Source organism: Schistocerca serialis, chromosome 2, assembly GCF_023864345.2.
Source record: "Schistocerca serialis cubense isolate TAMUIC-IGC-003099 chromosome 2, iqSchSeri2.2, whole genome shotgun sequence".
Classification (NCBI taxonomy): Eukaryota; Metazoa; Arthropoda; class Insecta; order Orthoptera; family Acrididae; genus Schistocerca; species Schistocerca serialis.
In genome coordinates, this window is record NC_064639.1 from 743,514,535 (window position 1) to 743,586,623 (window position 72,089).

At 41.5% G+C, this 72,089-nt stretch overlaps 1 protein-coding gene across 1 annotated transcript; it reads right to left on the bottom strand.

Annotated features, from left to right (window-relative positions):
- Window positions 1-5,313: 5,313 nt before the first annotated feature.
- On the bottom strand, window positions 5,314-50,603 carry LOC126455688 (uncharacterized). The gene is made up of 5 exons (XM_050091453.1): window positions 50,476-50,603; window positions 35,442-35,615; window positions 27,830-27,953; window positions 18,146-18,400; window positions 5,314-5,653 (listed from the first exon to the last, which is right to left on the bottom strand). Exons 2-5 carry the CDS (start codon window positions 35,580-35,582, stop codon window positions 5,505-5,507), a joined length of 669 nt encoding a protein of 222 aa, XP_049947410.1. The 5' UTR covers window positions 35,583-35,615; window positions 50,476-50,603; the 3' UTR covers window positions 5,314-5,504.
- Window positions 50,604-72,089: the final 21,486 nt, after the last annotated feature.

Genomic DNA, 72,089 nt, shown 5'->3' on the forward strand with positions numbered 1-72,089 from the left:
TAAATTTTCTTTTTCTTTTTCTGAATATTATTCTTGTCAGCAAAGTGGAGGTAAGCGCTGTTAAGCTGATTGTGCGATAATTCTCGCACATGTCAGCACTTGCTATCTTCGGAATTGTGTGGATGATATTTATCCGAAAGTCAAATGGTATGTCGCCACACTCATATATTCCACATACCAAAGTGAAAAGTTTTTTTGCTACTTCCCCCAATGATTTTAGAAATTCTGATGAAATGTTATCTATCCCTTCTGCCTTATTTGGTCTTAAGTCCTCCAAAGCTCTCTTAAATTCTGATTCTAATACCGGAGCCTCTCTTTCTTCTAAATCGACTGTTGTTTCTTCTTCTATTATGCTGAATCAGTCCTTCCGACAAACATTTATTTTTCGATTTCTTCGCATTTTTCTTGCAGCCATTTCGTTTTAGCTTTCCTGCACTTTCTATTTATTTCATTCCTCAGCGAATTGTATTTCTCCTGACTTTCTCTGAACATTTTTGTACTTCCTTCCTTCATCGATCACCTGAAATGGCACTCTCTAGAACTTAATTTAATAACTGTCTGTTTTAAGGGAATTGAGAATTGTAATTTCGCGATTTATGGCTTATGTTCACCTCCTAATGGTTCTGTTTGTTTATTCATGATGATTTTTTGATGCCCCTCTCGTACTTAATTGTAATTATAGCAATCATAATCATGGGTAGCAACTGACAGTGAAAGAAGGAAAAGAGAAGAGATATAATTTTATAACTGAGCGCTTCTGTTTCAACTTATGTCTGTGGATAAATTTTTACTATTTTGAAATAACTTCCGCACGTTCTCGTTGTAATACGTGTATTAATATTAGGCTTGCATACATCTCGTACACATTTGGTAAAGATCTTAATCTGGCAACCATTTCGATTGGTGTGCTGCTCTTCTGTCAGTTTAGTAGTGCTCAAAGATGAGCACAGGCTGTATTTGTTCCTCTTCTGATTTCTGGAAGTGAACTGTCTCGAAATTGTTGTGAGGGATCCCCTAAAACTGAAGCTCCCTAGCTAGTCAGCAGAATATCTTCATTAGGAAGTTTCGTGTTACGTGTCTATTAATTGAAATGTTTTCTAGTTAAAAAATTCATAGAACATTTTTTAAACTGCCAGACATTGTAAATAATGTGTGAAAAATTTGTATGTTCGTGTAACTAAATGGTATCTCTGCTGCACTTCGTTCTGATATTGAAACAGCATGCTAACCATCACGTCGGTTGTGTAAAGTGGCACAGGGATATTATACTTTGGTTTTGTCTTAGGATTGGCGATTATTATCACGGCAGTTGATAACGAGTATTACACTTTCATTTTTCCCTTGAAACCGTTGATTATCATGACATTTGATTACAAATAAAATAGTTATTCACAATAAATTAGTGTCATCTACAAAACAGGCTTTGGAGAGTGGAACACACAGTGAAAATTGCAGCCTCTATGAGTTACATTTACTCGCTGCCTGCTACAATATCTCTAATTAATGAGAATTTAATAACATCATGTTGTTCGAAAAGCGTGGCGGAAGTCCGCCATGACGGATAACAAAGCAGGTGTGAGTTTTATTCCCAATGTGGAGAGAACCCCCTACGAACGTTCTTAGTGCCTCATGAAATGGGATAATGGTACACTCTGTCATTTTTAAACATGGACATCATACTTACTGAAGACAATTCTCATACTCCTCTTTCTTATATCACTATCATCAACAATCAAATTAAACCGTGTCATCAGTCGTCTTATATGGCAAATGTAACTGTTTAGTGCATGTAGAGTTTTGGTGAAATTGGAAGGGTTGCGCGTTGTCTGGGTGATACAATGTACACTTGGTGTTTATGGGTTTAAAGGGAGTAAACATCTCAGTTTTCTGTTCTTCCCTTCACTGGTAATTCAAGTAAAACAACGTGAAATGTTACAAGGAGAACTGACAGCTCTATGCTTTGTGATCTTGTTGTCGTGGAAGCAACTTTGCATGACAGTATTGTAAGTTACATGGTTAAAATGAACTAAATCCCAGGAAGCTAAATACTAAAAGAGGAGTCATGATAGTACTTCTAAAGCAGGGTTAGAAAAAGAAGACTCTATGGAGCAGGGAGTGAATTAGTCTAAACTGCTAAAAAAATAGAATAGGTACAGAAAAAATCTAAAACTGCATAACAATGCAGAAATAAAAAGGACATGGGCGCCACTCGGGACACATGCCACTATGAGAGGTGTCCCCAGCAGCCCCCCTCCCCGCCTACCGCATCCACCTTAGACACTTGTTCCAGTGACAGAGTTTGTGAGGCCATTTTTTTGTGCCACATTATATGGTGGAGATGGTGACTGTTACCAGCATAGTATGTGAGAATTTCCCTAAGGCAGGTGACGCTACACAATCTTTCGATGGGATATAGAAGATTTTAGTGTGCAAAATGCGTTTAATTTCTACTTCTTCTTCTTTCGAATGGGCCAGCTAAGGACCACGATATTCAACTTTTCAGCCTGGAGAGGGACTTGACGTTTGCCCAGTAGTCCCGCATTCTCTGGCTGTGTTTCTCTTTTTCTCCTTTGTCCAAAGGGAGCCAGACTTTTCACGGGGTGATCTGTCATGAAACCTCTTTTCTTTTAGTATACTTATAAGACGTTATCAGTTTCTAATGTCACTTTCACTTATGTTCAGTTCCTGGACGTCTTTCTTGACTTCTATCAGCCATGGCGTCACGGTCTTCATGCTCTTCCAGTAGTTGAGAAGTTGGCTGATCGGTCTTGTTTGGTCCATCCTTGGATATGTCCATTGAAAGCGAGACGTCTCTTCCTGGCTATATCTGTGATTTTCTCAGTATGACTGTATAGCTCATGGTTTGATTGTCTTCTGTAATCACCATCTGTTTTGACCGGTCCCACAACTTTTCTCAGGATCTTCCTCTCCTGAATCTCTAGTTTATCTGTCAAGCATTTCCTGTTCAGATTCAAGCATTCTGAGGCATATAGGGCTTCAGTTTGGAATTGCGACATAGGCATTTCTTATTATAGAAGTTCTTGGTTAATCGATATGCTAACTGTAAGTTATTAATCCGAGTTGTTAGTGCTGCTCATTCTGATAGACTAGATTCCAACCGTTCTCCTAGATACTTGAATCTGTCAACCTTTTCAATTTGACCTAGTTGCAGCTGTAGTTCACTGAGAGTGTCACTGATGGTGGTGTGGTATTTCGTATTGTTTAGTCAATTGAAGTCCTACCTTGGCAGCCTGGAGTTTGAGCATATTGAGCTGCCTTACTGCTACTTACACTGAGCTTGCTATAAGTGCCAGATCAACTGCGAAAGCTAAACAGTCTGCAACTAGTCCCTTCCGTTTGTGTCCCAGGTAAATACCGCTCGGTATAGTTTGTACTTCCATTTCTTTTCACAATTCTCCTTGTCGAGTGCACAATTGAAGAGAAGGGGTAAAAGTCCATCACCCTGTCTTTATCTCAAAGATTTCTGAAAGTGTTCCCCTGAACTTTACACAGGGTCTTTTGGACAAGGCTGTGGGTTTTCTGGTCCAGGTCCATTTCCTGCAAAATTCTCAAAAGAGCATGTCTGTCGATTGAATCGTATGCTTTCTTAAAGTCAACGAAAGTAACTACGTACTGCTTATTCACTAGTTTAATTTGACTTAATACTGACTTCAAGTTAAGGATCTGTTCAGCACAGGAACGTCCTTTTCTAAACCACCCTGATAATCTCCTAGTTTAGGATCCAATATAGGGGCGGCTCTATTCAATAATGCCTTAAATAATATCTAATAGGTGACTGGTATCAATGAGATCCCTCTATAATTGTTGATGTCGGTCAAATCACCCTTCTTGTGTAAGGGGTGTATGAGAGCAGATGTCCAGCCATCGGGTAACTTCACAGTATCCCAAATGTTCCGTAGGATCTCGGTCAACTTGCTGATTGCTTTGTCTCCAGCCTGCTTCAACATCTCTGCAACTATAGTGTCTTCTCCTGCTGCTTTGTTATTCTTTAGGGACTAAATGATGTTTTTAAATTCTGTTGGAGAGAGAGAGTTTGGTTGTCTTTGTAGATAAAGGACGTTTTATGGGATTCACAGTTGAGGAGATTCTCAAAATATTTGTGCAATATGCGGCAGTTGTCATTGTCATTATAGTCTATGTTTCCATCTGGTCCTCTGAAGAATAAGCTGGGTGGGGCATAGCTTCTAAGGTTTCGCTCGAAAGTTTGGTAAAAGTTTCTAGTGTTATTCTTCTTGAAATCTTCTTCTAATTTAGTCAATTGGTTCTGTGTGTACTGACGTTTAACCTGCCTGATGGTTTTGGCAGTTAGCCGGCGCTGTTCTATGAACTTCTCCTTATTTTTTTCGGTCTTCTGTGAGCTCCATCTTAGCCAAGCTGCTTGTGTCTTTGCGATCGCTTGATCGCAGGTACTTCAATTTATTGTTATTGTTTCCTTAAATGTACTTACAAATAAAATAACTAACATTTCTGTTAACGGCATATATATCCTATGTATTAGGGAACAATTATTATGCACATGTCAAGTATGCTTGAAATGGCTCGAATACTGTAAGCCACAAAATTAATTGACCCATCACAGACAAGCTGGCCTTCAAATGGGTATGAGACCCATGTATGTTGAGTTTCTGGATAGTTTTGAGCTATTAATATTCACTAATAACGTCAGTGTTGAAGATTATTGCCGGCCGGTGTGGCCGAGCGGTTCTAGGCGCTTCAGTCTGGAACCGCGCGACAGCTACGGTCGCAGGTTCGAATCCTGCCTCGCGCATGGATATGTCTCATATCCTTAGGTTAGTTACGTTTAAGTAGTTCTAAGTTCTAGGGGACTGATGACCTCAGCTGTTAAGTCCCATAGTGCTCAGAGCCATTTGAACCATTTGAAGATTATTTGTACCAAACTTATTTGAATAATCCATTGTCATTCTGTGTTTTCTCCAATTTTAATGCTGAGTGTTACTGAAGAAAACGTTCAGTAGAGTTAGCCACTGCTTTAAACAGGACATAATGATTTGAGAACGAGCTATTTGTCTTACGGAATCCATACGGAGTCAACTGCCGCAGGGGTCTTCAAAGGTAATGCACAATATGTCCTATCACTGTGGTTACAAATCATTATCCAAAATAATTATTAATTTATGGATAGTTTTTGCGAATCAGCGAAGCATGCCGACCCCCTGGATTGGCGTTTTGTTGGACATACACTTCATCTGAGATCATTATGAAAGGAAAGTACTGCATAGGATACATACTCGAAGAAGGAATCTATTCAAATAATGTAAGGAGAAAGAATCATTTCATAACTGCATGTCTATTTATTTACTGATTTATATTCCATCGATCCTGAAGTTATTATTTTATTCACTAAATTTAAAAATACACACCAATTTAAGCAAACTATTGGGTAATGGTTATCTCGAAAGCCCTATCACTGAGTCGACACATGTGTATAAGTGTATCCAGATGAGCGACGTGCTCAACAGCTCTCAAGCGAAGCGCCTTTCGCAGACGTAGCTGACCTTGGACTCGCAGGGCTCCGGGTACATCATGAAGCTACGATCAGCCACGTAGCAGACGTCGAAATCCGGCGAGGGTGGCTGTACCATCAAAGTGCTGTCGACATCCACTGGAGAGCCTGCAGACAGAGGAAATAACACAGTCACATTTGATGACAGCTGATATCGTTTTAATTTCCACATCCACACTTTTGACTACTACATAATCTTTCAGAAGCTCTGCGAAAAACTTTGAGGTAAGGTGGGTCACATACAAGCTATTTTCTGTTATGGAAGACATTTTATCTAATCGGTGGTTTATTAACTACTTATATGAGATGCCCATAACCCACTGACCATGATTAACAATAATGCCATTCAAACTGTATTGTATGTCATGAGACTGCCTCCACAGACGAATGGTTATTACCGGAAGGGCACCCTGAGTTTGGTTTTATTCTGTTTTATATTATTTGCAAAGAAAATACAGGGCTGTCACACGGTTTTCATTTTGTATTGCAATTTATTATGTTCAGTATCCTAATCACAACGTCAGGACACTGACTTATATAAATAAGTAAATAAAATCAGAAAAATTGTAGTGTCGCATAAGTAAAAACTACAGTGACATTTTTCCTGTTCAAATTGTACAGTACATTTTCCTCTTTGTCATTAGCGTAGCATTTATGTATAATTTTTAAATCTAGACAAAGGCGGTGGTTAATGCGACCGCTCACGTAAAATTAAAAAAAAATAATAACAATAAAAATAAATGTTAGGGTCATCTGACTTCGATGCTGGATGACACACCTTTGGTTCCTGGTTCCTTCTCGGACTTTTCTGTGGGAGGGAAGTCTGGATCGAGGTCCAATCAGCCTCGTGAAGTCAAATAATAAAGTACTTGAATAATGAAGCAGCGACATCGTCAGGATTCATCTGCTGGTAATAACGACGTGAGGGATTGGCTATATGCTGATCACATGTCCCACTATCATAGATCGCTCCTCATAGTGCCTTGTATACTGCAGTCTTCTGGTCGAAAGAGGCCTATGGCCTAATCCGTGAGTGATTTTTACTTCGTGAAGGTCATGTTCGAATAAATTTATAGCTTATTATAATGGTGAACTGTAGTTTGTTGTGCGATTTCTCTTTCTGTACTACACAATGCTTCATTCTATTTAAAAGCACAAGCCACCAAAATCTTGGTGCAAAGTTGCGGCACTGGCCGCAGATGGAGAAATGCACTGACGGAAGAAACTTTTACAAAATACTGATTCTTATGGCCCGAGGCCTTGGAACGAGCATCCCGGAAATTGCGATGCAGTTTGACCTTTCTTGTTCTGCTGTACCATGCATCAAAGGAAAGTGGCTGAAGGATGATGGAACCAAGAGTTGACGACAATGTGTTGGACATCCACACTTCTTCACAGAACATGACAGTCGACGGTTTGCCCATTCTGTGTAGAAGAATGCACACGAACTGCCGTTATCGAGAGCACATTGGAGATCGATAAGCAGGTCTGGATATCGCCGGATTCCACGGGTCAGCGGCTGCCCGTGAAGTCACAGCCGCCAACCGACGCCAGTGCTCTGCTGCTGACTTGGTACCACTCCGCCCTCCTGGCTGAGACAGGGCGCTTCGAAAGACAATCCTGTATTTCTGCCTAATAGATGTATTGTTGTCAATGATGTTTTCTTGGTTCTCTTGAACGTAATTAGGACCTCACCATCGCATCCCTCCCTACTCTCTCAGGAGTCTGGGACCAGACCTCTATAAATGTGTCATTGCCCCCTTCTGGCCTGCTTGCATGTGTTGATTGATTTGGGAAAGGTGTCATGGGATCGTAGTATACTCTCTATAGGAACGATGACAAACTGCTGCCAGTGATCCTTGGCATCTTAGATATTGGCATTGGGGCAGACATTATGATATATGTAAAACATATGCTATTGGGGACTATTTTGGGAGTATGTCAACTTTTCGCTCGCAGTTCACAGAGACACATGACATTTGTAGTCCTGTTTAAAAATGGCCTACGTTTCTGTCAGATAACATGTAACACATGAAGCCATAGAATGTCAGTTACATATCGTATTGCCGACCGAGTTTCCTTAATCACTACCAGTCGTGACTTTAAGACATACGAGATGGCTCTTCTCACCGCCATGACACGATTAATCCCACTATGCCCCTCCAAAACGGCGGAAGAATAGGGTTCCCCCAGGTCGCTAATATACTCGCTGACAGTGGTAATTCGGAAAAATGCTGAACGCAAATTAATCGCTGAACACGATGTGATGTAATTTATCGGCAGTCAGTACTTTCGCCACAGCCCACTCTAAACACAGCTGTCTGTGTTTTCGTGTTAACGATAGCCTGCGTTTGGGGCACCAGTTCCCCAGTCTGGCTGCTGCTGTCACCAGCTGATGGTGCAGGATAACACATTTGTTCTCAGTTGACTGACACAGATGTGAAGAAGCCACAATGCGGTTGGTGCACCTCCCATGTAGTGGTCATATGTGGTCTGCTGCAACCTTGACGGCCAGTACGCCTGTCCCCACATTCTCATCCAGGTCACTATCACCTCTGAATACGCCACAAATCTGGATACAGCTTGATTCAAGCATCCACTCGAGGTTCACACTTTCACGTACTGATAACACCGTCTCACACGAGAATGCATCCTCTTGATCAGTGATTTGGCGCTAATCACACCTCTTTTATATCCTAGCAGGTCTGATAACAACACTGAACACGAACAACACTAATGTACTCTGGTAATCGTTCTACCTCCAATGGAGAATTGTAACTCTGATCATTTAGATATCCGTCGATGACGTGCATGTGTACTATATGAAATAAATTTTTTATACGCTGAGATGACAAAAGTCATGGAATAGTGGTGTGCACATATGCAGATGGCCGTAGTATCACATACACAAAGTATAAAACTGCAGTGCAATGTCAGAGGAGTCATTTGTTCTTAGTTGGTTCACGTAAAAGATGACTGACGTGTCTATGGCCGCACGACGGCAATTAACAGACTCTGAATACGGACGCCTGGGGTGTTCCGTTTCGGAAATCGTTAGGGAATTCAATATTCCGAGATTTACAGTGTCGAAAGTGTGCCGAGAATACCAAGTCTCAGGCATTACCGCTCACCATGGACAACGCAGTGCCCGTATTTCCAGTTAACATCCAAGGGATGGAGTAAGGTCCCACAATGGAATTTCTTACGATACCGCACCAAAGGATTACGATTCACAGTCGTTGCTGGTCGTTGTTGTATTAGTACCTGTCGAAGCCAGCGTGGATTTTCAGTAGCGCAGTAGCACATGTTACGTAAATTTACATAACCGTGGTTCGTAGACGTTGGTTCGACGGTACAGAGGACACATTGGGAAAACGTAGTATTGTCCGACAAGGAATATAGAAACTGAAATGACCTGCCGATAGACGACATATTTTCTGCTAGTTCTGCAGTGCAGACAATAAACAGTCGACAGGCTTGATACAACTACGTAGCCCTGGCATGAGCGTGTTTACAACGCAACAGGCGATTCCGGCTGACTTACCTTTGATTCTCTTGCGAAGAGTTACAGCCTAACATTAACAAGATTATATCACTGTACTCGTCTTTTCAAGCAATTTCGGATAACACTAAAGAAAATATATAATTTTTATAAAAAATTATGCTAGCTCCAATGTCTTAATCGATACAAGAGTTCAGACACTTGATGACCTAACAAAATACGTTTTACATGCCTCTTACATTACTATCGCTTGCCGAAAACCACATTTCGATATTTAGAAGCGTTCACGAAGTGAAAGGGGTATTCCGTCTCACGTCATTCAGCCTCGCTCACACGTGAGAGAGTGAAAAAGAACCCTTGTGATCACATTGCACTTTTTTGTGATGCCTGTATGCTAAGCAATGAGGTGGTACCGATATTTTCATCTTGAACTTTCTATAGTTAAAACTAGAAAATTTCAAGACGCGAATGGTGCAATTAAATTCCACTGCTATGTGAATCTATACGTGTATGTCGTATTAGAAAGCAGTCTTTGAAGAGACAAAACTTCTCAATGATACCAACGTGAATCATTTAAGGCCAGGTTCTAATTCAAAATTGACGAAAATTTAGAATTTTTATTGCATTTTTGAAGGCTATATATGCTTAGAATGCTGGGTCGAAAACGTTTTTTAACAACTTGTGCAGGCTGCCGAATGCAGCAAATCCAGCTAAGCAGATCGGCTTTTCTCGCCAAGAACAACGAGGGAATTTCGCTTCAGGAACAATTCTATATACGGTCCTGGTATTGCAGGCTAAACCCAAGTAACCAAAACACTTTTTTTGGTAAAAATTTTATCAAAACGTAATTTTAGTCCGCCACATTCGATTAGCCATTTTAAGATTTGAAAATGTACCTTCAGATTTGTGTTCAGCGACACGTAGTTTTTATGCAGACAGAACTAATAATATACATAAAAGTTTACCCTACATTTTAAACAGGTTTTTGTCGAGAAACGATGTGCCTGCGTGCAGCATGAAATAAAAGCTGTTCAGTCTATTAACTTATACCTTTGACTCCTAAAAAAGAAGTTTTTCTTGAGAGCTTATACCTATAATGTATGAAATTTGTTAACGTTTACAACTTTTTGTAGAGCTGTAAAGAGCGAACACAAACCAAAGAAATCGAGTTACCAGCAAACCTTCAAATTAAAGGTTATTTCATTGACTGATGTTATCCCTTTTTTTACTTCAGATAACTGCTGAGGGGCTACACTGCACGCAGTATGCGTACTTCAGACTCCCAGGTCCTTGATCAGACCATAATTACGGGCACTATGTTGTTCTTTTTTATTGCAAATATAAAATCATATTACGATCAATCATAATCCCCGATTAGATCCTTTGTAGATCTCTTCATTGTCTCAAAAAAATTTGCTCATTTGAATGAGAACTTGGCCTTAATGTAATACTCGAAGAGTCAGGCAGTCTCGTAAATCGACGTTAGGTTTTTCAAGTGATTAGGAAATGAATTTGTATTTCCATACTTGAACCTCATATGTTCTAATAAATTCATCTCGTTTCTAAATTAATTCACTTTATTTAACACTTGATAGACAACTAGATTGGTAGGCACCGGCAAGTATTTACAGAGTGAAGTTTGATGGTTACTGAAAACGCTCTGCTGTTGTCTCAGTCAATCGTCAGCATCTAATGTTCAATGCTGTAGATGAATGAATACTTCATTTCCTCCCAACGAATACTAGATCACATCTTCACCGTATTCTACATGTACATCGAAACACTAACCCACTGTTTCTCTTCCGTTCCACTCTCTAAAACAATGCAGGAAAAAAGAACTCTTGAATTTCGGAGTGCGACCACTGATTTCTATTGTTTCATTACAATGATGAATTCTTCCTATGCAGGCAGATTTCAACAAAGGAAGCTGCAGTATTATAACTTGTACTGTGAATCGTGGAGCGACATATAAACATTCACCAGAAGCATTTTCCACTTTGTTAAAGCCGAGAGATTTCACCCGGCTACACTCTCGCAAGTTTTGTGAACATTTTATGCAGCGGGATAAACTCAGTGTTCACATTTTCAACTTTAATTACACAGTTTTCTCGGCTATACCAAAAAATTTCCAATTTACTATAATGCTATCCTTGAATAAAGGCGTCTTAAAAATCACTACACTTTATTACGGCATGCAAATGGTAAAACTTTGATCCCAGTGCTTCTGTCGTTCACACTCGACGCATTGATTCCTGTTTATACAGGGTATTTCACATGCGTTTCTCTGTAACCGACAAAATAGTAAATGAAAGGAATATTTATCTGGATAGGTTAACATGAGAAAGGTCTCATGTTCTACGCTGTTATGAAAGTTGTTTATTTTGCTACTTTCCAGAGAGTTGTAGCGACACGTAATATGTTTTTAAGTAGAACATTATTTTTTCTCCCAAATATCTGATGTATTTAAACCAGATGTGAAAAATGAACTTAAATTTCTGTCACTTTTATCTGGGGAGCTAGAAACGTTCAGAGTTTTGGGGGCAAACATGCTAAACAAATCTGGCTGTTTCCAAATAGATTTTAATTTAAGTGATGTGTTTAAACAAGTGCGCCTATTGCTGAATGCACACTTCAGTGATACTTCTAAACGACCTGTGGACGAGGTGCAAAGATGCTGGTGTCACGCTGCAATAAGCTTCCTCTATGCGCTGTTTGCAGCTATTTTGGGTTATGGATTCTGTGTCATAAACACGATTTTTAGAATACCCCATAAAAAAGAATCGACAGGTGTGAAATCGGATGAGCGTGCGTGCCACTCCTGAGGATCATGGTGTCCTAGTCATCCTCCAGGATATCCGTAGTCCTGTTCTAGCCTTACATCACCCAAAAAGTGGTCTGGGTGACAATTGTGTTGCATCCACATAATCCACATACAGCCTCTAACGTCTGGACGTAACTTTCAAATAGAGCACCTAAACAGTAGATGGTGGGAGGTCGATTTATCACACGTGTCAGAATGTATGAGAGGTAGTGTGGATCGATGGTTCCATCTCCAAGGATTCAACACCTCACATTAAGGGGGCAACCTCTTTTGACGATTTACATGACATATCCACTTCTGATAATTTGTGGACCAGTAATATGTATTATTACGGTCCACTTCACCATATTTTGTGAACGTGGATTCATCAGAGAACAAAAAAAGTTCAGAGTGAAACTATTCGTGGCCCATTCGCAGAAAATAAATCCCATATTGAAATCGTTCCCACTCAGCTCCTGCATCAATGCCAGAGTGGTACCGGGGAACCTTGTGACGATGTACTATTCAACACTCGAATTACGAATGACTGTAGAAACTTCTCTTGAGTTGACATTAACATCTTGGTCAATTTCGATTAAAACGAACACTTTCATAACCACGCTTCACACTGCTCTACGTCTATTACCGCTGCGGCTTCTGAAACTAATTGTCCCCCAAATTAGTTGTTCCGCACTTGAGAACGTAATGGTTCCTGGAGCTCTTGCACAAGGATGACTGACGGTATACGCCGTGGCTACTTCATTGGCATCGAGTCGAGATTCACCGACCACCGCCAAATGTTGCCGTATTCGCTGGGTAAATACGCTTTATTGTGAGTCAATATCCGTGTCACACCGAATCTAGTTTGTTTGTGCATTCCGACCAGCTTTGTATGCGGAAGTACAACGATTCCTTCCCCAATCTAACCGAACATGTCTACAAACAGAGCATCCACTTACCACGGATCAGAGGAAAACACCCTTACCTAAAACACCCTAAAGTAAACTCGTGTGGCACGATTGGCTGGGAGTCCATAAAGAGGGATTTTCAGTCACCTATTAGCAAGTTCTTTCGACTGGACGCCACTTCGACGTCTTTAAGATATTCCTATTATCCTACTGGGGAAAGGAGACCTTTAGTTTTATGTGAATCTGGAACTACGTATCGTTCCTGACATACATTCACAGCAATAAAGGGTAAAGACTAACCAAAGGCAGAATGGAAAATTTAAATGCCAAACCGGGCGTCGATGCCGCGATCATATGGTCTCCAGGATCGCAGATGAAATCAACAACCCCAAATGAAACACCCTGAAAATCGATTCCTCGGCTATTTGCCTCCCCACACACTTATCCACAGCATAGCACACGTCAAGGCTAAAATTTATATTCAATGCATTGCAAGATGCGCAGGCACATTTACGCTTTTCTTTGCCGGCCGGTGTGGCCGTGCGGTTCCAAGCGCGTCAGTTTGGAACCGCGTGACCGCTACGGTCGCAGGTTCGAATCCTGCCTCGGGCATGGATGTGTGTGATGTCCTTAGGTTAGTTAGGTTTAAGTAGTTCTAAGTTCTAGGGGACTGATGACCTCAGTAGTTAAGTCCCATAGTGCTCAGAGCCATTTTTTGTGCTTTTCTTTGCCTTGCGCAGGTAGTGAAAGGTAGCCAATACTGATATATGTGTGATATGCGGGAACTGACAACATGCTGCTCCAGTTAAGTACAAAGGCATAATTAAGAGTTCTGAGGGAAAGTTAGTGACCATAAACATTTGTTGATGAGAATAGCAGTTATAGGTTGTCAAACAGAAACCTTCTAAATGCTTGTCTGAGCTTGGTAAATGTGGAGTGGAGATAGTGTGACTGTGTGTGTTAGGAAACCCACTGACCCTTGCCTCACCTTATTGTACAATAATGTGAGTTCCCTCAGTCCACAACATATTTAACAACTCGTAGGATGTACTGGAAGTTACGAAGCATGAATAGAATTACGAGGTTACCCTCGTGGAATTGTCGTTACACTCTCAAGAGTCACAGTAGCCAAGTCGCTTACCCATGTAAGTCTGACGTTACCCTATCAACTGGTAATCTCTCAAGTACACAATTTTGACGGGTATGCACCAGGGAATGGCCTTAGTACCATGCTTGCTAGATTAAATAGTAGCGCGAAAATAAATAAGCTTACAGGCTTCCGTGGCCTTTGTCACTGATGGTAAAACGTTAGGCAAGTCATTTCTTTTCCAACTACTTCAACACTCGACATTCCGATCCCTCTGCTGGGATATTCTTCAGGATTTAACTGGTCTTCCTAGATGGCTGCTGTCCAAAGACAGTGTCGCTTTCCCTCGTAAAAGGCGGCTTTCCCCACGCTTTTGCGGATGAGTTGCTGAGTAAAATCTTAAGGCTGCTTTCGATGTGCCGTCGTCAATCGGGAAGTGCTGACGGCAGACACAGAGAATGAATCTGAAATATTATTGTTGTTGTGCAGCCTCAGTAATCGCTTATGTTCCTCTCTCGCCGTGTCTGGCTACTTATTTCCGTGATAGTAAGTAAGAACGAAGACAGAAGCCTGTAGCCGTCATCTCTATTGAAATTGTACTCATTCTTCGATAGTTCAACTGTCTCAGACTTTCCTTCTGTAAATATTACTTTCCCTGCCTGGCACTCGTATGTTCTCCAAATGCACAACCTGGCCATACCCCTCTCTGTGCTCTGTTACCGCTGATTTGACATTTTGTGGCGTTCGTGCACTTTAACGCGTTGTCTTCTGGTCCCTCAAGTTACGTCGATATGAACGAGGGCTGTTCGGAAAGAAAGGTTCGATCAATCGCGAAATGGAAACCACTCTCAAAATCCGATGAAGCTTTGCATAGATGAGTAGTACGGTGTGCCTAGCACGCCCGTCGTTCGCGTCACGCCGCTCTTTTCACATCGGAGCCCACTGTTAACACGTAAAGATGCCTATGAAATAGTGTCTGCCGCTGAGTGTGAGTGCCTTTGAGTAATTTCGCCCGATTTTACGCAACCCACACAGTGTAGCTGCCATGCATTTCCTTCTTCATGACAATTCTCGGCCGCCGGACACTGTAGTGGCAATGAACACGCTGCTGCAGCGTTTTCGATTAGAAGTGTTTAATAACCCAGCATACAGCCTGGTCTTGGCTTCCTCAGAGTTTCGTCTCCATTCACATGGACCGATGGTTATGAAGACAACATTTTGGCACAGACAGCACGCTCTACAGATCAGAGTATTGGCAGAAAGCAGCAACATTCTGTGACGAGATCTTTGGAAAGTTGGTACAATACTACGACAAATGTTTCAGCCGTAGCAGCGACTGTATGTATTAGCTGGAAGGTGTATCTAACTGTTCAAATAAAACATTTTTCATTTCGCGACAGATCGAATCTTACTTTTTAAATAGCACTCTCACTTTGTCACAGCCGCACGTCAGTTCGTTAGCCAAAGCAGTGTGGAGGCAGTCAGGCACTCCTTTTGCAATTCAGAAGTATTTTTTAAGCACTTACAAAATTTGATATTATTATGGAACAGAAATAAGTTAAAAATAATGTTCTAGCTGTTCTACGTTAGTCTTGATAGTGCTATAGTCGAAAGTCGTTATTAATGAAATGAGTTGATTTATCACTAATTTTGTTAGCATTTATAGTGACGCAGGGCTACAGTAACGTTATTTTTAATTTATTTATGTGCTATAGTATAGTATCAAATTTTGTAAATAAGTCAAAAAGATAAATATACAAACAAACTCAAGTAAAACGAAACAAATAAGTAAAGGGCTGAACGTGTTCAGTTGACTTCCTTTCGGCAGTGGTCAGCCATCCAGTCGAAACGTGAAGGAAATAGCAGGGTTCGAAATGTTGAGTATTGAAATAGTTGGAACAGAATACTGACGCGGCCTGAGAACTCACAAGATTTTACCATTACACGTACAGGAGGATGAAAAAAAGTGTTGAAACAACATATTACCATTCCTAATACGGCACAGGAAACCTGTTGACATCAAAACTACTTCCAGTTTTCTCTCAATGGATAAATAAAAGCCCTTATGGTTTTCAAGGAATATTACACCATTCCTTCTGCAAAATAGACGGAATTTCAGGCGAGACCACAATGTGACAATTCATCCTCGTGTTCACAAAACCAGAACCTGGACAATTCGAACTGTGTGAACTGGAAACTTGTCGTCTTGGAAAGCAGCATCACCACTGGGGACTAAGCAGTGTCCCATGGGACGGATCTCATGTGCTTAAGTGATCACATAATACTCGTCATTACGGCTACCTTGCAGAGTAATCGCGTAGAACATGGAATACCACAATACGGCTGCCCAAATCATCACCGAATCCCCGACATGTGTCACTCGTTTGGACGTAAATTCGGTCAGAATATGGAATCAGTGTGCAACAAGATTTATTTGACGAAATGGCTTTATTCAATTGCTCCATAGTCCAGATTTTATGGCCTCGGCACCATTTTAATATTTTCATCACTAATGAGTTATTTTGGAATTCCAGCTCTGCTTGCACCCTTCGGGTTGTTTTGTTGTTGACAGCGTTAGCGAGTGGGACATTCAGTTCTGCAGTGACCTACAGCTGTCCTCCTCTTATTTTTCATCATAATCCTCTCCAATAAGCGCCTGTCACAATCACTCAGTAAACACTTCCGACCCCCTAGTGACTTAATGGATGGTACTTTTTCCGCTTTTTCTGTATGTGGTATAAAACTTCGACAGGGTGCCCTTTGAGGCGTGGAACACCTCTGGTGAAACTATTACGGATGGACTTACTATAATAGCATGAATAATTTTTCCACACTCGAATTCACTTTTGTGATACACAGAACGTTGTTCTGAGCGCGACTGACACTAATTGCAACGTAATGAGAACACTGAACAAGTGGTGCTGTTCTGGGTCAAATCAAAACCGTATCGTGCAGGCTTGGCTATCATATGCATCTACGAGTGTTCAAGCATGCATTTATCGCGGTGTTTCCTTATTTTTGTCCATCCCCTGTACATTACTTGATGTCTTATTTTTCTCAGTATCGATGTAAAAGGCGATGCCCTCCCTGACTGACTGACTCGTCATTGCCCAGGCACACGCTTAAGGACAGGAACTTGAAATTTGGAGAAGGGATGGATCTTATACTGTAAGCGTCGTTTAAAAAGTTTTTTTCATAATTCGAACCCTAAGAGCGTGAAATAGGGGATCAAGCGTTTTTTGAAAAATGTCGCAGTTAATTTTGGAGCTAGACCTATGAAAATTTGTATTTGCTTTCCCGGTCAGAACTAAACAAATCCATGTTTCAGCGTTTTTGGAAATTCAACCACTAAGGGGTAAAATAGTGAATGAAAGTTGTTTTTAAAACAATACTTACTAAAGAACTACTAAATGATTTTAGCGCTACATCTTTCATAATTGATATTTCACTTCCCGGTTAGAAATCAGAAAAAAAAGGAATGAGTTTCAGTGTTTCTGGAAATTCAGCCTTTAAGGGAGTACAATAGGGGATGAAAATTTTTAAGAAAATATTTAATTACATTAAAAAATTTAAAGCTAAATTTAAGAAAACTGGTATTTCACTTCTTGGTTTGATATAACGAAATTTTTGTCAGGGGATGAAAGTTGCTATGGAAATAGAAGTTTATTCAGAAAAGACCATGCTAACATGACCTTAATTAGCTTGAAAAGCTCAGACGTTGTAGCAATTTGTGAACAATATAAAAAATCACAAGCTGCGACATCGTCGCGAAGAAACAGTGACACGTATATCTAATAAGTTTCCTTTAATTTACGTCTATGGCCACAAACTTTTTGTTAATAGATTACCGGTTTCGGTCTTTAATGACCATCATCAGATCTGTATCATAAAAACAAAGTCCTAATGTACTGCAGCCACAGTGGTATCGTCAAATCTTAAATGCGGAATCAGCACCAGCATCGTCAAATACATATAAATAACATCACATGCACGAGTCATGTTGTCAGTCACGTGATGTTATTTATATGTATTTGACGATGTTGGTGCTGATTCCGCATTTAACATTTGACGATACCACTATGGCTGCAGTATATTAGGACTTTGTTTTTATGAAACAGATCTGATGATGGTCATTAAAGACCGAAACCCGTAATCTGTTAACAAAATGTTTTTGGCCATAGACGTAAAGTAAACAAAATCTCTGCAGGCCATTACAGTCCACGCGCGTGTAGCAACGGGCGGTAAGGTAGTCGTTACAGTAAGAGCTGTGCGGAGCATAGAACTGAAAGTGCTGGAAGGTCACCGTATTGATCGATGAGGGCTCCCTTGTGGTTTCGAATTCCGATGTAGGCCCTCGACCGGTGGTCGAGAGAGCCGGTGAGTGCGGCGAGGTCCTCCATGGTGTTGACGACCGCCAGGTGGGAGCGCCGCTGTCGGCAGAGGCGCGCCGCGTCCTGCCACGACGCCGTCTCGTTGCCGCTGCCCCCTAAGGCGGAGTCGTGTCTGGCCGGTATTCTGAACATGGGGTATTCGTCACGCGGCGCCGGGTCTCCCGGACCTACGGAAGAAAATTACATCTCAACTTGGAAAACAACGCGGCAAGCACGACGATGAGACATCCAAGCTGCTGTGTCTGCCGCTACTTTGTGACCGGAATTGATGAGGTATGCCAATGAAATTCTGACCTACCTTTGCTCACGGGCATCTTAGGAGCGTCGGAATCCACAGACTTATCATTCGTCTCAAAATGCGCAGGAATTTCTAACAATACACGGGCTAAACCCATTTTGAAAACACACTGGTGAGCCTGAACGAAAACACTGGTTATAACGATAGCTACGGAAACTAACTTGGTCTGCAAAATATTCCGTTTCTTACGGCTCTTCACTGGTATTGGTACAGACCTACAGTGAAGACGGAAGCGAACCAGTGCAGTAAAGCGCCAAAACAGAACCTTCAAGACAAAACTGAGACGTTTTAATTATGCTTCTCAATTTCTCAATGTTAAAAAAGTTGAGATGCGGAAGTTATGCACAGAATATAATAATAACAGCAGACACGAATATTTATAATAAAACAAACCGTAGTACATGGCCGGGGTGGGGGATATAAATTCCGTGTAAATACGTGGTGTTAAGGAAGGTACTTCTTATGACGATAGGTTGTAGTTATTATAAACCAAGCTACTATAAACCTCATTCTGCCAGAGACCATATCAAAGAGGGCGGTGAAGCAGGCAGAGGTTCAGAGCACTCTCCTGTCCTAAGGGCGGAAGAATCAGCAAAGATCAACGGCCTGAGGATGTGGAAGGCAATAGAAGCCACTGCCTTAGAGACACATAACGTGTGTCCACAGCACATGTGACCTGTAATTGAAAAGTGTCATGATGATCTCTCAATTCGTAAAAGACTCCGGAATAGTCCCCCATTCGGATCTCCGGAAGGGGAAAGTAATCATGAGAAAAAGATATAATAATCAACGAAAGGATAACGTCCTGCGAGTCGGGGCTTGGTATGTCAGAAGATTCAACGTGGTAGGGGAGCTAGAAAATGCAAAGGCTCAATCTAGATATAGTAAGGATCAGTGAAGGGAAATGGAAAGAAGACAAGGATTTCTGGTCATCCGAGTATAGGGTGATATAAAAAGCGGCAGAAAATTGGATAATGGGAGTAGAATTCGTCATGAATAAGAAAGTACGGCTGAGAGTATGTTACTATGACCAGTTCAATCATAGGGTTGTTGTTATCAGAATCGATAGCAAACCAACACCGACAACGACAGTTCAGGTACACATGTCGACGTCGCAAGCTGAAGGCGAAGAGATAAAGAGGAACGTATACGAGGATATTGAAAAGGTAATACAGTAAGTAAAGGCAGACTACAGTCTTGTAATCATGGTGGACTGGAATACAGATGTAGGGGAAGGAGCAGAAGAAAAGGTTACGGGAGAATATGGGCTTGGGAAAGGGGTTGAGATAGGAGAAAAATAAATGTGGTCTGTAATAAATTTCAGCTAGTAACTGCGAATACTCTGTTCATGAATCACAATACTTGTAAAAAACCGTGTATGGGAAGATTTTAGTTAGATTACGTCGTGGTAGGACAAAGATACAAAATCAGATAATGGATTGTAAGGCGTACCCAGGAGCGGATATATTAGTAGATCACTTTTTAGTAGTGATGAAGAGGTTAGTCAGCTAGAATCAATACGGCAAACAAGTAGGATGCGGAAGCACTAAGGAATGATGAGATACACTTGAAGTTCTCTAAGGTTATAGAAAGAACAGTAAGGAATAGCTCAGCAGGAAGTACAGTTGAAGAGGTTTGGACATCCCCAATAAGGCAATCATAGAAGTTGCAAATAAGAACGTAGGTACAAAGATGGTAACTGCTAGGCAGCCATGGGAAACTCAAGAAATACTTCAGGCGATCGATCAAAGAAGGCAGCTCAAATATGTTCACGGAAATTCAGGAACGTAGAGGTACAAATTGCTGAGGAATGACATAAATAGAAAGTGCAGACAAGCTACGACTAAATGGCTGCATGAAAAATGTGAAGAAGTCGAAAAAGGAGTTGTTATCGGGAGGACAGTCTCACCATACAGGAAAGTCAAAACAACCTTCGATGAAATTAAAAGAAAGGGTGGTGACAGTAATAGCGCAAAGGGAATTCCGCTGTTAAATACAGCGGAGCGAGTGGATAGGAGGAAAGAGTGCAATGAAGGTCTCCGTGAGGGGGAAGGTTTGTCTGATGTGATAGAAGAGCAAATAGGAGTCGATTTAGAAGAGATAGGCGATCCAGTATTAGAATCCGAATTTAAAAGAGCTTTGGAGGACTTAAGATCAAATAAGGCAGAAGGGATAGATAACATTGCATCAGAATTTCTAAAACCAATGGCGGAAGTGGAAACAAATCGACTATTCACGTTGGTGTGTAGAATGTATGAGTCTGGCAACACACCATCTGACTTTCGGAAAAGTATCATCCACATAATTCAGAAGACTGCAATAGTTGACAGGTGCGAGAATTATCGCACAATCACCTTATCAGCTCACGCATCCAAGTTGCTGACAAGAATAATATATAGAAGAATGGAACAGAAAATTGAAGATATGTTAGATGATGAATTTGGCTTTAGGAAAGGTAGAGACACCAGAGAGGCAATTATGATGTTGCAGTTGATAATAGAAGCAAGACCAAAGAAAAATCAAGACACGTTCATAGGCTTTGTTGTCCTGGAAAAAGCGTTAGACAATGTAAAACGTTGAAAGATATTTGAAATTCTAAGAAAAATAAGCGCAAGTTGTATGAAGAGACGGGTAATATACAATATGTACAAGAGCCAAGACGGAATAACAAGAGTGGACCACCAAGATCGAAGAGCTCGGATTAAAATGGATATAAGAAAGGGATGTAATCTTTCGCCCTTACTGTTCAATCTTTACATCGAAGAAGCAACGATCGAAATAAAAGAAAGGTTCAAGATTGGAGTTAAAATTGAAGGCGAAAGAATATCAATGATGATTCACTGATTACATTGCTATTCTAAGTGAAAGTGTAGAAGAATTACGTGGTATGTTGAATGGAATGAACAATTTAATGAATACAGAATATGGACTTGTAGTAAAGTGAAGAACAACGAAAGTAATGAGGAGTAACAGAAACGAGAACAGTGAGCAACTTACCAGGACTGATGGTCACGAAGTAGATGAAGTTGAGGAATTCTGATACCTAGGCAGCAAAATAACCAATGACGGAAGTGTCAAACATTGGCTTAATTTGAGAAAGATATTTCTGAGAATGTACGTCTGGAGCACAGCATTGTATGGTAGTGAAATATGGATTGTGGGAAAACCGGAACAGAAGAGAATCGATGCATTTGCGATGTGGTGCTACACACGAATGTTGAAAATTAAGTGGACTGATAAGGTAAGGAATGAGGAGGTTCTGCGCAGAATCGAAGAGAAAAGTAGTATGTGGAAAATACTGACAAGGAGAAGGGCCGGATGATTAGGACATATATTAAGAAATGAAGGAATCACTTCCATGCTACTAGAGGAACCTGTAGAAGGCAAAAACTGTAGAGGAAGGCAGTGCCTGGAATACATCGAACAAATAATTGAGGACGTATGTTGAAAGTGTTACTCTCAGATGAAGAGGTTGGCACAGGAGAGGAAAACGTGGCGGGCTGCATCAAACCAGTCAGAAGACTGACGACCTTCTGAGATAATAGAAATTAGCGGTAAAAACCTGCATTTCTGTAATGCTTAGTCTGACTTTCGCCTGAAAACTACGCAATTCGTTTTCTATCTTTCTAAATTTATCAATAACGTTATAATATTATACATATTTCCGTGAGTTACGCTTCACCTAAGGAAGTTAGTTATCCTGTAGGGTCCTCTTTACATGAGTTACCAAAAATGCCACATACACGAGATATTTGCCAAAATATTATTTACCTTCTTGTTTACGGAAATTACTTATTCAATAAATAGAAAATTATTGTCTTTTTCAAAATCATACATAACTTTTCGTAAATACATTGAAATGATTAGCAAAGCTAAATACACACTTCCTTATACAAGTGGCATAATTAAAAATTACAAATGTTGTATTTCATTATTGTTTAAAACAATTTATGTCACTAATTTTGTCATTACATTTTTTAAACTTTAAAAGCTGTAGCTTTGTTTAAATTATTCGCTACTGAACAGCAGGAAAGCAATACAAATATTAATTTGAACCATAACCTTTTGTAGAAGATCATTTTATAATATACAGAAATAGAATTATCGCCAATTCAGTCGCTTTACAGTTGTGGTTGAGTCGACATCTAGCATATAACTTGTGTGCCATGCGCGGGTTCTTTGCACAGTTCAGTAGCTGGCAACATGTATGTGTGAAGGAACATCGTTCCTTGTCTTGATATCGTGCTCTGTAATTTGTGGTCATCATGAGAGAGCCGTACTTGTAGACAAGTAGGAAAAGAGTTTTCGCTGTGAAATTTTGTTGTTCTAACATGAAACAAAAGTGTGAAATAAACAATTGTACACCGTCATTTTGAAAAACTTCTTTTCTTTACTGTGAAATATAAACCCCAGGATCTCTATTTCATCCACAGACAAGGAAGATATAAGAGTCGAATATTGTGCTACTTTATACATGTGTAAAAAATTTTACGGAAGCTATAATTCTTTTATAAACTTTACCTAATATCATCCTTTCCTATAGTATTAAACTTGTACTGAAGTATTAGTCTCAGTGCTAGAAGATTAACAGCTGCAAAGTGACAATTTCGTAAACGAAGAAGGAGTGGGTGACATATAGTATGGACCACAGCAAGAAAATATTTTCAATGTACATGTATCCTAAAACGTGTACTTTATCAGCTATGACCACTTGTTCCTCCTTGCCACGTAATGAAAACACATCTATCTGTTTAGAGGTGCTCAATATGGTGTCAATGCTTTCGACCGACATATTAGGGAATCGCGCACTCTCTGAAAACACCAGACTGATCACGGATGCGTTAGCAAGCGCTGATGACCCGTTCCTGTGTAATTGGTACCTTGCTCGCACCAAAGATTTCAAATGTCCCCACAACCAAGAAACCAAGGAACTAAGGTCGGAGGGACGAAATGAGCACTGTACTGGATCTCCTCGACTTATCCATTGTCCATTAAATATCTAGGTGATGTGTCCACGACTATTCCGAAAAAAAAGAAAAAATGAGCTGGTGCTCCATCATGCATGAACGAAATTTCCAGGCATCGTTGTAAAGGTGCCTCCTCTGGCAGGCGATACCTTGCACCAGTTAACCTGGTTGGTATCATGTAAGGTCCTACTCACTTATGGCAATAGCGAAGATGAACATGTATTTATTGTTCTTAGTGTGTGAATTCTAGAGTACAAGTTTACTCACCATTTTTGCCTTGTTTCGGTCGAAACTACCACCATTAAAAGTGTGGAATACATATTTTAACACTATGTACATTTCAGAAATGTGCACTGGCGGTTTAGGACTTGCGTCTTTGTGTGGTAATCGAAACATTCTCGCTGCCGGGTTAAGTTCAACAGTGCTTAAATTTTAAATAGAAATCACCAGTAATGGCCGCTGATGACTTCCGGCATAAATTGTCATCCCCGTTCTGTCAGCGGCCTTGTCAAAGAGGGCGAAAGAGCGGACACAGATTCAGGGCACTCACATGTCATTGAGGTGGTGGTGAATCGTTCCTAGATGGTGGAAGAACCAGAAATGGTCAACGGCATGAGAATGCAGAAGGCAATGGAAAATAGTGCGTTAAAGAGACGATTTGTATGTACAGTACATGTTGCTTGTAACTGAAAAAAGTGTAATGACAATCTCTCCACTGGCAAAAGATTCCTGAGTATACCCTCATTCGGATCTCCGGAAGGGGATTACCAGGGTTAGGTGACCATGAGAGAAAGACTGAATGGCCAACGAAAGGTGGGGATACTGAACGGATAATTCAGTACGTAAAGGGAAATGAAAATCTAATAGTCATGGGGGACTGAGATGCGGTTTTAAGACTAGGAGTAGAAGAAAGGGTTACGGGAGAATATGGACTTGGTTAGTAATAGTGAATACTCTGTTCAGTGGTTACAAGAGGAGGCCAGAGGATACGGGGTGAGGCAGAAATTCAGAAATCAGATATTGGATTGTAAGGATAGATATAGACTTAGATCACAATTTAGTAGTGATGAACAGACTAGTTAGGAAGAACTAGTGTGAAGGGAAGTAGGATACGGAAATGCTGAAAAATGAAGAGATAATGAATAGTTCAGTAGGCAGTTGAGCTGGAGAAGAATGGCCATCTCTAAAAATGGCAGTCGCAGAAGTTGGAAAGGAAACTAGAGGTGCAAGGAAGGTAACTGCGAAGAACCAATGGGTGACAGAAGATATTCTTCAGTTGATCGACGAAAGAATGAACTACAAAAATGTTGAGGAATACATAAATACAAGTAACTTGTGAACGAAATAAACATGAAATATAAGAAGCTAAGGCAAAATGGCTGCACGAAAAATGCGAAGAAATCAAAAAGAAATGACTGTCGGAAGGACTGACTCAGCATATAGGAAATTCAAAACAGCCTTCGGTGAAATTAAAAACAAGGATGGTAACATTAAGAGTGCAATGAGAATCATACTGTGTAATGCAGGAGAGAGGTAAGATAGATGGCAAGATTGCACTGAAGGCCACTCCGACAAGGAAAACGTGTCTGATGACGTGACAAAAGAAACAGGAGCCATCAGGGAACTGTCACCTAAGCGACTATTCATTTTAATGTGTGGAATGTATGAGACTTTCGGAAAAACATCATCCACACAATTCCGAATATAGCAAGAGGCTACAAGTGCTAGAAGTATCGCTTAATCAGTTTAAAATCTCATGCATTCAAGTTTTACGCAGAAGAATGGAAAAGAAAATTGATTTTAGATGACGATCAGTTTGGCTTTAAGAAAGTGAAATGCGCCAAAGAGGCAGTTCTGACGTTGCGTTTGATATTAGAAGCAACACTGAAGAAAAATCAAGAAACGCCCGTTGGATTTCTCGACTAGGAAAAATCGTTCGACAATGCAGAATGTGTAAGTAGTTCGAAATTCTGAGAAAAATGTGGATGAGCTGTAGGAAAAGACAGGTATATACAGTATGTACAAGGACCAAAATGGAACAATAAAACCAGAAGGCCGAGAACGAGGTGCTCGGATTAAAAAGAATGGAAGGCAGAGGTGAGATCTTTAGCCGCTACTGTTCAATCTATACGTCAGAGAAGAAGTGACGGAAATAAAGGAATATTTCAGAAATGGGATTAAAATTGAGGAAGAAAGAATATCAATGATAAGATTCGTGGACGACGTTGCTATCCTTAGTGAAAGTGAAGAAGAGTTACAGGATGTGATGAATGGAATGTCTAGTGCGTACAGAATGTGTAATGACAGCAAATGGAAGAAAGACGAAAGCGATGAGACGTAGCAGAAATGAGCACTGTAAGAAACTTACCATCAGAATACAAAATCACTAAGTAGACAAAGTTATGGAATTATGTTACCTTACTTAGAAAAATAACCCATGACGGAAAGAGCATCGAGGTCATAAAAAGCCGACTAGCACTGGCAAAAAGATGATTCCTGGCCAATAGAGGTTTGCTAGTATCTAACATAAGTCTTAAGGTGAGTAAGGAATTTCTGAGAATGTTCTGTATTGTATGGTAGAGAGAGATGGACTGTGGGAAAATGGGAGCACAAGAGAATCGGAGTCTTTGAGATGTAGTGCAGAGAAGAAAGCTGAAAATTAGGTGGACTGATAAGGTAAGGAAAGAAAAGGTTCTCCACAGAATAGGAGAGAAAATACAGAAAATATGGAAAACTCTGACGAGATTAAGGGACAGGATGGTAGGGCATCTGTTAACACATCAGGAAATGACTTCCACTGTGCTAAATGGAGCTGTGGTGGGTAAGAACTGAAGAGAGAGACAGAAATACGAATACATCCATTACATACAGTAACTGAGGAGGTAGTTTGCAAATTTAACTCTGAGATGATTTTGGCGATTCGTGGCTGGCCGTATCAAACCAGTCAGATGTCTGATGACTCATTTATTTCTGAGTGGCGAAGAAAAATTCATTTTTCTATATTCACAAGTCAGATACTGACAGCAAAATATTCCGTATCTGTCGCTCACGAGCATCTACGTGGGCCCACAGTTTGCTGTATGCTCTGTTCGAAAGTACTTTAATATGGCCAGCTACGATGGAAGTAGTGGTGTGAGGCCCATGGTGAAGACATGTAGGCAAACCAACCACCCACATTTACCAAACCTTGCCTGTCACCACTACAGCACTTAGCGCTTTCTCTGTGCTCAAGACAGCTTCTTATCCTCTACGATCGTTCCCTAGGCCCTGTAAATTTGTTTGCTTTTTCTTACAGTTTCGGAAGTTGTTATATTTCAAGACACAAAGGAATTAATAACATTTAGCTACTAGTGAGCATTGAATTACGCAATTGGGGAAAGTTGGAAATTTATGTCGGACTCGGATTCGAACCGAACCCAGGTTTCCTGCTTACTATACAGATGCCCTGACGACTAAGCCATCCCGACGTAGTGATCATCGCAACTGCACGGACTAACCTACCACGTCTCCCGTCGTATGTAGACTCTCAACTTACCCACACACTACTGACGTAATACTCCTGCCCATTACCCTCATTACTCGTGGCGTTTCGCCGACTACCGTAAGAATTCGAGTGTGGTGTGCATCTGCACTGAAGGGATGAGTGGCCAGCCTCGTCTGATGTAAATTAACGCCCACTAGCAGCTAAATGCCATTAACTCCTTTGTGTCTTGATTCATAACGGCTGCAAGATCCAAATGGTATCTGTTATTTCGGACATGTCCGGAAGAACAGGCGGCACGTATATTAATATATTTGTTGTTATTGTTTTTGTTGTGTGATGCTGAAAAATGTCAAAAGGATGTTCCTCAAAGGTTATGGTGAGTAACCTCGTAGTCGTTGTTTTGGCCAGTGGATTACCATAAAGGTCAGGCGGCAGAAAGATGTGTGTACCACACCCCGATGCAAGGAGAACGGATTCAGCTACAATAATGGAGAGAAACCTAGAGACAGTGATGCATCCTTCAGAAATTCGCAGGAAACTGTACTTTCACGTATGTTATAAATGTAATCAAACAGTGTCTCGTTGATTTTGAAGGATAGATAATACAAAGAATTATGTATTTGCAAACATCAACCTCTAATAATCTATGTAAGGCACTTCGTGCAATTATTATCTTTTGATTGCTTGTTATTTCGTTTCGTTACTCAAAAAGAACTTTATAAAATTTCCGTGGTATATCAAAATCATGGTATTTTTCTGATTGAGAACAAAACATCCCTTTTCTCAGTATGTCAGTTCACAGTTTCAGAAGTGTGATACAGTCATTACTTGTTTTAAGGTAGCGTACCTTTGAAGTGGATTGTGATATCGAATAGTTCGCCATTCCTGCAGGTCCTGACGGCGACGTCCACGGCAGCTTCGAACGCCTCGCTTACTTGCCAGCCCACGCCGTACGAGTGATCCATGTCCATCTGAAACACACAAAGGTCAGCAGCAGCCGCTGAGGAAAAAGTTCGTATTGATAATAAGAGGCGTTATGCCTTTTGGATAACTACACAAAATAAAAACTCAATGTATGTGGTGTACCGAAAACCGTCGGGAAGAACATGTATGATTCGAGAGAAAAATGATCACTGAGGTTATGAGCGGCACAACTTAGGAACATTGAATTTATGGGCTTAGAACAATGATTTTGATGTAAAAGAGAGCCCAAAATTTTATCATATTGACAGATCACTGTTCTGCCCCCCACCCCCCCTCCCTCTCCCGAGCGACAGATAGTGGGCAAAGCCATGCTATGTGTCAAACGGAATTAACCTCTTCACTCGTTCTTCATGCGTCCAGATCAATTAACGCATGTCCACTGCGTTGCATCAACAGGCTTTGAAAATATTGGCGCCATCACTCTGACACCAGGTTATTGCATCACCCTTATAACGGCAGGATCGTTCTACTCCCGTAAAAGCAGCACACTAATTTCTTCCAATACGTTTACTGTAAAGTATTAATAATACTGGCGCGTGGTCAAATCCATTTCACCGACCGTTTACATGTAGAACTCACACAGATTGATTATAACAAAGTTGAAGGACGCTTTTCCAGTGCTACAGAATTCGTAGGCACATTACATTGGCCCATTACAATTGATATAAATATACGTTCGATCCCTCGTCCACTAAGAGATAGGTTACGTCATAATAAGGATTATTTAGTCTGAGAAAAGATCTCTCGCTTAACAGACTCCCTCAAACCACGCTGTATTAAACATTGTGGAAGCAGTCTTACCGACAAACAGGGATACGATTTTTTTTTGCTGTAATCAATCGATGCGGATAGATGTAGAAGCACTGTTTTGTCTGCAAAAGTGTTGTAAATACATATATATCGCATGTACAAATGCATAAATAATAAAAAATCTAATGAAACAGATCTAGGAGATCAGGTCCCAAAGACCAAGCTGTTGCGGCAAGCAACGTGCCCTCCGCTGCCGCGTGGCGTCATGCGAATGTAGGGAATGAGTTTAACTTAGACGTTTATTCTTATGTATTCAGACCCCTACTAGTTTGAGAAGCGACACCAATTGTCCGTCCTGTCCTGCCATGAGGATGCAATATGGAAGATGATGGGTTCAGGATACAGCTGTCCCAATGGTCGTCAACCTTGGAGCCGCTACTTCTCAGTCAAGCAGCTTCTCAGTTGACATTACGAAACTGTTGCAGTTCTCTCACAGAGGAAAAGTACTGCCAGTACCAGGAACTGAGGTCGTGTTCTCCGCATAGGAGTCAGATGCGCTGACCCGTCGGCTATGGAGCCGGATAAAGTCTAATTTTAAGTATTTTGAAATTTTTTATGCAAAGTGACCTGAGAATAATGGTCACTTTAGCAAATGAAGGCATGAAGTCCGTACATGAGTCTGCGATTACGTTAGGCCGCTTTATTTGTAAAAGTTCGTCTTGATCACATAAATTGTACAATTCACAATTATCGATTTTGGCCATCCCCATCATCAGATAGTTACAAACGGAAACACGGTGGTGTAACCAACTAGATCCAGTTGGCACAGGCTTAGTGATACATAAGAAGAATAAAAATTTTAACATGATTAACAGCCACGCTTGCCAGCCATATACAGGATAAAAGTACTGTGATGTAGGTATAATCGTCAAAATCTATAGATCTGGGTACACGATACGCGCTGGTGATGGCATGGATATGCCCCGTATTTATACAAATAACTGAGGACAATAGAGGGCTCTATTAATAGAGTACACTGGTAACCAGTACCGTAAATTCAGTAGCTAAAATCCAGAATGCGTAGTCATGAATTAAAATAACTTCATATGGCAAAGTGAGCATCTGACAATAAAACATCAACTGCCATGAAATATGTGGAAATAAAACCCATACTTAAAATCTACATAACACATGTGAAAACTAATAATAGAAGTCTACTAACCTGGAAAAGTAGATAACATATGATCGTGTCAAAATCAGAATAGAAAGTTTGCAAGTGACATGACATTCATAAATCGAAACCTTTCTGCGTGATAAAACAATTAAACATAACCGTGAATGTAAGACAGTTAACAAGGATGACACAATCTTCTCGGAAATACAGTGGCACCGCCTCGTGGCTTCTCGTTAAGAAGTTTTTGTTTTCCTATGGCGTAGCTGATGAAAAAGGTCCAGCCTTTTCGCACCTGGTAGCAGTAATCCCAGTTTCTGTTTTCTGTATACGTAAATTTCCATTTCTCCAGTACATTCAATAACTGTCCTTGTGATGCCTTATGCAACACTGCCATATTATATTCTATATTTCCTGACATATACTTTTCTTTATCCAAATGTGTACAGAATACGCTCTTAGTTTGGTTGTATACAAGCTCTCTGAAACGAGTCTTGAAAGTTCTTCCCGTCGCACCAATCTATATCTTTTCGCAGTCTTGGCAGTTAATCTTCTAGATACCAGATTCTAAATATTTATCGCTTTTGTTGCCAACTTTGTAGTGTAGCTTAGAAAAAACGATGCCTTTCGCCTGAATTCCAATTTTTCTCTCGTTTTTCTGGAGGCTTGTGCTATTCTCTCGGCAACTGCACCATTGTATGACCTAGCAACATACGACTTCTTACCCTTTGTATTTGCTGTCTCTTTCCAGTCAAGTATTTTTCACAGTAATGTAATTAACCCTTATGAGAAACTAAAGTCGAAAATACATGACAGGAGTCAGAAGGTCCAGAGGAAAGAAGTTTTTTACTGCTTTGCCATACAATGCTGCACAATCCTTCAGAAAAAGCGACAGTAAAAATTGTGTTTAAAACGAAAGGTACTGTTGTTTCTGAGCAACACTAGAAAGTTCGCAATAACACTAACAAATATTTAGAATCTAACGTCTACAGGATCAAATGCCAACACGCGAAATGTTTTATATTGATCAGACGGGAAGAAATTTCAAGACTCGTTCTACATCATATGCATATAGCCTAAATAAAACCGTATTCGATACATATTTGGATGAAGTAAAACATGTGGAAAGTTATTTAGAGGCTATTATGGCTGAACTGAGTAAGGCATCAAAACGAGAAATTGAAATTTTAAAGAAAATGGCTACTGGGATTACTGTTGAATGAACAGAATGAATTTAACATGACTGATTATTTTGATACATTCAGTTTTTATATATATTCAGTTTTGATATATTCAGTTTTGGAAGCGTCGAATGACGCAGCAAACTGGTGTGTGGTCGTGTGCGCCAGCCAGCACCTGCCTTGTTCGCAAGCTCCTTCACTGCAAAACGAAAACTTCTTACCGAGAAGGCACGAAGAGGTGCCACAGAGATTCCGCTCCGAATGTGTCATCAGCTATCGAAATTTTAATCAACAGTCACTGTCTTGTTAACTGTCTTACATTTTCGTTTATGTTTAAATGTTTTGTGTTGCAGAAACAATAAAATATTTTGTTCTGACTTTTACGCAATTATATATTTTTATTTTACCAGGCTAGTAGCTTTCTATTATTAGTTTTTACACGTTTTATGTGGATTTTAAGCATGATTTTTGTTTCCACATATTTTATGTCTGAATAAAATCTTCTCGGTTTCCAAGCAGCGTTTATTCGAATAAAATTCTGGAGCTTCCGAAAATCTTATTCGAATTGACGCAGCGTGAAAACCGGAAAGATTTTAGTTAGAAATGCCGGCCCTAAAGACTCCGAGGACACATATTTTATGTATTTTGATGTTTCATTGTCAGACGCTCATTTTCCTCCATGAAGAAATTTTAATAAGTGCCCACGCATACAGGATCTCAGGTACAGAATTAACGATACTGGTTACTTATGTACACTGACATTAGCACCCTCTACTGGCCTCATGTATTTGTTTAATTACTGGACGTAACCAGGCCATCACCAGCACCTTCTGTGTACCTAGGTCGATAGATTTTGATGTTGACACCTGCATCAGAATATTCTTATGCTACGTATGGGTGGTAAGTGTGGTTGTTTATCATGTTAATAGTTCGAAACTTTCTGGCAGATTAAAACTGTGTGCCCGACCGAGACTCGAACTCGGAACCTTTGCCTTTCGCGGGCAAGTGCTCTACCAACTGAGCTACCCAAGCACGACTCACGCGCCGTCCTCACAGCTTTACTTCTGCCAGTATCTCGTATCCTACCTGGTAGAGCACATGCCCGCGAAAGGCAAAGGTCCCGAGTTCGAATCTCGGTCCGGCGCACAGTTTTAATCCGCCAGGAAGTTTCATATCAGCGCACACTCCGCTGCAGATTGAAAATCTCATTCTGGCATGTTAATAGTTTCATGTTTCTTACGAATCGCTAGACCAGTTGTAGATTTTGGTTCAGCTAATTGAACCTAGTTGGTTACACCACTTATCTATTTGTAACAGTTCTGTAGGTGGCAACAGCCGAAACCATTAATTATGAATTGTACAGTGTATGCGATCAAAACGGACTTTTATAAACGAAAGAATATTGAATATTCAGGGATATGAGAGGAATAATCATTCTAAACTAAAATTTCCAGTAAATATGAGCTGTAAAATTCATGCCTTAACAGCGATCTACATCCACATGGATACTCTACTCTGCATATCACATGTAATTGCCTGGCAAAGGGTTCATCGAACCACCCTCACCGTAATTCTCTATTATTCCACTCTCGAACAGCACGTGGAAAAAACGAACACCTCTATCTTTCCGTGCGAGCTCTGATTTCCCTTAGTTCATTATGATGACGGTTTCTCCGCATGTACGTTGGCGTCAAAGAAGTATTTTTGCATTTAGAGGAGCAAGTTGGCGATTGAAATTTCGTGAGAAGATTCCGCCGCAACGATAAACGCCTTTGTCTTAATGGTGTCCATCCCAAATCCTGTATCATGTTGGTGACACTGTCTCCACTATTTGGCGATAATACAAAACGTGCTGCTCTTCGTTGAACTTTCTCGATTTACTCCGTTAATCCTATCTGGTAAGGATCCCTGACCGAGCAACAGCACTCCAAAAGAGGACGGAATAGCGTAGTGTAGGCACTCCCTTTAATAGATGATACTGTGAAACAAATCTCTTCCACTGCAGTATGTTTGCTTTTCATACTTTGAAATGTGGTAGTATGGTTGAAAACAAAACAAAAATGTGCAATAAACATGGACTCTACAATGCATACCTTGAGAGCAATGAGCATTTGATCATTTTCGCTGCCGTGCAACAGATCTCTGGTACTGAAGCGCTTAAGGTATATGTCGTAGAGTCCCCGTTTACTGAGCAATATTTTCTTGTTTTTGTCTGAACTACCTCCTTCCAAAATCTGGAAAGCAAAGAGGTTTTAATAAAAGTGATTTGTGTCATAGTATCTTAGCTGAAGTGTTCAGATCTCTTAAGTCATGCGCTTTGGAGTCCATGTTTACCAGACGTTTTTGTTTTGAATAATCGTTCCTACCATATTGACCATTGTATTGTATTGTATTGTATGTTAACCGGGGGCCCAGAAACGACGGAGAGGCTCCGTCCCCGCTGCAGCAGCAGTGGTCCACAACCCCATGAAGACTGCCGTAGTCCACTTCACCCCTCCGCCGCTCCACATCGAACCACTCTTTCAGGGTTATTGTGTAGTTCGGCCCCCGGTGCACACCCCCAGGGAACGTCTCACACCAGACGAGTGTAACCCCTATGTTTGCGTGGTAGAGTAATGGTGGTGTACGCGTACGTGGAGAACTTGTTTGTGCAGCAATCGCCGACATAGTGTAACTATGGCCGAATAAGAGGAACCAGCCCGCACTCGCCGTGGCAGATGGAAAACCGCCTAAAAACCATCCACAGTCTGGCCGGCTCACCGGACCTCGACACAAGTCCGCCGGGTGGGTTCGTGCCGGGGACCACGCGCTCCTTCCCGCCCGGAAAGCCGTGGGCTAGACCGCCATTCCTGGTGGAACACTCTGCAAACCTAAAATTTGTTCCATTCTGTCACGATACTTGTTGTCTGGCAGTATTAACGTCCACTTTTTGTCTTGGAGCTTGCATTCAGCACTGATCAGTTCTGCCTCGGATTTGTGTTTTCGATTGCGTCAGTTGCACGTGATCAGTGGCATGTAGTGTGGACAGGTTTACTGACCAAAAGTCAGCCTTTACACGCCTCGTTTGTTGGTACAATGAATGCAACGGAAGAGCGGCCCAACGGTGCCACCGATATTCTGAACTGACACGACACCAGTGGCAATGACATTACAGTTCTTTTGTATCTGTACTCTGAGTTAGACATTTTAATGATTCCATATTGCAAGCTGTTCATTGGTATGAAAATATTTTCTGGGGAACAAAAGTAATTTGGGTAGCAAACAAAATAAATCGTAAATACAAAATTACTCTGTACAGCAACCGGAGACCGCAGGTCCCTTACACCAAATCACTCAGGAAGTATCAATGAACCACCTCCGAAAATCTGTCGGTGGGGTTTATTTTCACCTAGTATACATGTATAAAAAGCCGTAGAGTTCGTGCTCACCTTGTATGCACGTATTAAAAGTTGGTTACTGCCAAAGCGAAAAAAAAGTTCTATGAAATAAGCTAAGGAAAGGACAGTATTGGTAGCAATAACGGCAAAAAACTGGGCTGGATGCATTCCGGAGTCATTCGTTTGCTGTCACTAGTATCGGCACAGACTTCGGTGACCAAAGTTGTCGCAGTCGGTGTTGCACGATTCCAGTAGCTAACACTCTTTAGGTCAACTGGGTACCCTTAAACAGCCGAAAGAGTCAGCAAGACAGGAAATAATCCCATCGGTTAACGAATATTTGCAATATTCGTTCCCTCACTCGAGTCTGTCGCTGCCAAGTGGCACGGTGATAACGCGTGGGGGGAAACTTTGCTAGCAGCACACTTGCCGTTGCTCATTCCCTAGCAAACAAACTTCTGGCAGGCTGTGTTCACAACTGACTGTAATTTGTGTTTTGGTCGCCATTCGATCAGTACCGTCTGCTCATCAGATGCGACTAGCTAGAAGTGAATTATTATCGTCGAATTGAATCTGTTTGTCGATGCTGTCCGGAAAAATAAATTTCTGTTTCGGAAATTCTAAATTAGTGGCTAGGTCCTCAATTTTATTTCTTTTCTTTTAACAATACGACAGTTTGAATCATTTGCTATACAAACACCTGTCAGCGACCCACACAAATTAATTCTTGTCTTCAAATGGCTCTGAGCACTATGGGACTTAATATCTGAGGTCAGTAGTCCTGTAGACTTATAACTACTTAAACCTAACTAATCTAAGGACATCACACACATCCACGCCCGAGGCAGGATTCGAAACAGCGGCCGTAGCAGTCGCGCGGTTCCAGACTGAAGTGCCTAGAACCGCTCGGCCAGGGAGACCGGCAATTAATTAGCTGAAGAAAGATATGTATTTATACATATTCGCAGTAGATATAAAAAACAGTGAATTACATACCTTCACAATCCAGTACCCGGACGCGTTGCGCTTAGCAGTGAATGCGAGGTACATAGGATAATGAGCTGCATGTGTAGTAACAGCAAGCGCCCAGAATACGAAGACACCGCAACAGATCCCCGTAGAGAACATTCTAATCATCACTTGTTGGTCACAGATATCGTTGCTTAATTCCTATAACATGTAAAAACAGCATTCAGTGTCTGTACCATTACCCTCCAAATCATTTGCAGATTCTTGAGAAACTAGTGTAGGCTATGTTCACCGATAACGTTAGGAATAAAAACATTAACATCACTTCTACTATTGATGGTAAACAACATGATTTTACTCGTGCCTTATGTATCTCTTGAAATAGAATATAGTACATCATGTGTATTTTCGTAGATAATGAATTTCTTTGTTGGGCAAAGAAATCTAAGCTCCTTTTCGTACTCCAGTTATGAACCTTCTCAAAATATACTGTGATTCCTTAAAATTGCATCATGGTAGTGGATAGAGAATAATCATGTTTTACAAATACAGCCAGAGCCGTACCAAACGCAAGGCGAGATGGGCTCCCGTCAAGGGAGCAGACATAGAGGTGGCGCAAAAACTGTCCAGAAAAGAAAAGAAAATGCAAATAATAAGGATGATTTGAGTATTAACCAGGAGAAGTACGTGGTTTCTCGTACCCCTCTTGCTCCTACCCTCTGCTTAGAAGATGCCTTTTCCCATGACTGCACACACACGCCGTTTCCACCGTGTAATTTCGAGCAATTGTAAGGAATTGACTATAAGTCGCTGTCACGAAAGTAGACTGCTCGATATCGTCCCATACGTGTCACCCAAGTCCACTCCTCGCCCTGCAGTGTTTCCGTGTCAGGTGCAGGCTAGCTTGTCGTCATAATTTGCTGCTTCCGCGTGTTTATTTACCTCTCTTATGTGAATTTGTTCTGCTTTACATTCAGTTATGAGTTATATTATATGTTCTGTGCGTAGAATACCTGCTATCCCACATGTTCTTGGTGTAAATCTATGCCGAATAGACATTAGGTATTAACTATGTAATGGAGACTCCATCAGGATTTGCGTGCACCACATCCACTACAACAGTACTAACAACAAAAGAAGAGTTAAACAACGGTTCAAATGGCTCTGAGCACTATGGGACTCAACTGCTGTGGTCGTCAGTCCCCTAGAACTTAGAACTACTTAAACCTAACTAACCGAAGGACAGCACACAACACCCAGCCATCACGAGGCAGAGAAAATCCCTGACCCCGCCGGGAATCGAACCCGGGAACCCGGGCGTGGGAAGCGAGAACGCTACCGCACGACCACGAGATGCGGGCAAAGAAGAGTCAGTATCGTTGAAATAGACATTTTTATTTCTGCAGCAAATACGTTTCAATCACTGCGTAACCATCGTCAGTGCCAGTATCAATGTCCTGTGGCAGTTGCATTTGTACCTTCAGTCTGACAAGTACTCTTCGTGGATAAGTGTAGATATAGCAGTTTCACTGCTTGTATTTGTGGGTCCTCAGGTCTTTAATATTAGCACTGATGACGGTCAGGCAGAGACTGAAATTGATTTGCAACAGAAGTAACTATTTCTACTTCAACGATCGATACCGACCCACCTTTTGTTATTAACCATGTAACATGTAACGGCTTAAAGTTTTTCAACCAACTTGCACGTGACGAGTGAGCTAGGTGAAACGTTAATTTTTCGAAGCACATTAATTGACGGCAAAAAGGTTGGTAGTCACAGAAAGGGCAGTGTAATGTGTTACCAGAAACGTAGCTTCTTCATAGGCTGTAGGTGTGAATGTTGTGTTCAATTCGCCATGAATAGAATGTAAAAAGATTTATTCATACTGAATATTTTAATAAAGAAGTGGTCTGTAGGACTATGCTAAGATACTAAAATAGACAATGGCCACTACGGGCTGCAGTACAATACAAAACTGAGTTTGAGATCTCGGAAAGGTTCCTTTTTCCCATTTAAGTTACAATGAGCTTAAGTCCAGATAATTTGACGACAGACGCAAATTTCTTATGGAATGAACGTATATTCCCGCCTGTACAGCTACATTTTTGATGACCATGCACTTATTGCATACGGAGGACAATAGCCCTATAATTTATGTGGACAAAATTTGGATTTCGCAGAACCATACGAACAAATGCATTTGGCACATTTGCAAGGAAAATGTTGTCCTGAAAATATCTACAGGACCTTTGGTATAGAGAATATCAGTGGTTTGGGTAACGGGTGTAGTGATGAATTGTATGCAATAACTGCAAATATAATCCCCTCTCCCGTTGGGAAATACTTTATTTTATTTTTTTATTTACACGTCTGTTTCCGTAGGAGCAAATTGAGGAGCAAATCTCAAAGGTCATGGAACGTGTCAGTGCATGAAATTACGACATAAAAGTACTAACACTTAAAATAAAATGCTTATGAACCCAAAATAGTCAAGCCATAAGTTTAAGTAAACGCAAACAACAATATAACATAATCAGATTAATTTTTCAAAGAACTCCCCAACAGAATAGTAGTGACCCATGAGGAAACTCTTCAGTTTCGATCTGAAAGTGCTTGGATTACTGCTAAGGGATTTGAATTATTGTGGTAGCTTATTGAAAATCGATGCAGCAGAACACTGGACAGCTTTCTACACAAGAGTTAAGGAAGTGCAATCCAAATGCAGATTAGACTTCTGCCGAGTATTAACTGAGTGGAAGCTGCTAATTCTTGAGAATACGCTGATATTGTTAACAAAAACGACATTAAAAGATATACATACTGAGAGGCCAATTGAATAATACCCAACTAGTGAACTGGGGTCGACAATAGGTTCACAAACTTACTCATCCTATTGCCCGAACTGCCCATTTATAAACCAAAAACATTCTTTCAGAATGGAAGTAGTTACTGCAAAATATAATATCATACGACATAAGCGAATGAAAATAAGCAGAGAAGACTAATTTTCGTGTCGAACGATCACTTACTTTAGATACCGTTCGAACAGTAAAAATGGCAGCATTAAGTCCGTGAACAAAATCGTGAACGTGGGCTTTCCACGCCAGTTTACTATCTATCTGAACATCTATAAATCTGATTTGTTCAGTTTTACTAATAATATGCCCATTTTGTGAAATTAGAACGTCAGGTTTTGTTGAAATGTCTGTCTTACTGTGATTTAGTGTTACTTTATTTTCTGCTTGTCATGAAATTATGTCATGAACTGCACTGTTTGAAACAGTGCCAATGTTTCCTTTACTAACAAGCTTTCCTAACAAGCTAGTGGCATCAGAAAACAGAAATATTTTAGAATGACCCGTAATACTAGACACGTTCAGAGTACCAGGTAGAAGGACTGGTGGCGCGGTTAGACACGTTTAGAGCACACAGGGACAGGTACAAAGCTGCTCACGTTAACACGTCCAGAGCCGTTAAAGGTCGAAGTTAGTGTAAGTTTAAAGACCGATGCCCTCAGCAGTTTGAATTTCGTAATCAGTCTTTTCTATGGTAATTTCCTAATTGATTTCACCAAATTTTTAGAACTGAGAAAGTCTCTCGATTTGCTAGTATTTAGATTTTTGGAATTCTGGGTGCCAGGTAGTTGCATGTATTTTTTTAAATACATTTATTTATTTGTTATGAGCAATATTGTAAAATCGTTAAATTTCATTTCAGTATTCGTTTTTGTTTTATTTATCTATTTAACCTGATCTGATTATGGTCATGAGGCCCTCTCTGACATCTGACCACGGTTTCACATCTGCAGTACCTTTTATACGTCATATTTACCTAAGGAATAACAATTTTAAGTATTTTCTTAATAGTTATTCTCTGGGAGCAAACTAGCAATAGCCTGATTATACCTAAATGGGAATACACTGGGAGATACAAGTACGTCATTCCTCGCTGCTTCACTCTATGACAGAGTTCATCGATCGTAATGGCTGGCGCTTGGTACTTTGCCAGTATCTCCGCAACCCATGGCTAGACATTTTCCGTCCTCTGTATCGAGGTAGGTCAGAGCAGCACGGTAACTTGTGGTCTCGCGTTATCTCGTTGAAGTTAGGAAACAGCCGCCTCTAAGATAGGACACAGCCACTGGCTTTGAGATATCAGGAATGTAACACCTGCTGTTCAAATTACGGGCGTTGTATTGTGTACCATGCACCATTACGCCAGGTGCTGGGTACACGTATGAAGAATGCAGTCTGGCAATGTGTGGTGCCATTCCTGCTGACTGAGCTGTCACTTGGCGCACCACTGTCGAGCGCTTCTGTCTGCTTCGTCAAGGAAAACAGAGCCAGTGGTCGCTGTGTTGAGCTGTGTTGATAGTACACTGCTGGCCACCGTAAAAGCAACACCCTGAAGGAAGCATCCGAATCAAGTGAAATTTACACCATGGGTTTGCAGCGATGAGATATGCAACTGATTAGAATTTCAGCGCAGACGCACATCACGCGCGCCTGTGGCGCCACCTCATAGCGCCATTTAAGGCTTGGCGATTTCGACGAGTGTACGTTCGGCACGTGTGTTTACCTTGTGGTTGTTTCACAAGACGATCAGTTATGCCTCGTAGACAACAGCGAACATCGTTTGATCAAGTATCCCAGTTCGACAGAGGAAGGATAGTGGCTTACCGAGATTGTGGATTATCATACAGAGAAATCGATAGTCGTGTTGGACGAAACCAAACAACTGTAACGCGGATATGTGACCGTTGGATGCAGGAGGGTACGACGGACCGACGTGGTCGATCGCATTCACCTCGGTGCACCATTGCACGTGCTGATAGGCAAATTGTGCGCATGGCAGTGACGGATCGCTCAGTGACATCCCGACCCATAACACAGCACATTGCGTCTGTAACGCATCATCTAGTGTCTGCGCGTACCATTCGACGCCGTTTACAGCAGAGTGGTCTGTCCGCAAGACGTCCATTGCTTCGTCTACCATTGACGCAGAACCACAGACGTCTCCGTCGCCAATGGTGTGATGACAGACGGATGTGGACGGCAGAATGGAATGACGTTGTCTTTAGTGACGAGGCACGCTTCTGTCTGCAGCACCACGATGGTCGGATTCGAGTGTGGAGACACCGTGGAGAGAGGATTCTGGACAGCTGAATTATGCACCGCCACACTGGTCTTGCACCGGGTATTATGGTATGGGGCGGTATTGGATATTACTCTCGCACGCCTCTAGTACGCACTGCCGGTACTTTAAATAGCCGGCGCTACATATCCGAGGTGCTGGAGCCAGTTGTCCTTCCTTACCTTCAGGGCTCGGCCACAGCCATATTTCAACAGGATAATGCGTGACCACACGTGGCACGCATTGTCCGAAGGTTCTTCGTCAATAACCAGATTGAAGTGCTTCCCTGGCCGGCTCGCTCTCCGGATCTTTCGCCGATAGAAAACATGTCGTCCATGGTTGCTCAACGAGTGACCCAGATTACATCCCCAGCTGCCACACCAGATGATCTTTGGCAACGTGTGGAAGCTGCTTGGGCTGCTGTACCCCAGGAACACATCCAACATCTCTTTGACTCAATGCCGAGACGTGTGGCAGCGGTGATCTCCAACAATGGTGGCTACTCTGGCTACTGATTCCGGCAGGAACCACATGTCACAGACGTCTGTAAACGTAATCATTTGATACTTGGTCAACATGTTATCTACAAAATAAATTTTGTTGTGCTACCTCTTGTCTTTCTTGGTGTTGCATTTACGGTGGCCAGCAGTGTACATGATTCTCCAAACACGGTCGGGTATCCCGTTCGAGTGTTCTTTGCAAATAAAGTCTAAAGGTGGTTGACGTGGCTGTACTACCCTACATGACCGATCGAACAGTGTTTTGTCTCTCTGGGGCTAGTCGCGCCTACTCTCTGAGAGCCTCTCATGAACTCACGGATTCCATATTTGTATGGCCTCATTGTATCAATTAGCAATATCGCTGAACGATAAAACGCAATCGCGGTTGGCCACATTTCTGCCACTGTCGAATTCCGATAGCCGCTGGCCGAGCGTTCTCAGGCGCTGCAAAAAAATGGTTCAAATGGCTCTGAGCACCATGGGACTTAACATCTGTGGTCATCAGTCCCCTAGAACTTAAACCTAACTAACCTAAGGACATCACAAACATCCATGCCCAAGGCAGGATTCGAACCTGCGACCGTAGCAGTCTCGCGGTTCCGGACTGAGCGCCTAGAACCGCTAGACCACCACGGCCGGCCAGGCGCTGCAGTCATGGACTGTGCGGCTGGTCCCGACGGAGGTTCGAGTCATCCCTCGGGCATGGGTGTGTGTGTTTGTCCTTAGGATAATTTAGGTTAAGTAGTGTGGAAGCTTAGGGATTGATGACCTTAGCAGTTAAGTCCCATAAGGTTTCACACACGTTCACGATAGCCGCTGGTAGACGAGGCGTAACAGGAACTTCTCACAAAAAAGCAACTTTCAATTATTTCTGAATGAGAAACCTGTAAGTTATACCTTCCTTATTCAGTATGCCTCAAACCTTTTGCGCCAACAACGGAATGGTAGGAAATACGTATTTATTGTGTTTTGGAAATACACAGCGTACACAGTATAACAAAAATGTAGCTCATAGTAATTGGTCAAACTGACGATCGCCAGTCTCAATGAATGCACACAAAGGCTAATGAAGTTCCACTCTCTCAGAGATCCTTGGCGTCTGTTGTACTAGGAGGCAAGCAGTTTGGCCCCTAGTAAACAGTTCCTCATCCGTTTCGACGGTGGTTTCATACACCAAAATGGTGAAAAGTCGAGAAGTGTGAGACCCGGTGACAGCGCGACCATGCGACAGGACCTCCCCTTCCAACCCAACGATGAAGGTATGGGTTGTTGAGGTGCTCGCGGATATCAACGTTGAAGTGGGTTGGTGCACCCTCGTGTTCACATACTTTTGCCGACAACAAGGTGGGGCAGCACATCTCGCAGGAGCACCAGGTACCCTTGACGAGTGAAACGGGGAGGCAGCAAATGAGTCACGTTGCTGCTATTCGTTGTACGCTATATATGCCCATAACACAACAAATATGCGTTTCCTACCATTGGTTCCCTGTCTCAACATCATCGGTTATGGAGCCTCTATCACCTGTCTCAATCTGACCCTAAATGTTGTAAGTAGGCTGTTTAGGTTCTTATATTGGTAACGCCACGTAGCGCTCTGTGTGAAAATCACTGGCTGTGCTGTGTGCAGTCTGTGGCTAGTTTGCATTGTTGTCTGCCATTGTAGTGTTGGGCAGCTGGATGTTAGCAGTATGTAGCGTTTCGCAGTTGGAAGTGAGCCGCCAGCAGTGGTGGATGTGGGGAGAGAGATGGCGGAGTATTGAAATTTGTAAGACTGGATGTCATTAACTGCTATATACATTATCACTTTTGATCACTATTAAGGTAAATACATTGTTTGTTCTCTATCAAAATCTTTCATTTGCTAACTATGCCAATCAGTAGTTAGTGCCTTCAGTAGTTTGAATCTTTTATTTAGCTGGTAGTAGTAGCGCTCGCTGTATTGCAGTAGTTCGAGTAACGAAGATTTTTGTGAGGTAAGTGATTTGTGAAACGTATAGGTTAATGTTAGTCAGGGCCATTCTTTTGTATGGATTATTAAAAGTCAGATTGCGTTGCGCTAAAAAAATATTGTGTGTCAGTTTAAGCACTGTCATGTATAATTGTTCAAAGAGGACGTTTCATATGGCGTACCATGTGTTTGGCAAGCACAAGGAGACCTAGCTAATATGGTATTTGATCATACAACTAAAGACATCGGTACCATATTTCTCTAACACATAAATTACACAGCTATCTGATTATTTAACAGAGAAATAAACATTTTTTCACTACATCAGCGACACATGTTTACGCAATTACACAGATGGATAACTTCACACATATGAAACTGTATTTTGTCTGTACTTTGTTAACTGTTCATATTTTTTTGGAACCATTGTGATACTATGAGAGCTTTGAATGTCGTATTTGGTATAGGATCATGATTTTTAAAGTATGTTTGAGGTAGATGACACTTTTGACATGAGCAGAGAATTTTTTTAGGTTTTAAAATTATAGAAGGAAGCTACGACAATTTTGAGATTTCGCTGAGGTTTTATGATGTTATGATGGCGATGTGTATTACGCTGTTGCGGTATGTTTATGATCAATAAGCTGGTGCTATATGAGGAATTTGATTATGCTACGTATTTATTATGATGAAATATTGAAGAAGTGTCGACGAATATGTATATGTGTAATAAGGTAAGGAATAATGTGTAGTGGTTAGGGACTCTGACTTGTGAAAAAGGATGTTGGAAACCAAGAATCGTACTTTAAGAGTTATGAAATGTGTGTAAATGCGTGAATGTACCACAATGGCGACGAATATTTTTTGGACACTGTTATATTTACAGGATTTTGTTTCTACAGATTTGTAACACAAATTCTAGACCAGTGAAATTTTTTATGTGAGACTGTCACTGTGTTACAAACTGGTGTCGTAAATATTTCGGTAAGAAAGCCAAGTGACCTTGACGTAATGCGTCTTGAGCGGCCAGCTGTGTCAGATGCCTGGAGAAAAAACCATTAGTGTGTGCCTTTTCAGAGAAAGCATCGCAAATATGACACGCTCAAACTTGAAAACATATGATAACACCGTGGAGCTCTTAATTTATGATATTTACTGAAATGCCTAATGAAATGACGAGAAATATTTTTATGTCTATACACCTGATTATGACTACTGTCTTTCTAGTTGAGAGATTTTTTTTAGTAGCTTATGAAATGCCATATGGCTAATGAATGATGTTTCATGCCTTCCTTTGTACATATTTGCTCATTTGCTTTAATATCTAGTTTCTAGCTGCACTGCGGCATTGGTTATTATAAAATTTAATAGATGTACTAATATCACTATTTTCTGTCTACAGACCCAGTAAAGAATACGTTTATGATATGCTTTCTTAGAAAAGAGAGCACAAATAGACATTTCCCTTCACAGGAATTGCATAAATAATTATTTTAATAACTTGGTAACTTTATTGCAGAGTAAGTTTTTGTGATGCATCACTCTAGTGTTAAGATGTGACATAGGTATTACACATGATCATTTTTACTGTAATATTTTTTCTGCTTGAGCTTTGTCATATTTAGGTATAAGTTATTGCATTTGCTGCTGCTGTTTGCCAGGCATAGTGATGCTGAATTTCACTTTGTATTACTCTGTTAAGCCAGTTTTACTACTGATTTATTTTTCTTGTTTGCTGCACATTGCCTTATATTAGTTGTAATATTGCAATTGCTTTGCTAATTTATATTTTTTTGCTGCTTGCTTTGACAATTTCCATTTTTTTTTCATTGTTGTTTGTATTAATTGTTTTGTGCTGCTGCATTGCCTCGTCCCTTAGTTTAGCATCTGAGCTCAGTAGATTTAAGATAGCTTAAGAGGGGGTAGACTATATAAGAAACTAACTATGATGAATTGGAAGAAATGCATTGAGAAGCTATAAGAAAATGGTTTGGTCAAAAAAGTAGTGTACAGTGGAGAAAAACTATTTTTGAAAGAGGATGTGAACAGAATACAGAAAGCATGCTAGCATAGGATTTTTTTTTTGGCTGGAGCAAATGTCAAAATAAGAGGGACGATCTATGGAATGAAGTTTTGGGTTGGACTGCAGTACCAAATGTTACACTGAAAACAAACCCTGCCCTGTATTTTTGTGTTATTACACTATGTGCATTTGTGTTTTTCCTGTCTGTATATGTTTAGCTAATAAGATTTATGTTGTAGAGTTTTTCTGATAATATGTTATTTACCTTGTAAAGATGCTTAGACATTATTTATTCTGTTTTGGTTTATTGCTCATGTGGGAAGGTGATGATTCAAAAGTTATTCTGATCTTTTATGTATTTACTTATGTCATAATTCCTGTAACACTGATGTGTATGTTTATTCTATTCTTTTGTAAACCCTGTGATACTACAAATGTTATCTGTACTGTTATGTTCTTTAATGATGTATTTTGTACCTTTGTAATTGTATTCCTATATTGTAAATTTATAATTGTATAGACACCAGTTCTTCAAATTAAGTATCATTTCACTGCACACGTTTCTGTTGGTTATAAAATATGCACAGTATGTGAGAAGTTGGGACTGTTAGTGCATGCACGTGTGTTCATAATTCAGCCAGGGACTGGATAACAGCATTGCTGGTTCTAAGGACATTCCACCTGCACAGTCGCAACAGATGGCTGCTGGCCGTCTCTACAAGGACTACAGTGGGTCTGCACCTTTGATGACCCACCAATACCATTATTTCTACGAGGACTGCAGTGGGTCTGCACCTCTGGTGGCCCACCAATACCGTAATCTCTACCAGGACTACAGTGGGTCTGCTCTGTGATGACCTACCTACCAATATTCTTCAAAACTTCGACTGACTTTGCTGTGGGTTTGCTCTGTTGTGGCCCATTACCTGTCTGCATGTCAAGAGTCAGCACTGTCCTTCCATTGGAAGGACAACACTACTTCTTCAATACTGCATGGAAATCCACTACTTCCGTGTGCATTTTCTTTTACTGCTCAGACTTTGAGAAAAACACTGCAATTTTACTGTGATGAACGATCAGGACTGTCTTTATGGACTGTGAAAAAATTTTAGCTTTTGACCAACATTGTATCAATAAGTGTGTGCATTTGAATTCTTTGTTATTGTAACTGTGAAAAAATTTTAACAAATATGTAGTGGCCAGTGCCGAAAACAATTTGTAAAATTTTTTGTGCGGAGCATGGTGGCTATGTAAGTAGGCTCTTTAGGTTCTTATATTGGTAACGCCACGTAGCGCTCTGTATGAAAATCACTGGCTGTTCTGTGTGCAGTCTGTGGCTAGTTTGCATTGTTGTCTGCCATTGTAGTGTTGGGCAGCTGGATGTTAGCAGCATGTAGCGTTGCGCAGTTGGAGGTGAGCCGCCAGCAGTGGTGGATGTGGGGAGAGAGATGGCGGAGTATTGAAATTTGTAAGACTGGATGTCATGAACTGCTATATACATTATGACTTTTGATCACTGTTAAGGTAAATACATTGTTTGTTCTCTATCAAAATCTTTCATTTGCTAACTATGCCAATCAGTAGTTAGTGCCTTCAGTAGTTTGAATCTTTTATTTAGCTGGCAGTAGTAGCGCTCGCTGTATTGCAGTAGTTCGAGTAACGAAGATTTTTGTGAGGTAAGTGATTTGTGAAACGTATAGGTTAATTTAGTCAGGGCCATTCTTTTGTATGGATTATTAAAAGTCAGATTGCGTTGCGCTAAAAAAATATTGCGTGTCAGTTTAAGCACTGTCATGTATAATTGTTCTAAGGGGACGTTTCAGTGTTTGAGACACCCTGAGTACACGACTAGATGGCTTTATTTATATCTAGGTTACACACTTGAGCTGAAATTATTATCATATGCATATGCAGTCAAGTAGTACTGTTAATGCCAACCTGACATGTGCTGGGTGCTGCCTTCATGGTGTTAAATAGTGGACATCCTCCAAATAAAGTCGGCGTCTAAACAAACTATCCTTCACTTATTATGTGAGTTTCGCATGACTGTCTGTTTTTCCACTAGCTTTCCCCAAATTTCACTACACTGACAATCTACGTGCCTCCCCCTCCATCCCAGCGCGCCTCAACTTTCGTCCGGGAATGAAACACACTGAATGGTGCAGCAACCAGCGGTTAGTCCCTAATTAACAGATACTACAACGCCGGATCTGTTCTATACTTACGAATCTTTTGCTTTGTTAATATTAAAGACACATACATAACAGTAGGAAAGCAGTGAAAGAAGTGCTTCTGCGTAAAATGTCATATACAAACCAAACGAATGAGCGTAGAACAAAAACGGCTATGGCATCTCATGTGTATGTCTCGACGTCGGTATAACTTTGCTACTGTCGTCTTTTGTGGTCTTTTACACATGGCTTTCACATTGAATCTCCTATGTACGTTAATAAAGTTGTTGAATTTGCGCCATGGCACATTGATCTGGACAACCATATGGACGCCTGAGGCTGCAGTTGTGTAACTCCGAAATCGATAACATACTAAATACATACTAAATAAGCACAACACACTACACATAGCTGAGTGGGATATTTGAAACATACAACACCAGCAAACACAGTTGAATGGCCAAGCAACTTCTCTGGAAAAATGGATCACAAGGAAATATGTCTGTTATCAACGTATTGTTCGCAGCGTTTAATATCACTATCAATAGTTTCTGGGTAAAAGCAGGTAAACCCAAATCAATGGAAGTCCATATATATATGTAAAAACCGCCATAGAGACGTGTTGCGAATGTTACTTGAGCCCTGTCTGGTTCTTCGTCTTTATAGTGGGGGTAGAAATCTCGAATTAACTAAGATATTTTCGGTTTCGATTCTGTAGTGTATTGGTGTAGACGGCGCAAACACGGAACTTCGTTGGTCTCAAGTTATTGATGAAAATTGATTTTATGGTTCAGAATGTTAAGATGTTGTCTGCACTGTGATATCGATTCAACGGCAATAAATCAAAATAGGGGGATACCCTCTAGATATTTTTGACAGTGTTAGTGAAGCTCGAAAACTGTATTCGGCAGTGGATGTCTACTCGGTCGTTTCCGATTATCGTTCTGTGTTTTGTTATCCTTATCAATATACGGAATAGACTTAAATTTATTCTTCGTCCTTGATTCAAATGGTTCAAATGGTTCAAATGGCTCTGAGCACTATGCGACTTAACATCTGAGATCATCAGTCCCCTAGACTTAGAACTCCTTAGAGGTAACTAACCTAAAGGCATCACACACATCCATGCCTGAGGCTGTATTCTAACCTGTGACTGTAGCAGCAGCGCGGTTACGGACTGAAGCGAGTGAAGCGCCCGCTCGGCCACACAGCCGGCAGCCCGTGAATCATTAGGTACTCATGAAGGGGAAAAAAATTCTTATCTTTTCTTTTCGTAAACTCTATTGTAGAATGCAGAATAGCTAACGGAGCTACATTTGATGAATGTAAAACGGCCGCAATTGCTTCGTAACCCCGACGATTATACTGGCAGAGTTGTGAAGAACAAAGAAGGGAAGGGTTCCAGCGGAAAGAAGACTTTGTGAGAGGTGTCCTTTACGCACAAAGCTCGGTGAGAGAGATGAGCTGTTGACGAGGTGTGGGCAGATGTTTCCGGAACCAATTGGAAACTAGAGTTGGGAGAGTGTGAAGCGACGACAGAATTAACAATTACAACAAATGGCCCCAGGATATTTGTATTTTAACAGTTTCCCCTTTGCTTGCCGTGGTGGCCGAGCGGTTCTAGGCGCTTCAGTCTGGAACCGCGCGACCGCTACGGTCGCAGGTTCGAATCCTGCCTCAGGCATGGACGTGTGTGTTGTCCTTAGGTTAGTTAGGTTTAAGTAGTTCTAAGTTCTAGGGGACTGGTGACCACAGCTGTTAAGTCCCATAGTGCTCAGAGCCATCTGAATTTTGTTCCCCCTTTAAGGTCCATGAACTGTTAGAATGTACTGATTTCTTTAAAGTTAAATCCTGTTGGTGTATGTTATTATCCATTTTGTCCAGTCCATGTTCTTTATCGTTGCTGCCCTTAAATTTCTTAAAGGAAAAAAAGTGTTTCACACTAGAAAAGTATCAGAAATTTAAAGTATTATTCATTTATGTAACTCTTTTGAGGTCCATGAATGACATTTTTGTATGTTTCTATGTTATATTCTTTGGAACATTGTACTAATGTCATATTATGAGAACAGCTGCCAACGATTTAAAATTATATAAGGTTAGTTTTGGTAACTCAGTTCTAGTACCCAGTGTCGCCTTGTTGGCCACTTATGCAATTTTATTAAAGAGTAATTTTTTAATAAGGAGTGCATTGTATGTTACCTGGAAAGCCTGTGGTAGTATACGATAATTTGTATTGGAGAGGTACGGTGTCTCAATTTCTTTCGTTAATGTGAAAGTTCACTAAGCTCAGGATTTGTCAATTTATTTATCTGTATTACTTTTCTGTGAGTTTCATATAACTGAAAGTTACACACAACCTTGTTCACTTGCTAAAGGAAGTCCACCCAAACTCTCTTTGTCAATGAATGTGTGAGACTTTCGCTCGAACATGAAGCATTAACAAAAACAAAGAACGCTATTAGAGAAGTCCGTCCCGACAAACTACTTTTCCCGGTTGTTTCGTTGACAGCGATATGTTTACGTGTATCACAGCATTACAGCTTACGTTCATGTACACACTTCTCTGCTAACACAGTACCTAAATACCTACACAAAATATAAATACCTTATATGTGTAAGCTCATAAATCTTTCAGTCACAGCACACTGGACTCGCACAAAATATAAATACCTTATATGTGTAAGCTCTTAAATATTTCAGTCACAACACACAGGACTCGCATTCGCGTCCGGCCATCCTGATTTAGGTTTTTCGTGATTTCCCTAAATCGCTCCAGGCAAATTGCGGGATCGTTCCTTTGAAAGGGCACGGCCGACTTTCTTCCCAGTCCTTTTCTAATCCAATGAGACTGATAACCTCGCTGTTTGGTCTCTTTCCCCAAACAACCCAACCCTTTCAGTCACAACATAGAGTACAAATGTTTAAATCTGAGCCGCACTATTGCTCTTCACAGCCTAGGCGAATAATGATGAACTAGAATATTCATATAGCCGCTGAATCATTTGGAGTAAACAGATATTCCTGTGTAAGTGGTTCCTGGTACAACACAAAGCGACCAAACGTGTACGGATATGCAGTGTATTATTAAGCAAACAGCTTGTCAGCACAGCATAGCACCGCCGTAACAAGTGAGGCGTGTAGCTTTTATAATGATGAACTGCAGCGGGTGGTGAGTCGGTGGCTACAGCTGTCGCGTGCGTCACGTAGGGAGGCCGTGTATCTGCGGTTTCGGTTTAATTGTGAGAGCGGTCGCGCAGCCAGCAGCAGCGGCGAGCACATTACCTGATTGGCCGGCGGCCCGCGGTGTTGTCCGGCGTCCGCTGTCGGCACGGCTCACCGCGGCACGCAGGGGCCCCGCCAGCTGGTTGCAACCTAGCTTAGCCCAGCCATCTGCGGTCGTTGATTAGCTCGCCTGTATTACCAGCAGGTGCAGCTTAACGGTGTCACAAAGGACGAACGCTGTTTGTGCCAACACACATATTCTGAGAAATTGCGTCGCCTGTATGCATTCCTAGATATACATTTCAGTATCATTGCTGCAGTTTTAACCTGCTTCCATTGCCCAATCGTCGCGGATGCTGAAACATCTTATGCTAAGACGCAACATGCAAGCTCACCAGACAGACCCCCGTCGAATCTTCGAGGCAGATACCGACAGTTGCTCTGGCAGACTGGGTGGCGCTATAATCTAATTTCATATTATTTTGCAGGCTAATAACGGGCTTTTTCCCATCTGCACCTCAAAACGTTAAAAATTACAAATAAAGTACACAAAAATGAAGAACCAATTACCATGATTCTCAGACGAAATGGCTTCTTGCCCCATTTAATGCCAAATTAGGTTGCGACAGAAAGCACATGTAGTAAGTTTGAAAGTGATGTACCAAGCGCATTCGGGAAGTGAGATCCGGATAAGCTCGAAATGGAAACCACTGTGAAAATCCGATGGAACTTTGCACAGATGTGTTGTCCAGTGTCTTTAGTGTGCCTGTCGATCGCTTCGTGTCGCTCTTTTCAGTCCTGTGCGCAAAGTGATCATGAAGAAATCCCTAAAACAACAGTGTCTCTCGCCAAGTATTTGAATCTGGTGAGATATTTCGCCTGAAACTATGCAGCCCACATAACATAAATATCATGTGTTTCTTTCTTCAAGACAATTTTCAGCCGCCTTTTGCAGGTGCAATGAAGACGCTCCTGCATCGCTTACGAAGGGAAGTGTTTGATCACCCACAATACTCCCTTAATTGGCTCCCTCCGTTGTTCATCTCCGCTCACATGAATCGCTGGCTAAGAAGACAACATTTTGGCACAAACAAAGAAAGGCAGACCACCATACAGAATTGGCGGAAAGCACTGGCGGCTGCTTTCTGCGACGAGGGTACAGGAAAGTTTGTACAACGCCACGACAAACGTCCAAGTCGGAGTGGCGACTATTAGAGAGATAGACGGAAGGAGTGGCTGTTGCAGATAAAACTTTTTTGATTTTTGCTATGGTTTTCATTTAGTGACCGATCGGACCTTACTTTCCGAATACGCCTCGTAATTGATGATGGTTGTTACGTAATGGAACTCCAGGTTGTTCAAAAATGGCTCTGAGCACTATGGGACTCAACTGCTGAGGTCATTAGTCCCCTAGAACTTAGAACTAGTTAAACCTAACTAACCTAAGGACATCACAAACATCCATGCCCGAGGCAGGATTCGAACCTGCGACCGTAGCGGTCTTGCGGTTCCAGACTGCAGCGCCTTTAACCGCACGGCCACTTCGGCCGGCACTCCAGGTTGTGAAAACTCGAAAACTTTAATCATCAGTTTCAAACAACGCGCGTGATATTATTAACACATGGATCCACAGTCTCGATGTATTTTTCAAATGGAAACATTGCCCTTTACCAGGTGCACAATTTTCATATTTATGTGCTATTGGCCAATTTAGAGTTTATTGTTACCATCAAGCAATCTATAAAGATATCAACAGACTGTCAGAATAAAACATTTAAGGTACATAATAAAACACCAAGGAATTACCTTGTCAATTTGAAATAGGACACAAGCTAGATCTTATAGTCAAATGACTTTATTGTTACCATGAAGCAATCTATAAACATGCAAATAGACAGATAGAATAAAATATTTAAGGCACATAATGAAACACCAAGGAGTTACGTTGTCAATTTGAAATAGGACATGAGCTAGTACTTATAGTCAAATGAGTTGTCCTATGCAAATCACTTTACGAGTCCACATGTTAGCGAGCCTTAAGTGCTGTGTATTAAATTGGGACTGAGTGTTCACAGTACATGTTGGCGTTTATTTCCGTAGTTACTCGACATTGATGATATATATGGGGCTTTATACGTGGTTTTTATATTCCTTGCTGTTTGTAACACAGAGTTGCTGGCACCCTGTGGTTAAGTTTATTTAACCACGGCTTTGTAACCAGTGTCATGTATATTGTACGAGGGCATAGTAGTTATAAAATTTTATTGTAATCAAATAGGAAACTTACAAGAAAATCATTTTTCGACATAGTTTCCCTGCGTTTCAACGCACTTAGTTCATCGTTGTACAATTTTCCTGATGCCCATATAAAAGAAGGTTCTCAGTTGAGCTGAGAGCCAGGAATGCACTGCCTCTTTCACTGCTTCGTCCGAAGCAAAATGCCTGTTTGAGTGGATCAAACAAGTGACATTCAGAAGGGGAAAGATCGGAACTATATAGAGGATGATCCAGTACTTCAGATTTGAGTTTCTGGAGCGTTTCAACAGTGTGGGCACCAGTAAGCGGACCGGCAACAACACAACACCTTTTGACAGCAATCCTCAGCGTTTGCTTCGAATTGCAGGCTTTAGCCTGGCAGTAAGCACCTCACTGTAAAGTATACTGTTCGGTTGTTGTGCCCCTTTCCCCATAATGTTCCAGTACTCGACCTTGTGGTCCCAAAAAAGATTCTTTCTGTGGTTCGCAGGTCTAGAAAGTGATCATCTCAGCCTCGTGAGGCTTACTGACGAAATGTTTGAATTCAGAATCAGACTTCGTCTACTGGGAATAACAGCTGTAGGGATTACCGACATGCTGATCACATGCCCGACGAACACGGGTCACGCCTCCTGTTGCCTGGCATAAAGGTGTAATCCATTTACGGTGTCTGCGTTCGCATATGTTCATTCTAGGTGTGTTTCAAAAATTTTATAGGTTGGCTGATAATAACTAAAAACTCGAAATTTGACAATAGTAAAAATCTGAAAATTTTACAGGTCGTAACGCGCAGTTTCCTTTTGAAAGATGCATATCAATTAGTCTTTACTCCAACTTGTACTGGACGTTATAGAAACGCATGGGGTTCTTTCCCGAAAAATGACTTAAGAGTTACATGAAGTTAATGTCTCTGAATTACACCCTAACTGCAACGGAGGCTGTCTGTACACCCGCCCCACTAACTGTTGACACGTCGGACGGCATATTACCTCCTACTCAGAAATAAAATTCATTCATGTGTCAGTATGTGGTGAGCTGTGGCTGGCTCGAGTCATGCTTGTGTCAGGTTAAACCTTGGTTGCAATCCTGTGGTTTTATTTCTCCTGCGGTTATCGCGATAATGTTGCCGTCCTCAGCGTGTATCGATACTAGTACTGCTGCACTATCTTTGGAGTGGGAGATATAGCTTCCGGCTGGGCGGTGTGTGACGAGTCTGTCGGTTGGAGTGGAGCAGCAGGCAAGTCTCCGTCGCGCGTACTTTGGCCGGGGCCGCTGCAGGTGTGCACGCGCGGCTGGAGTGTGAGATGCTGATTGCAAGTGCTACGAAATTCGTCGCCCACCGATCTTGGACATGAAAGTTGAGTCCTCACTTAACCTACTACCAAGTGTCAACTGTTTACACTTCTTCGTTTGATCCTGGTTGTCGCTTTTGGGACATTTCCGCAAGCCGGCTAAGATTTCAGCCATCTTCCTGTGGCGTTTAACTTAATTTATTCCCTGTTATTGAAGTTGACCAGCGGTATCTTCTGCCTTGTGCCCATTGACGTTCCGGTTACCTGCCCTGGTCGTTGACGTAATTTTAGGCAGTGTATTTTCCTCGTAGATTAAAACTGAAGGAACTGCAAAAAGGTGGGAATTTAAGGAGATGGGACCTGGATAAACTGAAAGAACCAGAGGTTGTACAGAGTTTCAGGGAGAGCATAAGGGAACAATTGACAGGAATGGGGGAAAGAAATACAGTAGAAGAAGAATGGGTAGCTCTGAGGGATGAAGTAGTGAAGGCAGCCGAGGATCATGTAGGTAAAAAGACGAGGGCCAGTAGAAATCCTTAGGTAACAGAAGTAACAGAAGAAATATTGAACTTAATTGACGAAAGGAGAAAATATAAAACTGCAGTAAATGAAGCAGGCAAAAATGAATACAGACATCTCAAAAATGAGATCGACAGGAAATGCAAAATGGCTAAGCAGGGATGGCTAGAGGACAAATGTAGGGATGTAGAGGCTTATCTCATTAGGGGTTAGATAGATACTGCCTTCAGGAAAGTTAAAGAGACCTTTGGAGAAAAGAGAACCACTTGCATGAATATCAAGAGCTCAGATGGAAACATCTACATCTACATTTATACTCCGCAAGCCACCCAACGGTGTGTGACGGAGGGCACTTTACGTGTCACTGACATTACCTACCTTTTCTGTTCCAGTCGCGCATGGTTCGCGGGAAGAACGACTGTCTGAAAGCTCCGTGCGCGCTCGAATCTCTCTAATTTTACATTCGTGATCTCCTCGGGAGGTATAAGTAGGGGGAAGCAATATATTCGATACCTCATCCAGAAACGCACCCTCTCGAAACCTGGACAGCAAGCTACACCGCGATACAGAGCGCCTCTCTTGCAGAGTCCGCCACTTGAGTTTGCTAAACATCTCCGTAACGCTATCACGCTTACCAAATAACCCTGTGACGAAACGCGTCGCTCTTCTTTGGATCTTCTCTATCTCCTCCATCAACCCGATCTGGTACGGATCCCACACTGATGAGCAATACTCAAGTATAGGTCGAACGAGTGTTTTGTAAGCCACCTCCTTTGTTGATGGACTACATTTTCTAAGGACTCACCCAATGAATCTCAACCTGGTACCCACCTTACCAACAACTAATTTTATGTGATCATTTCACTTCAAATCGTTCCGCACGCATTTTACAGAAGTAACTGCTACCAGTGTTTGTTCCGCTATCATATAATCATACAATAAAGGATCCTTCTTTCTATGTATTCGCAATACATTACATTTATCTATGATAAGGGTCAGTTGCCACTCCCTGCACCGAGTGCCTATCCACTGCAGATCTTCCTGCATTTCGCTACAATTTTCTAATGCTGCAACATCTCTGTATACTACAGCATCATCCGCGAAAAGCCGCATGGAACTTCCGACACTAGGTCATTTATATATATTGTGAAAAGCAATGGTCCCATAACACTCCCCTGTGGAACGCCAGAGGTTATCTTAACGTCTGTAGACGTCTCTCCATTGATGCTGTGTTCTGATTGCTAGAAAATCTTCAATCCAGCCACACAGCTGGTCTGATATTCCGTAGGCTCTTACTTTGTTTATCAGGCGACAGTGCGGAACTGTATCGAATGCCTTCCGGAAGTCAAGGAAAATAGCATCTACCTAGGAGCCTGTATCTAATATTTTCTGGGTCTCATGAACAAATAAAGCGAGTTGGGTCTCAGACGATCGCTGTTTCCGGAATTCATGTTGATTCCTACAGAGTAGATACTGGGTTTCCAAAAACGACATGATACTCGAGCAAAAAACATGTTCTAAAATTCTACAACAGATCGACGTCAGAGATATAGGTCTATAGTTTTGCGCATCTGCTCGACGACCCTTCTTGAAGACTGGGACTACCTATGCTCTTATCCAATCATTTGGAACCTTCCGTTTCTCTAGCGACTTCCGGTACACGGCTGTTAGAAGGGGGGCAAGTTCTTTCGCGTACTCTGTGTAGAATCGAATTGGTATCCCGTCAGGTCCAGTGGACTTTCTTCTGTTGAGTGATTCCCGTTGCTTTTCTATTCCTTGGACGCTTATTTCGATGTCAGACATTTTTTCGTTTGTGCGAGGATTTAGAGAAGGAACTGCCGGGCGGTCTTCCTCTGTGAAACAGCTTTGGAAAAAGGTGTTTAGTATTTCAGCTTTACGCGTGTCATCCTCTGTTTCACTGCCATCATCATCCCGGAGTGTCTGGATATGCTGTTTCGAGCAACTTACTGATTTAACGTAAGACCAGAACTTCCTAGGATTTTCTGTCAAGTCGGTACATAGAATTTTACTTTCGAATTCACTGAACGCTTCACGCATAGCCCTCCTTACGCTAAGTTTGACATCGATTAGCTTCTGTTTGTATGAGAGGTTTTGGCTGCGTTTAAACTTGGAGTGAAGCTCTCTTTGCTTCCGCAGTAGTTTCCTAACTTTGTTGTTGAACCACTATGGGTTCTAAGCAAAGAAGGGAAACCAGAAAGGTGGAAGGAGTATATAGAGGGTCTATACAAGGGCGATGTACTTGAGGACAATATTATGGAAATGGAAGAGGATGTAGATGAAGATGAACTGGGAGATACGATACTGCGTGAAGAGTTTGACAGAGGACTGAAAGACCTGAGTCGAGACAAGACCCCGGGGGTAGACAACATTCCATTAGGACTACTGATGGCCTTGGGAGAGCCATTCCTGACAAAAACTCTACCATCTGGTGAGGAAGATGTATGAGACAGGCGAAATACCCTCAGACTTCAAGAAGAATATATAATTCCAATCCCAAAGAAAGCAGGTGTTGGCAGATGTGAAAATTACCAAACTATCAGTTTAATAATTCACAGCTGCAAAATACTAATGCGAATTCTGTACAGACGAATGGAAAAACTAGTAGAAGCCGACCTCGGAAAGGTTAAGTTTGGATTCCGAAGAAATATTGGAACACGTGAGGCAATACTGACCCTATGACTTATTTTAGAAGCTAGGTTAAGGAAAGGCAAACCTACGTTTCTAGCATTTGTAGACTAAGAGAAAGCTTTTGACAATGTTGACTGGAATACTCCCTTTCAAATTATGAAGGTGGCAGGGGTAAAATACAGGGAGCGAAAGGCTATTTGCAAATTGTGCAGAAACCAGATGGGAGTTATAAGAGTCGAGGGACATGAAAGGGAAGCAGTGGTTGGGAAGGGAGTGAGACAGGGTTGTAGCCTCTCCCCGACGTTATTCAATCTGTATATTGAGCAAGCAGTAAAGGAAACAAAAGAAAAAATCGGAGTAGGCATTAAAATCCATGGAGAAGAAATAAAAGCTTTGAGGTTCGCCGATGACATTTTAATTCTGTCAGAGACAGCAAAGGACTTGGAAGAGCAGTTGAACGGAATGGACAGTGTCTTGAAAGGAGGATATAAGATGAACATCAACAACAGCAAAACGAGGATAATGGAATGTAGTCGAATGACTTCGGGTGATGCTGAGGGAATTAGATTAGGAAATGAGGCACTTAAAGTAGTGAAGGAGTTTTGCTATTTGGGGAGCAAAATAACTGATGATGGTCAAAGTAGAGAAGATTTAAATGTAGACTGGCAATGGCAAGAAAAGCGTTTCTGAAGAAGAGAAATTTGTTAACATCGAGTATAGGAAGTCGTTTCTGAAAGTATTTGTATGGAGTGTAGCCATGCATGGAAGTGAAACGTGGACGATAAATAGTTTGGACAAGAAGAGAATAGATGCTTTCGAAATGTGGTCTACGGAAGAATGCTGAACATTAGATGGGTAGATCACATAACTAATGATGAAGTATTGAATAGAATTGGGTAGGAGTTTGTGGCACAACTTGACAAAAGGAAGGGACCGGTTAGTAGGACATGTTCTGAGGCACCAAGGGATCACAAATTTGGCATTGGAGGGCAGCGTGGAGGGTAAGAATCGCAGAGGGAGACCAAGAGATGAATACACTAAGTAGATTCAGAAGGATGTGTGTTGCAGTAAGTACTGGGAGATGAAGAAGCTTGCACAGAATAGGGTAGCATGAAGAGTTGCATCAAACCAGTCTCAGGACTGAAGACCACAACAACAACAATTTTCCTCGTCGTGTTGATGCTGTCCAGTGCGGCGTGTAGTTCGACAGCTGAGGTGTTGTTGGTCGTTGTGGGCGCCAATATTCTGTATGTCGTTGTATTGAAATCTTGTGGTCCTTTTGCTGATTGCGTGGAGTGGAACTGATATTGTTGATTAGTCAGTCGGCTGTCTGTCGGTTGGGTTGCCTTCAGATTAAGAAGTCGTAGGACAGGCTACCTGTCTCACCTAAACTGGCGTTAGAGTTACAATCTCAGTCCGACCCTTGGAAACTTCTGAGCGCCGTTCCTTGTCTGTTACATAGTAATTTCCCTATGTGGGGTTATTTGGCTAATGTGTGGCCTTCAGCCGAGTATCAATATCTCTTAAATTAATGTTCTTTCTTGTCCTGCCCTTAAGGCATTATACTGTTATTTTCTTATGTCGGCCCTTGAGCCGAACTTTACATGGAATGTTTTAAGATAAGGTCTTCTGCCTTTTAAATTGAAACTCTTTTTCTAGGTTTTAAGCCGTTAAACATATATTGTTGATAGTGGCCTTCAGCCAAGTATTAATATCTCTTAATGTTCTCGTCTTGCTCTTAAGGCATGAGATTTTTATTCTTTATAGGGGCCTTCAGCCGAATTTTATATGAAATGTTTTAAGATACGGCCTTCTGCCTTTGGGAATGAAACTCTTCTTCCTAGGGCTTAAGCCGTTAAATTATTTGCTGATATGTGGTCTCCATCGGAGTTTTAATATCTCTTAATGTTCTTGTCTTGCCCTTCAGGCATAAGATTTTAAGCTTTTGTATGGGGCTTCCAGCCGAATTTTGCATGAAATGTTTTAAGATAAGGCCTTCTGCCTTTTGATTGAAGCTCTTCTTATTGCTTAATATGCGGCCTCCAGCCAAGTTCCATTAAAATTAAATTGCTAAGGCCTTCAGCCTGTTTAGATTGAAGATTTAGAAACTTTTTTGGGTGAAACCTCCATAAGAATCTTGTATTTCAATTTCTTGCTTAGGCCTTTTGTCTTGGATTTTGAGTGTGGCTGTAGTTAATCAAAGGAGGTCGATTAGAGCTTTCAGTGTTTTGAATCCTTGTTGGAATATTGTGTGTTGATAAATAAAGTTTGTGTGTTGAGTGCAACTGACAGCAACTTATGTTGGCCCCTTTCCACAACCTAAACCGCTCTGTCCTGCTAGCCCAGGCATTCAATGTGGATTATACAAAGATTCACATGTTATACAGTAGAAAGATGAGATGGCGACTTTGGGAACGATAGGTTGGGAACTAAGTACAATCATGCTACGTGTGTGTGTGCAAAAACATACCAACTACTATAATTAAACGCAAGTATTAAGTTGAAAAAAATAGTAAAAACAACGGGGTTTCAGTCACAAATGTTAATATAGCATACTTCGTCAACAGGCACACAGCGTGTGACAACATGGCACTGAAGTACAAACTAGAAAATGTGGTATGTTAATAATTATTGAAAACGCTCTGAGAAAATTAAATGAGGAAAAATATAAGATACGAAGAAAGAACACGAGATGCAAGGATATAAATCCCAAAAATGCGTCGCTGAACCACCAGGTGACCGCAATACAAGTTACAATTCAAGTTTAGTACCTGCGAATGCCAGTTAATTGTAAATCTATAACTATAATTCAGTGAAACACTGAATACAGTTTCTCTTAGTAATAACCACAGAGAATAACCAGGGGAAGATATTCAGCACTCGAAAAATACACTGATGGAAAAAAAATCGCAACACGAAAAAATAATTAATGTAGAGTAACGAAATTTCGGAAATAAATTTGTCGAGATTAACACTGTAACATCACGTGGTGCTGTAAGTGCGAGATAACCCATTGCAAATGTGAAAAGCTAGTACATTAATAACCGTCATAAGCGCCAGAATGTTGAATACAAGCGTGCAAACGTGCTTGCATTATGTTGTGCAGGTCTCGGATGTCAGTTTGTGGGATGGAGTTCCATTCCTGATGCACTTGGTCGGTCAGTATAGGAACGGTTAATGCATTTTTGGATAACGCTGGACTTGTCCGATGATGTCCCATATACGCACGACTGGAGGCATATCTGTTGATCTAGCAGGCCAAGGCCTGTCGATCGATTAGCATGTTGGGATACAACAGCAGTATGTGGGCGGGCGTTAGTTTGTTGGAAAACAGCCCCTGGATGGTTCAAATGGTTCAAATGGCTCTGAGCACTATGGGACTTAACATCTATGGTCATCAGTCCCCTAGAACTTAGAACTACTTAAACCTAACTAACCTAAGGACAGCACACAACACCCAGTCATCACGAGGCAGAGAAAATCCCTAACCCCGCCGGGAATCGAACCCGGGCGTGGGAAGCGAGAACGCTACCGCACGACCACGAGCTGAGGACCAGCCCCCGGAATGCTGTTCATAAATGGCATCCCAACTGGTCGAATCACCAGATTGACGTATATATTTACAATCAGTGTGCGTGGCATAACCACAACATTGCTCCTTGTCTCATACGAAACCGCACCCCAGACCATAGTTCCAGAATTCACAACAGACCTCGCCCCTGCCCTCCAATGAGTTCTCGCTTGGCACCGCTGAAGCCGTAAATGGTGGTGGATTTTGGGTTCGCGGAATGTACGCTACAGGGCTCGGAGCTCCCATTGAGGTAACTAATTTGTAACAGTTCGATGTGTCGCTGTGATCCCAATTGCTGCTCAAATTGCTGCTGCGTATCAGTACGAGCCTGACACCAAACATGATGATCTTTCCATTCGGTAGAGCCACCTGGCTATCCGAAGCCTGGTCTTTTTGGGTCCGTACATCCTCGTCATCGCCGCTGCCGACAGTTATGTGCGACGGCTACATTCCTGCCAAGTCTTCCCACAGTATCGCAGAAGGAACACCCAGCTTGTCGTCGTCCTATTAACACGACCCCACTGAATCTCAGTGACGTGTTGACAGTGGTATCTCTGTCGCCTTAAAGGCGTTCTTGATTAACATCTCGTCACCACGTCCGGTATCGAAGGTAAGTAAAACGTGTATTTAAAACAAATTTGATGTGGATCCTCATAGTGGCGCTACTAGCGCCACTCTTATACGACTGGCGCGAAATTTCATCTGTCAGACGCAGAAACACGCCCACCAGCTTCGGTTTATGTCGCACAACTCCTTCTTCGTGTAGTGATTTTTTCCGTCAGTGAATAATAGTTTCGAAACACTGATCATGTTCTTGCCATGAAAAGGCTGAAGTAAGTCTTTAATAGATACAAGTTCCTATTGCAAGAAAATGCGTTTTATCTCTACTGTTAAATGAGAAGTACGAATATTTTCGTTAGCAACTCCAATCTGCACAGTACGGTCCATCTAATGCGACCGAGATAGTTGCTCGCACTGCAGCGGCCACCGAAAGAATCCTTGTTCACACAATTTCGTTAAACGTTAAATGCCATTATTACGGCTCTATTGAGATGCAAACAGATATTTTGCATGAGCAAAAGTTTGCTTTCTTAGGTAGCTTTCATTCATTTTTTGCGTTGACATTCAATGTAGTTTCACTTGAAAGTTCTTATGGCTGCTGTAACTGGTTGTATTCCTCTCACTTCTCTGTTTAATTTCTTGTAACTACATTGTTTTCGTTTTCTTTATTTTAAATCACATTTTCTAGCACACAGCCTGAAACTTCAGGTGAACTGAGGGCTGATTTTCACGAAGAACAGAAACAACGTTAACCAACTCTTCGTCCGTGCTCTTAATAGAAAATCTCATTTTCTTGCTACCTAAAGTAAATGGATTCTTCACGTAATAGTCAAGTAGTCTACATTCTGATTCACAAACCTGATATTTTGGAAGTTTCTTCACCGAAGAAACGAAATACTTGTCTGTCTGCTAATGAAAAGAAGCTTGGGAGCTTACACGTACAACACATGTAATTTGTTAATATTAACTATCTCTTCTAAAGTAATAAAGAGTGAAAAATCCCCAAAAATCGAACTCGAAGTTCGAATTAGCACCATATCGCTAAATGTATTGTTATTTCATTGTGATTAGGTATAAGCTCCCATAAATTGAGTGTAATATCGACTGACGTAATCCATTTTTGATTCCAGGTAAATCCTGAGGGATACATTGCGGCACGCAATTTGCGTACTTCAAACTCGCAGTCCCTTAAACAAATCACAATTACAAGCAAAACTTTTTTTTACTGAAAATCTAAAATCGTTCAAAGTATGTTCAGTCATAATAACCAAACAGACCCCTTGTACGTTTTATCATCGTCTCAAAAGAAAAATTTCCAAACTTTGCCTATTTTTTGCTCATTTTTACTCACTGTGTGGGTACTATTTTGGAAACAACAAGTGAGAGGCTGTATTAACGTACCTACACAGCTGTCAATGAACTGGGACAGTCCGTATAATCAGCCACGGAAAAGTTTAGACCCTGCGAGTATGGCAGGTGGCTTTCTTTCTTCAACAGAAATGCCAGCAACTCGAGAATATATGCGTGGGTGGCCACTCCGAGGGCATGAAGGACGGACGCAAATTACACAGCACTCGAGATGAAAAAACGCACGCATAATGTTTAGTGTATGTATTTTAAGTTAAAGCAATTACAGCCCTGGTCGCAAAAATTAAGTCTTTTGACCTGGTTTCGACACTTCTATGAGTGCCTTCATCGGAAACTACATTCAAATTGGCCCATAACATAAGTACAATAGTCTGGGAAATTTTTTTATATAAAAATGTAAGTACTGACTAACAGTACAAAAATGAAGCAGTACTTGTCTCGTATAAAATAAATATTAACTTTAAGTATATATTTTATTTTATTTTTTAAATAATACTCCCTTCATTGTAAGAGAACCTAATTTTGTGTACATAGTAAATGATAGTGCATTCATATAAATTTCATAAAAAATCTTACCTCTTCCACCGTAAATGGATTTAAATTTCGTACTTACATAACAGTCAAAACTGAGAGTTGTTGCTAGTATTTATAGCTTACGGCTGTCTATACGGCTATAAAAACCGAAACACAATAAATAAAAAGAAATAAAATGGTCATTCATCGCATAGAGATTTTTTTTCACTTTGGTTTTTGAATATGAAGAAAAGGAAAACCCCATAACCACGTTTCATACTTATAGCTTGATTTTTCAAGATGGCAACCAAACATAAATAGTTGTTACGGCAAGGTTGCATTACAAGAAGAGCTGTAGAAGAAAAATCGAAATACTTTTACGGAAAGCCCTCGATTTGACGAAAGGGAAAACAGAGAAAGTGGCAAATCCTGATGAACCGTTGTCTTACAGTGAGAAATTTCTCTTTTCAGAAGATGCAAATGCGATTCACTTCCTCATCCTTCACATCAATTGAAAGAATAGATTAGTAAATACCTTTCGGTAGTGATAGAATCGTCAAAATGTTGGTGCACGTACGCCACTTTACCGGTGTACAGTGTACGTATATCAGTGAGTGGATGTTGGCAGCAGCGGCTGGGAGCGGCCGGTAGGACTACCGCATCCGCGGCAGACCGCAGCGCGGCCGCCGCGTTCCCAGGGGTACCAACCACACTGTTGTCCGCCAAGTCCCACAACGCGCTGAAACCAGCAAACAACAGAGCGATGCTCGCGGCCATCCCATGGGCCGCCACACGGCTGACGCGTCTGCTCCGACACTTCGAAAGCGGCGGAATGTCCCAACTACAAGCGTCCCCCTGGTGTATAAAAGTATATTCGCTCCGTGTAGCTGCTCTCCAAAACTACATGGACCCGCTTTAACTCATTCCAGACACAACAGCTTCTGTCACTGAGTTGTTAACTTGCGGGGCAAAACGAGAAGAAAAGGTAGAATGGCGTGTAACACCACTTTGTCTGCCTTTCATTTTGCCAAATTTCAGGCCTTCGGGCAAATTACCAACGGCGGTCCATCAGCGAATACACGAGCGTGTGCTCAAAAGTAATGCCTCTGATCTTTTTGTGTGAAAAATGTTGAAGCGTTTTAAATAAAACATTCGTTATGCATCCTTATTCTCCATGTCTACATACTTATTTCCCAACATAGTCACCCTGGCGGCGAACGCATTTCTCCCAAAACTGTATTCCGAGCGAGGTGGTGCAGTAGTTAGCACACTGGACTCGCATTTGACAGGTCGACAGTTCAATCCCGCGTCCAGCCATCCTGATTTAGGTTTCCCATGATTTCCCTAAATCGCTTCAGGCAAACTGCGGGATGGTTCCTTTGAAAGGACACGGCCGATTTCCTTCCCCATCCTTCCCAAATCCGATGGGACCGATGACCTCGCTGTTTGGTCCCCTCCCCCAAACCAACCAACCAACCCAACAAGAGATCAGTTTGTAGATAACGTCACCGAAGAATGTTTGACTTTGTTCATGGAGCCACAACCAAAGTTTTCGAAGGTGTTGTTTAAGATTTAGAAACAAATGAAAATCGGACGGGGCCTCGTTTGGACTGGAGGATGATAGAGTACAACGAAGCCAAGGCGTCAGTTTGTTGCAGATGTCGCAGCCCTCGTGTGTTGTCTGGCATTGTCATGCTTAAGAATTCGAAATCGAATTCAAAGCTCGATTGCCACAACCGTGTCCCACGCAACGACACAGCTTCATTACACACCGCCATGTTAGACGTTACAGTTCGCAGCCGGCTAGACTCTAGCGGGGAAAGGCTGCAAATATACAGCCATCAGGAATAAAGATGTAGAATGTGAATAAAGTTCGTTTTATATAAAAAGATTTAAGAGCTTTCATATAAAAATTCGGAATATTTACTGTTCAGCGCGTCGCCATATATTGAGTAATTAACTTTACGCTGTTGCTTAACCGAAAGGCATTTCGTAATTTGTAATATTAAACGTTCGTTGCAAGTGTTACACACTTACATAGGAATGTAACCAGATATTTTCAGGCTTATAAATAAGTCTCAACAATGTACACACCTACTAGAAACGATTTATTCCTTTTAAAAAACTTGCATCAGCTGGCTGAATATCCCTTAAGGGGTATCACGGCCAACAATACGATACGATTATTTCAATTAGTAGTTCTTTGTTTTCCAAGATACTACATATAAAAATACGGTTGCTGTATAACTCACGGAGTTTGCTTGATCCTGTCAGTTGATAATACGAGTGGAGGGTCTTAACAAAGTGGCGTCAAAGCAAGATAAGAGCTTTCATTTGTCGCAATATGCGAAATGTTTATGCGTTACAACAGTGCAGCGTGCCCTCAGAAGGCATTAGGAAGAAGAAACGCCATGTAAACAGAGTATTGTGCGTTTATTTCGGCGTTTATGGATTCTGGTGTCTCTTGAAACAAAAACACAAAAACGTCCCGGACGACCCAGTGTGCCAGATGCAAGCGTGGAGAGACTGAGGTTAAGTTTCGTATGCTGTCCAACAAAAAGCAACACTCCACGCAAGTCACGAAGGGTCCCCATTACGAAAAGATCACTTTAACCTAGGAAACATCTTGAAAATCATGTTAAAGGTCACGACCATTAGTAGCAATGCGTGATCCACTTTGCCAGCAATGACTTTTATCTTAAACATTTTGCGGTATCTCATCTCTGTCCCGAGCTATTGCCCATTATGGACTAAAATGGTCCATCCTGCTTGAACAAGATTTTCGCTGCTACCACCGTCTGAAGCAGTGAGCCACACTTTTATTCTTAGACTAATGTTTACTTAAGACTTCTAAACTTTTTTAATCTTCGTCACATATGTTTCTGCGTTCATCTGGAGCAACTTGCCAAATACATCTTTTTATTACAGTCATTGTATACAGTACTTTTCAACTCCCATAAGTCCGCATTTATGTGTTCTCGCATTGTGCTGGTGATCTGCAATGAAGTATAAATATAAATATTTGATTGTTGTCTGAAATTACTTTCATAAATCCTTTGAAACCATCCACCGAAGGTGTCAGATAGCTGTTAAAAGAGCCATATCTACGAGAAGAATAGTTTATATACGCATCACTTTATGTATGGATCAGTGGCAGCGAAGGGTGATGACCAACCTGGTTTCAACTGGTATACAGTCTTTCGTATTTGTATTGGCTTTACGATTCTTAGACGAATTGCTTTTAAATGATATGTTGTTGTGCAGAAGAATAATTTTATTCTAATCTTTAACCTACATGTTCAAATGTTTTAAAGTTTTACCAGGTAGAAATGATAGCTCTGGGCTGGTGTGCCGATCGGAATGTCAACAAGATGTACCGCCTATGTAACTGAAGTCAGAGCCCAAGGCGAGTGAGGAAAGCAGAAACTCAAACGTCGCAGTGGTGCATAACAGAGCAGTGTCACGTAGCACTTCGTAACTTCAGCGTCAGAGCGCCACCGCAAAGAGAAACGTAGACCGAAAGTCCCAAGCTCGGCGACCCAAATTGTTACTGTATTGCCGCACAGAGGCCAGGAGCACTGGAGGGACGGCCAAACAAGGGCAAATGCGCTCACACAGCCAGAGCCACTAGGTCACAGGCGCGGCTTGGCCTTTAAATACCGAGGCTTTCGGAGACCAAACATACGTTCAATCTTACTACCACTCTGCGTCGCTAGAGCCAGTGAGAATGGCAGTATATTGAGTTTCAGCGAAACCACGGCAAGCTGATCGATGATGGCCTATGTTCTATCTGCTTGCTCACATCGAAACACAGCCAAACTGAAGCACATCGCAAACCGTTGTCTGCTGCTGCCGTATACCAGGAAATACCGGTCGGGTAGAAGGCGACGAGCTGCCAGCATCGAGTAGCGCGTATGATCTCCGTACCGACCAGGCGTGGCTCGTTCGCACAGCTCCCTGGCCGACCCGTGAACATCTGCTGCAGTCTCTATCGATCAGTGGTGGATGGCAAAGACCAGTCTTCGAGACAAGCAACACCCTGGACCCCAGTTAGCTGTCCTCATCGGAATGCGCGACAGGCTGTCTTTGAGAGCGCTGAGGCGGTTGTCGCACTGTACCACAGAATTTCTGGGCAGGCGGCACCTTCTCATCCCTAAGCTGCCTACATCACAGAACGTGGCCGTGGCTTACGGTCTAGTACTACGGTTGAGACCGCTGCCACTTTGACGAAGCAGGTACAAGTACTGTCACGGTTAAATTCCCAGCAACAGCAGGAGGAAAGAGGAGCTACGTGCGCAGGTAGACATTTTACAAGCTGTGGTTCAGCAATTTAATAACGCCTTCTTCTGGCAAATCAACAGAGCACGTAACTGCGATCAGTGACCATGTTAAAGCTACCATCGCAATGCATGGTTGATCAGACGAGATCACTCTCCGTGCGGCTAATGTACGATTGACAGGCAAAGTAGACATACCTCTTGTACCGCCATAATAGGCGAAAACATTCCACTTTATTGACGGTTTACGAAAACGTTATCGGAAATCAAATAGCACGAGGGTTTTTTTTATGAGAAGAGGAAGCGTAATCAGTGGAAACCTTTTCAGATAGGATCTTGAGGATCCATGCGCAGTCACTGCAGCTGATGCAAAACGCAGAAGCGGATTGGCTCTTGCTGTGGGAAGCCGATAATAAGGCTTTGGATGCTTTTCTGTCTGGTATACCCGCCGAGATGTCACGTAGCGTAAGAATAATAATTACTGGGGTCTTGGCTGCAGCACTTAGGGTAGCGAGGCAAATGGTGGAGATTGAAATCGCAACAAATATACGTAAGGACCTCTATGTTCTTTCTGCAGAATGAAAGTGTTACATAGTGAAACGTCCCCTTAGAAAAGTTGTGAATGACTGTGTTAGTAAACTTCTACGTTATTTGATACAAAGACAGCTGAGTAAAACTGAACGTACTCAGACAGTTCTCACTTTACTTATTCTGATCATCACTAAACTGACACACAATATTTTTTGTACAACGCAATCTGAGTTTCAAAAATCCCTACAAAAGAATGACTCTGACTAACAATAACCTAAATCTTTCATGAATCACTTACCTCACAAAAGTCTTCGTTACACGAACTACTGCAATACAGCGAACTCCAGTACTGCCAGCTAAATAAAAGATTCTAACTACTGAAGGCACTAACTACGGACAGGCATACTTAGCAAAAGAAAGATTTTGATAGAGAACAAACATTGTATTTACCTTAATAGTGTTCTAAAGTCATCATACATATGCCAATTCATGACATCCATCTTTACAAATTACCTTTTTCTGGAGGACACACGTCCAGATCGTCCGCTTATAGCAACGTCTCAAAACTCTGGCATCTCTCTCTCCACATCCACCACTGCTGGCAGCTCACCTCCCACTGCCCAACGCTAACCGCTGTTCCCATCCAACTGCCCAACACCACACTAGTTAATATTTCAACAATGAGTCCAACCTGCCACAGACTGCACACAGCGCAGTCAGTGATTTTCAGACAGAGCGCTACGTGGCGTTACCAACATATAAACCAAAACAGCCTACTTACAATAGGTTTGAGCGTAAAGGTCACCTACTGAAGTAATGTCAGCAGCCTGAATGTAGCAAGCGTGGCCAAGATGGGCACAGAGCACAAAATTGTGGGAAGCGAAGGGAGGGAAAACAGCGTCAGCAGAAGCTTCCGTTAAATGCAAATAAAGCATTCCCAGTACGACGCAACGTCGCATAGATATATGCACAGACGGAACGCTGCTTGTCAGTCTTTGTCCGAAGTAAGTAATAAAAATTTCTGGTCGATATAGGTCCGCACGAGTCTGGACCGCTTAGTCAGGAGGAGACTGGGGCGAACATATATACTAAAGATTGGTTACCATGGTAAAATACCAACAGGTACGGGGAAGGTAGTGTGGATACCGACATACCACATGAAGCATTATATGTGGTGGATCCATCAAGGGAAAGTGAAGAAACAGACAAAATGCATTGCTTGGCGCAAAAAGGATAGCGCGCGAAAGTACTATTAATGGCGAATTTAGGTTTCCTGCAAACTCGGTTAGCTTCAGCATGCTTAAGGTTAGTCTGTAGAAGGGCTTGGTAACCACCACATTAGAGGTGTTATATGGAGAAGATATTGGTAGGTCATGTGTTGTAGAGAAACGCAAGCAAACTGTCGATGCAGCAGCAGTTTTGCGTGAAAAAGTGGGTCACTTCCGAGGTAGTGTTCGGCAGGCAGTGGAAGCTGTGTTACTACGATTTATGGATTTATTTAAGTCAGTCATTTAACAGATATAACATTCAGATTCGTAGGTCAGCATTCTGGAAAAATGCATCCAGTATTTGTTCACGAGTTCACGTTTCGATAGCATACTTAAAAAAGAACTCATACATAAAGCCTAATTTCTCTTTTTCTTGCTAAATTTTTGCCTTGTGGAATACAAATGCAAGAGAGCAGCACCATTTTTTGTATGACCTATCTGTGTGAAAGAAATATTCCAACATATATCTGTGAAGCTCTTTACTGTCTTTAGAACTAGCAGACAGAAGGTTCTACTGAATAAAAACATGGCCGTGCGGTTAAAGGCGCTGCAGTCTGGAACCGCAAGACCGCTACGGTCGCAGGTTCGAATCCTGCCTCGGGCATGGATGTTTGTGATGTCCTTAGGTTAGTTAGGTTTAACTAGTTCTAAGTTCTAGGGGACTAATGACCTCAGCAGTTGAGTCCCATAGTGCTCAGAGCCATTTTTTTGAATAAAAACAAATAAAACTAACTACTCCAGTCAGTAACTACTGGCCTTATGCAGCTTGATAATTATCAACGTTGTTCATTTTGATTTGGGTTTTACAATTGTTTTAGTATCTCACGCGGGTATGTGCTGAGTAAAGTTGTGGGGATGAGGAAAGACATACCATTACTCAAGAGCCGTGTTACAAAATTGTTAGAAAAGTGAAGAGGGCTATGTCACAGGATTAAGCAAATTCAAAGCGTAGTTTACAAACAAAAACTGAAGCCAAAATGAGTACGAGAAAAGCAATGCCAGAAGTGTGTAATAAATTGGAAAGTAAAATTTTGTCAACCGATCTCACTCACGTTTAGCTCTAACCTAAAGTAAGTAAGCGGATCATTATCATCTACTCGGGCGCTAAATGACGGCACTGCCACAGAAACGGAAGTTGAGACAGATAGAAGGCGTAAATACTGATTCGATCAGCTGAAACTGTTTAACCACCAAAGATCGTAATGCGGTTGCTCACTTGCCGAAACTGAAGACATTGAGGAAAGTGCAAAAGAAATGGAAACTCAACTAATACTGTCAAGCTGTGGTAAGTTATCTGGAACTGTGAGAGTCTACAGAGATTACAGGAAAGAAGTTGCTCCCCTTGCAGCAGTATTTACAGTTGGAAGAACAAAGAAATATAGGCGTTGCAAAAGAGCGCAGATCATTTGAGTTTGCAAGAAGGGTCGTCAGTCACAAGGATTCGACAAAGGTCTTGCAAAACAGCTCGCTCTGTCCTTCTTTGAGATCTAGAGCTCTGCAAACAACGACACGAGTGCTACTGGTCGGTGCTCTAATTTCCTGAAGGCATTCGATGAAGTTACGTAGTTTATTTATTTATTTAGCGTATGGCTATACATACAACATTAATACATCAAGTGTTAGACATTAAAATATTATAACAATCATAAATATAATTTATGTTTATATTGGTCAGTTAAAAGGTTATATCGAGGTTTGAGATCCATTCTAGCGCCGATGGGGATGCCTCCAGGAAGTCGGACCAGTTCCCTGCATATGCTCGCAAGGAGCATTCACCATGGATGTGTTGGATCGTCTGTCTAGGGGCACCGCAGTCGCATTCTGGTGACATCGCTCTTCCCCATTTGTGTAGTGAATCCGCACACCTGCCATGTTCAGTACGTATTCGATTTGATGCGGACCATGTTTTCCGTGTTAGTTCCATTCCAGAGATGTTGCAGTTATAGCTCTCAAACTAGGTCTGTAGTTGGTCATTTGTCTTTTGGTTCCAATCTAGTCTTCATTGTTTCATGTCGTCATAGTTATTATTTTGAAGCTGTTCAGCTGTGCGTGTGGGTGGCTTTCTTGATTTCAATCGAGTGTGTCGCAGTTGTGAGAATTCTTCTTCAATTGGTAGTTCTGGTTTTGTCTCAATCTTTCTGAATTCGTGCAGTAGGGCCGCTTTTCTACGCAGGTCCGGGGGCAGAATATTACATAGCACCGGTAACCAGTACGTGGGCGTTGATTTAACAGTTCCAGAAACCAACCTCATTGTGTTATTTAACTGCCTGTCAATACGTTTGGTGTGACAGCTGTTAATCCAGACTGGAGCGCAGTACTCAGCCACAGAGAACACTAAGGCGATAGATGAGGTTTTTGCGTTAGCTCCCCAAGTAGTACCGCTAAGTTTTTGGATGATGTTATTCCGTGTTCCAATTTTTGCGGTGGTGTTCTCCAGATGTTTTCGGTAAGACAGAGTGCGATCCAATGTTATACCTAAGTACTTTGGAAACTTATTATGTTTGAGGTTGGTGTTTCCGAGTTTTATGTTAATAATTTCATTTGCCATTTTGTTGTTAAGATGGAATGTAGATACTTCAGTTTTGTTAGGGTTTGGCTTGAGTCTCCATTTCTTGAAATAATTGTATAGTATTTCAACGTCATTATTAAGGACTTCCTCTGTATTGAAGAGATACTTGTCTCTGGTAGCCAGTGCTATGTCATCCGCATAGCAAAATTTTCTTGACTTTGTATTTCGGAGATCTGCTATATAGAGGTTAAACAGAAGAGGGGCGTAGTAGACTAGCCTCCACGTGGTGCAACCCGGGCAACGTGATTATATCGCGGCTAAATAGTCTACAAACTTGGCTACCAGACTGTCCTTTGGGAT

Bases quoted from the DNA above. Each gene is read 5' to 3' on its own strand.
- LOC126455688 (XM_050091453.1), bottom strand. From the start codon at position 35,582: ATGATTAGAATGTTCTCTACGGGGATCTGTTGCGGTGTCTTCGTATTC. The intron at 27,954-35,441 runs GTATGTAATTCA...TGTGTGTTTCAG, and splicing joins CCGGGTACTGGATTGTGAAG to ATGGACATGGATCACTCGTA. The intron at 5,654-18,145 runs GTGACCTTCCAG...CTCTGTCTGCAG, and splicing joins AGCCCTCATCGATCAATACG to GCTCTCCAGTGGATGTCGAC.